The 72,089-nt window shown below is 34.0% G+C and overlaps 2 protein-coding genes and 12 non-coding genes across 14 annotated transcripts; 1 reads left to right on the top strand and 13 right to left on the bottom strand.

Annotated features, from left to right (window-relative positions):
- Positions 1-14,827: 14,827 nt before the first annotated feature.
- On the bottom strand, positions 14,828-16,972 carry LOC133338677 (glycerophosphocholine phosphodiesterase GPCPD1-like). Its single transcript, XM_061546847.1, has one exon. It carries the CDS (start codon positions 16,970-16,972, stop codon positions 14,828-14,830), a length of 2,145 nt encoding a protein of 714 aa, XP_061402831.1.
- Positions 16,973-20,023: 3,051 nt separating this feature from the next.
- Positions 20,024-31,360, bottom strand: LOC133338679 (LIRP-like). Its single transcript, XM_061546848.1, has 3 exons — positions 31,254-31,360; positions 20,250-20,481; positions 20,024-20,178 (listed from the first exon to the last, which is right to left on the bottom strand). Exons 2-3 carry the CDS (start codon positions 20,479-20,481, stop codon positions 20,024-20,026), a joined length of 387 nt encoding a protein of 128 aa, XP_061402832.1. The 5' UTR covers positions 31,254-31,360.
- A 21,192-nt stretch (positions 31,361-52,552) lies between these two features.
- Positions 52,553-52,624, top strand: Trnam-cau (transfer RNA methionine (anticodon CAU)). Its single transcript has one exon. It is a non-coding gene; the product is annotated as a tRNA-Met (tRNA).
- A 2,490-nt stretch (positions 52,625-55,114) lies between these two features.
- Positions 55,115-55,186, bottom strand: Trnam-cau (transfer RNA methionine (anticodon CAU)). The gene has a single exon. It is a non-coding gene; the product is annotated as a tRNA-Met (tRNA).
- Positions 55,187-55,899: 713 nt separating this feature from the next.
- Trnam-cau (transfer RNA methionine (anticodon CAU)) lies at positions 55,900-55,971 on the bottom strand. Its single transcript has one exon. It is a non-coding gene; the product is annotated as a tRNA-Met (tRNA).
- A 1,750-nt stretch (positions 55,972-57,721) lies between these two features.
- On the bottom strand, positions 57,722-57,793 carry Trnam-cau (transfer RNA methionine (anticodon CAU)). Its single transcript has one exon. It is a non-coding gene; the product is annotated as a tRNA-Met (tRNA).
- Positions 57,794-58,549: 756 nt separating this feature from the next.
- Positions 58,550-58,621, bottom strand: Trnam-cau (transfer RNA methionine (anticodon CAU)). Its single transcript has one exon. It is a non-coding gene; the product is annotated as a tRNA-Met (tRNA).
- Positions 58,622-58,749: 128 nt separating this feature from the next.
- Positions 58,750-58,823, bottom strand: Trnai-aau (transfer RNA isoleucine (anticodon AAU)). Its single transcript has one exon. It is a non-coding gene; the product is annotated as a tRNA-Ile (tRNA).
- A 266-nt stretch (positions 58,824-59,089) lies between these two features.
- Positions 59,090-59,161, bottom strand: Trnam-cau (transfer RNA methionine (anticodon CAU)). The gene has a single exon. It is a non-coding gene; the product is annotated as a tRNA-Met (tRNA).
- Positions 59,162-60,713: 1,552 nt separating this feature from the next.
- On the bottom strand, positions 60,714-60,785 carry Trnam-cau (transfer RNA methionine (anticodon CAU)). The gene has a single exon. It is a non-coding gene; the product is annotated as a tRNA-Met (tRNA).
- An 87-nt stretch (positions 60,786-60,872) lies between these two features.
- On the bottom strand, positions 60,873-60,946 carry Trnai-aau (transfer RNA isoleucine (anticodon AAU)). Its single transcript has one exon. It is a non-coding gene; the product is annotated as a tRNA-Ile (tRNA).
- A 507-nt stretch (positions 60,947-61,453) lies between these two features.
- On the bottom strand, positions 61,454-61,525 carry Trnam-cau (transfer RNA methionine (anticodon CAU)). The gene has a single exon. It is a non-coding gene; the product is annotated as a tRNA-Met (tRNA).
- Positions 61,526-63,997: 2,472 nt separating this feature from the next.
- Positions 63,998-64,071, bottom strand: Trnai-aau (transfer RNA isoleucine (anticodon AAU)). Its single transcript has one exon. It is a non-coding gene; the product is annotated as a tRNA-Ile (tRNA).
- Positions 64,072-65,060: 989 nt separating this feature from the next.
- On the bottom strand, positions 65,061-65,134 carry Trnai-aau (transfer RNA isoleucine (anticodon AAU)). The gene has a single exon. It is a non-coding gene; the product is annotated as a tRNA-Ile (tRNA).
- Between the last annotated feature and the right edge of the window lie 6,955 nt (positions 65,135-72,089).

Below are 72,089 nucleotides of genomic sequence, written 5' to 3' on the forward strand. Positions count from 1 at the left end.
ATTTCCAATAGGAGATATATTATGTTATGAAACGGCATTCTTGCCGATCTTACACAATTCGCATTATACATTAGTATATTTGAATGTACTTGATAAAGAATTTTCCTATCTAGATCCTATGACCAATGAAAAAGAAGGTCTGACATTATTTAATACGTTCAATATGCAATGTGCTGCAGAAGGTTGGAAAATAAGAAAAATTGAACATGATGTCCAGATGGACAACTATAACTGCGGAGTGTTTATTTGCCAATTTGCTGATGCTCTCCTTAGTAACAGAAGTTTAAAAAATTTAGAGGTTCCTGTCAAATACAGGGAACATATTAAGGAAGTATTGGCAGATTACTCTGACCATAAAGAACATTTCTGTTTACATTGCGGCACAGATTGTGATATCAGTAACAGGACGTGCAATGTTTGCACTCGGGCTGTCTGCGATGGATGTTTCAATTATATATATAAAAAAATCCAAAATAACATTTTTACATGTGATTTGTGTTTGTGATCAATTCACTTATTTCATTCATTTTTTGTCGTAATTAGTATACGGTTCGCGTAATAAGTTAGAAATTCTCAACAAATGTATTCTTCACTCAATTCGACTGACAATTTATTCGAAAAGTAACCGGCGATAGCTTCATAAGAAACTTTTTTTCATGCGTATTGACTATGATGAATGTGTCCTTCTGAATTTTTTTATATACTCTCTTCAAGGAAATTCCTTATGGGAATGAAAGCCCTCCGAGAGTATATTACGAATCCGGAAGTACAAATTCTCCCAGTTTTTGAGATATGGCGCGAAATTGTTTATGGTATAGCTTTGTATCATAGGTTGTGGCTACTGTAGGTTATTTTCCAGATATAACGACTGCAGTAAAATCTAATAAGAAATATTTTTATAAAAACATATCCTTCTTTAATGTCGAGTTTTTGTACATCTTTTTGGCTTTATTTTCATAAACCTCATACTAATCCACCAAAACAAGTTTTTTGACCAGCACATATTCTTCAAAAGTATATTCGAAATCTATATTTGAATGTTTCCATCGTCCTTTTGAACTTTTACTCGATCCTCGCTCAGAAACCCATATATATATATATATATATATATATATATATATATATGGGTGGTCACGTAATTAAAACATAAGTTGTGTTAAATTTTTGAAAGTTATTTTAATTCAGAACACTTAGATATACTGCACTTAAGAGATTTAGTGTGGAAATAGAAATTTATTGCATGCAATTTTTTCATAAATAACGGTTTTATAAAAAAACAGTGACTTTGCGAAAATTTTCGTACCTTCTGCAAATATTTATTTATGTTAAGAATTATTTATTGTTTTCTACTAATTCTAGCAACTTTTGGTACATTCGGACTTTTATTTTCTATAATCACGATTGTTTTAATGTTAGGTGTACAACACAAATTGTTACCAATTTTGATAGATTTTACAGATTGTTTTGAAATTCATTATCCGTATATGATTTTATCTGCGTTTAGTTTATTTAATTTAACAACTTTAATGATTTATTTTAAAATGTTTTTAAAATAAAGCAGTAGGGTAAAAAGTCACACAATGTTTTAATAATGTCGTCACTTCTAAGTCAATGTTTTTTTATAAAAACCATTATTTATGAAAAAAATCTCTTAAGTGAAGTATTATAAGTGTTCTAAATTAAAAAAATTTCAAAAACACTTCAAACGAATCGAGGACTGATCAAAGGATTTTTAACAAAATTAATATTGTAATTACGTGACCACCACTGTATATAATAATATATTATAAATTATAGCATATTTACTCCAAAATTATTAGTATATATATATATAAACATTCGAATAAAAATTTCTTGTCTTTATGCACCCTATCTAAAATCTTAAAACATACATTTTTTTCTAAAAAAAATCGGATTGTAATAATTAGTTCAGGCTTCAAAAAAGTACTCATGAAATAAATATACAAGGTCTCGAAATAGAAGGAGGATATGCTTTACGAAAATATTCCTATTCGATTTGACTCCCAAAAATAACGTGCAATAGAAAATATATATATTGAAGTAACTATACCATAAAAATAATGATATAATACGGATCATAATAACTAATAATAGTGCACACAGTTCTTGTTAATATACAATTTCTCACAAATAAATAAACCAATCCCTGAAATAATAAAAAAAAATTAAGATTGAAATTTAAATTTGAACCTCACATTTTCGCTATAAATTCCCATGTCCTTATTTTTGTGAAATTTTACAGGTTCTTTTAAATATTTTCAGATTTTTCACTATGCTGGGCTAAATAATTGAAATTTGGAGTTCATATTTTTGGAATATAACATTTTTCTTTTATTAGAAGTAGTCTCTTATTAAAGTAGTCTTTAAATACTGTCCAAAACCAGTATTTAATTTATATTTAAATTTTTTGCAGTATCGGAAAAAATGAAAGTGTACAATATTTGTTGAGTTATAACATGTTCAAGTTCTGTTTAAAAAAATGTTCAGAACTTATTTATTTACATCGCTGGTCTATAGGCATATAGGTATCCTCCCTTACACATGCATTTTCAAAACATATTTGTTTCTTACTAATTTTAAATCCAAAAGTGAAGGCTATTTTATTATTCTAAAAATTTATCTTTTAAATGACTATAATAAGTGTTTCTCACAAATGTGCTTTATACCTAGTATTACTTAACATGTTACAAACTGATTGTTGCAACTAATATAGTACCTGGAATAAATGTGCTATGCACTGAAATATATATTTATAAGGTTAATGTATATAATAAATTGCTTGTATATATGTTTATATTTATGGTGTATATATTTTGATTTTTTACTTATGCCCGCTACTCATTCTAATTTTAATGTTAAGTTCATGTAACGTATCATAATGCATTTTTTAAAAAACAATTAGCTTTATACACACCCATATTTTAATTTGTAATACACATGCAGTGCACTTAAATGTATAACAATAAAATATATGTATTTTATATAAAATATATATAAAGCTTTAATGTACCAATTGCTTCTTTCTTCCATTTATGTTTGATGTACACTTCTTATGTTTTTTTCTACTTTTTTATCATCTTCATATATTTTTGTAAAAAACTTTAATCTATTGAAATATAATAGAAAACTGAAAAAAAACTGTCTATTGTTTTATTTACACAGGGTATTTTGATATTTCCAAAAAGTCTTTGTTGCATAAAATAAAAAAGTCCTTACTACCATTTAATGTCAAGGTACACCCATTTAACTCGGGAGGTTTATTTACATGCAAGCTGTGTTTAATGTAAAAAATGGGTAAAAACTGGTGCAGGAATACACAAAAATCAATTATAGGCTTGTTGTACTCGCGAATCTATATAATACAAATTTTGGATATGTGATTTAGGCTCAATTAATAATGCACATTTCACAATATAAATTTAGTTTAAGAGTATTCCATATTTTTAGAAACCTATCTACTTATTTTCGTCCGCCCATCTTTGATAGTAGAATTTAGCTTTCTTAAACGGTTTTGGAATATAAGTGGTAAATGGTCCAATTTAGCTTTCTGAAACGGTTTTGGAATATAACTGGTATATGGTCTTAAAGTACTCCTCGAGACCTTTCATTTAAGCCCAGTTTCATCCGCCCATCTTTCATAATTTTCGCACAGTGGTCTTTACAGGATTTCAGGACATTTTCAGAAAGTCGTCCAATTTAGCTTTCTGAAACGGTTTTGGAATATAAGTGGTATATGGTCTTAAAGTACTCCTCGAGACCTTTCATTTAAGCCTAGCATCATCCGCCCATCTTTCATAATTTTCGCACAGTGGTCTTTACAGGATTTCAGGACATTTTCAGAAAGTCGTCCAATTTAGCTTTCTGAAACGGTTTTGGAATATAACTGGTATATGGTCTTAAAGTACTCCTCGAGACCTTTCATTTAAGCCCAGTTTCATCCGCCCATCTTTCATAATTTTCGCACAGTGGTCTTTATAGGATTTCAGGATATTTTCAGAAAGTCGTCCAATTTGACTTTCTGAAACGGTTTTGGAATATAAGTGGTATATGGTCTTAAAGTACTCCTCGAGACCTTTCATTTAAGCCCAGTTTCATCCGCCCATCTTTCATAATTTTCGCACAGTGGTCTTTACAGGATTTCAGGATATTTTCAGAAAGTCGTCCAATTTAGCTTTCTGAAACGGTTTTGGAATATAACTGGTATATGGTCTTAAAGTACTCCTCGAGACCTTTCATTTAAGCCCAGTTTCATCCGCCCATCTTTCATAATTTTCGCACAGTGGTCTTTACAGGATTTCAGGATATTTTCAGAAAGTCGTCCAATTTGACTTTCTGAAACGGTTTTGGAATATAAGTGGTATATGGTCTTAAAGTACTCCTCGAGACCTTTCATTTAAGCCCAGTTTCATCCGCCCATCTTTCATAATTTTCGCACAGTGGTCTTTACAGGATTTCAGGATATTTTCAGAAAGTCGTCCAATTTGGCTTTCTGAAACGGTTTTGGAATATAACTGGTATATGGTCTTAAAGTACTCCTCGAGACCTTTCATTTAAGCCCAGTTTCATCCGCCCATCTTTCATAATTTTCGCACAGTGGTCTTTACAGGATTTCAGGATATTTTCAGAAAGTCGTCCAATTTGACTTTCTGAAACGGTTTTGGAATATAAGTGGTATATGGTCTTAAAGTACTCCTCGAGACCTTTCATTTAAGCCCAGTTTCATCCGCCCATCTTTCATAATTTTCGCACAGTGGTCTTTATAGGATTTCAGGATATTTTCAGAAAGTCGTCCAATTTGACTTTCTGAAACGGTTTTGGAATATAACTGGTATATGGTCTTAAAGTACTCCTCGAGACCTTTCATTTAAGCCCAGTTTCATCCGCCCATCTTTCATAATTTTCGCACAGTGGTCTTTACAGGATTTCAGGATATTTTCAGAAAGTCGTCCAATTTGACTTTCTGAAACGGTTTTGGAATATAACTGGTATATGGTCTTAAAGTACTCCTCGAGACCTTTCATTTAAGCCCAGTTTCATCCGCCCATCTTTCATAATTTTCGCACAGTGGTCTTTACAGGATTTCAGGATATTTTCAGAAAGTCGTCCAATTTGACTTTCTGAAACGGTTTTGGAATATAACTGGTATATGGTCTTAAAGTACTCCTCGAGACCTTTCATTTAAGCCCAGTTTCATCCGCCCATCTTTCATAATTTTCGCACAGTGGTCTTTACAGGATTTCAGGATATTTTCAGAAAGTCGTCCAATTTGACTTTCTGAAACGGTTTTGGAATATAACTGGTATATGGTCTTAAAGTACTCCTCGAGACCTTTCATTTAAGCCCAGTTTCATCCGCCCATCTTTCATAATTTTCGCACAGTGGTCTTTACAGGATTTCAGGATATTTTCAGAAAGTCGTCCAATTTGGCTTTCTGAAACGGTTTTGGAATATAACTGGTATATGGTCTTAAAGTACTCCTCGAGACCTTTCATTTAAGCCCAGTTTCATCCGCCCATCTTTCATAATTTTCGCACAGTGGTCTTTACAGGATTTCAGGATATTTTCAGAAAGTCGTCCAATATGGCTTTCTGAAACGGTTTTGGAATATAACTGGTATATGGTCTTAAAGTACTCCTCGAGACCTTTCATTTAAGCCCAGTTTCATCCGCCCATCTTTCATAATTTTCGCACAGTGGTCTTTACAGGATTTCAGGATATTTTCAGAAAGTCGTCCAATTTGGCTTTCTGAAACGGTTTTGGAATATAACTGGTATATGGTCTTAAAGTACTCCTCGAGACCTTTCATTTAAGCCCAGTTTCATCCGCCCATCTTTCAAAATGTTTGCACTGTGGTCTTTACAGGATTTCAGGATATTTTCAGCCCATCTTTCATAAAAGTCGTCCAATTTGGCTTTCTGAAACGGTTTTGGAATATAACTGGTATATGGTCTTAAAGTACTCCTCGAGACCTTTCATTTAAGCCCAGTTTCATCCGCCCATCTTTCATAATTTTCGCACAGTGGTCTTTACAGGATTTCAGGATATTTTCAGAAAGTCGTCCAATTTGGCTTTCTGAAACGGTTTTGGAATATAACTGGTATATGGTCTTAAAGTACTCCTCGAGACCTTTCATTTAAGCCCAGTTTCATCCGCCCATCTTTCATAATTTTCGCACAGTGGTCTTTACAGGATTTCAGGATATTTTCAGAAAGTCGTCCAATTTGGCTTTCTGAAACGGTTTTGGAATATAACTGGTATATGGTCTTAAAGTACTCCTCGAGACCTTTCATTTAAGCCCAGTTTCATCCGCCCATCTTTCATAATTTTCGCACAGTGGTCTTTACAGGATTTCAGGATATTTTCAGAAAGTCGTCCAATTTGGCTTTCTGAAACGGTTTTGGAATATAACTGGTATATGGTCTTAAAGTACTCCTCGAGACCTTTCATTTAAGCCCAGTTTCATCCGCCCATCTTTCATAATTTTCGCACAGTGGTCTTTACAGGATTTCAGGATATTTTCAGAAAGTCGTCCAATTTGGCTTTCTGAAACGGTTTTGGAATATAACTGGTATATGGTCTTAAAGTACTCCTCGAGACCTTTCATTTAAGCCCAGTTTCATCCGCCCATCTTTCATAATTTTCGCACAGTGGTCTTTACAGGATTTCAGGATATTTTCAGAAAGTCGTCCAATTTGGCTTTCTGAAACGGTTTTGGAATATAACTGGTATATGGTCTTAAAGTACTCCTCGAGACCTTTCATTTAAGCCCAGTTTCATCCGCCCATCTTTCATAATTTTCGCACAGTGGTCTTTACAGGATTTCAGGATATTTTCAGAAAGTCGTCCAATTTGGCTTTCTGAAACGGTTTTGGAATATAACTGGTATATGGTCTTAAAGTACTCCTCGAGACCTTTCATTTAAGCCCAGTTTCATCCGCCCATCTTTCATAATTTTCGCACAGTGGTCTTTACAGGATTTCAGGATATTTTCAGAAAGTCGTCCAATTTGGCTTTCTGAAACGGTTTTGGAATATAACTGGTATATGGTCTTAAAGTACTCCTCGAGACCTTTCATTTAAGCCCAGTTTCATCCGCCCATCTTTCATAATTTTCGCACAGTGGTCTTTACAGGATTTCAGGATATTTTCAGAAAGTCGTCCAATTTGGCTTTCTGAAACGGTTTTGGAATATAACTGGTATATGGTCTTAAAGTACTCCTCGAGACCTTTCATTTAAGCCCAGTTTCATCCGCCCATCTTTCATAATTTTCGCACAGTGGTCTTTACAGGATTTCAGGATATTTTCAGAAAGTCGTCCAATTTGGCTTTCTGAAACGGTTTTGGAATATAACTGGTATATGGTCTTAAAGTACTCCTCGAGACCTTTCATTTAAGCCCAGTTTCATCCGCCCATCTTTCATAATTTTCGCACAGTGGTCTTTACAGGATTTCAGGATATTTTCAGAAAGTCGTCCAATTTGGCTTTCTGAAACGGTTTTGGAATATAACTGGTATATGGTCTTAAAGTACTCCTCGAGACCTTTCATTTAAGCCCAGTTTCATCCGCCCATCTTTCATAATTTTCGCACAGTGGTCTTTACAGGATTTCAGGATATTTTCAGAAAGTCGTCCAATTTGGCTTTCTGAAACGGTTTTGGAATATAACTGGTATATGGTCTTAAAGTACTCCTCGAGACCTTTCATTTAAGCCCAGTTTCATCCGCCCATCTTTCATAATTTTCGCACAGTGGTCTTTACAGGATTTCAGGATATTTTCAGAAAGTCGTCCAATATGGCTTTCTGAAACGGGTTTGGAATATAACGGGTATATGGTCTTAAAGTACTCCTCTAGACCTATCATTTAAGCCCAGTTTCATCCGCCCATCTTTCATAATTTTTGCACAGTGGTCTTTACAGGATTTCAGGATATTTTCAGAAAGTCGTCCAATTTGGCTTTCTGAAACGGTTTTGGAATATAGCTGGTATATGGTCTTAAAGTACTCCTCGAGACCTTTCATTTAAGCCCAGTTTCATCCGCCCATCTTTCATAATTTTTGCACAGTGGTCTTTACAGGATTTCAGGATATTTTCAGAAAGTCGTCCAATTTGGCTTTCTGAAACGGTTTTGGAATATAGCTGGTATATGGTCTTAAAATACTTCTCGAGACCTTTCATTTAAGCCCAGCTTCATCCGCCCATCTTTCATAATTTTCGCACAGTGGTCTTAATAGAAAATCAGGATATTTTCAGAAAGTCGTCCAATATGGCTTTCTGAAACGGTTTTGGAATATAACTGGTATATGGTCTTAAAGTACTCCTCGAAACCTACAATTTAAGCCCAGTTTCATCCTCCCATCTTTCATAATTTTCGCACAGTGGTCTTTACAGGATTTCAGGATATTTTCAGAAAGTCGTCCAATTTGGCTTTCTGAAACGGGTTTGGAATATAACTGGTATATGGTCTTAAAGTACTCCTCGAGACCTTTCATTTAAGCCCAGTTTCATCCGCCCATCTTTCATAATTTTCGCACAGTGGTCTTAATAGAAAATCAGGATATTTTCAGAAAGTCGTCCAATTTGGCTTTCTGAAACGGTTTTGGAATATAAATGGTATATGGTCTTAAAATACTCCTCGAGACCTTTCATTTAAGCCCAGTTTCATCCGCCCATCTTTCATAATTTTCGCACAGTGGTCTTTACAGGATTTCAGGATATTTTCAGAAAGTCGTCCAATTTGGCTTTCTGAAACGGGTTTGGAATATAACTGGTATATGGTCTTAAAGTACTCCTCGAGGCCTTTCATTTAAGCCCAGTTTCATCCGCCCATCTTTGATAGTTTTCGCACAGTGGTCTTAATAGAAAATCAGGATATTTTCAGAAACGGTTTTTGGCTTTCTGAAACGGTTTTGGAAAATATCTGGTATATTGTCTTAAAGTACTCCTCGAGACCTTTCATTTAAGCCCAGTTTCATCCGCCCATCTTTTATAACGTAGCTGCTTTCGTCGTTTTGGCCTGAGCTACATTTTCGATTTAATATATTTTATCGGTTGTATTTAGTTTAAGTAGGTCTCTGATTTTTGTTTAAATAATGTTGAGATCTTATGGGAAGGTGATTTTTTTATTTTATTATCATATATGTGCTATAAATACAAAACAAAATAATAAAATCTAAAAAATCCAATTTATCTTCGCACTCATCACTATGTAACTCCCTAATATATCTCTGTTAATGAGTTAACAGAGTTCTGTTAACTTCCACTCTGTTAAATATCCAATTTAAATTGTCCAATTTATCTTCACACCCATTAATACAATTGTATTTGAGATGTGTACACTGAACGAAATTTAATTAAGAGAAACATCATTAGTAACTGCGTTGGCTTGCTTCCATTATCCACAAATACTGTTAGTCTATAAGACTGACTTCTGGTATTCTACAATGACTCTAGCTCATTTCTTCTCTTCTTTAAGCTCCAGATCGCACATAAGTACTTCATTTCCCTCTAGAGACCACATATTCTGCAGCTTGCTTATAAAAAATTCCCAGGCCTACAAAGACTTTCTGACCTTCAATTGATTTAGTTCATTCACAGAGATACCCTGAATTTCAGACATTTCGTAAGCTCGTCTAAAAAGCATTCCTGATTTTGTCCGTCTATAAACTATCCTTGTCACTGTCTAAAAACATCGCCACTTTAGCTAGTCCTAATAGACTCCCTTCTCCATCAGCTCATGTATTCAAACTCGTTAAAATGTGGTTACTTTTTAATTCGCTTAGATGGTATATAAAGTATCCCTGAGCTTCAGCTCCTCTATACAGACTTCCTTCTTTTCAGTTCATCCAAAGAGACTCCCTGAGCTTCAACTCCTCTACAGAATCCCTGCTTCAGCTCGTTAAAAAATTATACTCTTTTCAGTTCCTTTATAAAGACCCCATAAGCATAAGTTCGACTATAAAGACTAAGGTGGTATTTATAGGCCACTTGAGCTCGAGATCGTCTATAAAGGCCGTCTATGAAGACTCCCAAGCTTCAACTCATCTATAAGGGCTCTTCTAGCTTCAGTTGCTCTATAAACCTCCCAGAACTTCAGCTCGTCTATAAAAACTTCATGTGGTCTATATTGTCCACAAAGACTCCCTAAGCTTCAGTTAATCTATAAAAACGCCCTGAGGTTCTACTCGTCTATAATGTATTCTTGAGTTTAAAATCGTTCTAAAAAATCTTCAGCTAGTGTTTAAAGTTTTCCTGTTTCAGCTCTGAAAAGATTGCCGTCAGCTCTTCATTAAAACCCCTTTTCAGCTCTTCAATTCGGTATTCCCGGTTCTTGCAGGTGTAAAAAACAGAAAAAGTTCCACATAGATTCACGTTTTGATATAATCCCGCCAATCTTTATATATGTATGTTGATGACTCCTGCCTCAATTTCCAAATGGGCATTTTGGATTTTCAAACATTCCAGAACCACGATATAAAGGTACCGCTCTGTTTTAGGTATTTTAATGGTCGAAAATGGTCTACACTTTCCTAACGAAGTGTCCGTATTTTTGCATCCCCAGTTCTAGTTAGATAAAATGCTTTTTCTTAAAAAGTTAAAAATAAGTTCATGTTTTGACATATCTCTTAAATTAAGGTGTCGCGCTATTTTAGAAATTTCAGTGGACCTTTGAAACTGTCTATCCCTATTGAAGATCATAGTCTAAGGTGTAAATGATACTTGACAGACTATTTATAATGTAGTTCCAAGTTTTGACATCAACCCCATATAAGGGCCCGTCCCGAACATCAGTGTGAACTTTTCAAGAATATTCTCAGCAAACATTTTCTTCCGAATCTCTGAACAAATTGCCGATTCTGATGGCGAACTTGTTCCGATATCGGTACAAAAGTTGTATGGACGTGGTCACTGAAATTGGAATGAAATTCGGATGGAATTTGGAAAAAATATTATTGAAATATTTTTACCCTCCACCATCGTATGGAGGGTTATTAATTCCGTTAGTAACTCATCGAAATATTAATTTCCGATTCTAAAAAAATATATATTCTTGATCAGGGTAAAAGTTTAAGACGATCTAGCCATGTACGTTTGTCCGTCTTTTGTAATCACGCTATCTTCTGAAGGAATATAGATAGGGTGCGGAAAGTTTGCATAGGTTTGTCTTTTGTCTGCAGGCAGGTCAAGTTCGAAGATGCGATATATATCGATCCACGGTATTTTGGGGTTCTTGAGCGCATTTTTCAACCGCTGACATTTGGTATATTAGGTTCTTATTGGGTACTAAATGTCTCCACAAAAATATAAATATAGGTCCACTTTTTCTGATACCCCCCATATACCGGTACCTCCTAATTTTCAGTGTTTTGGGGGTTTTAATCGTATTTGTCCATTGAATTGTCTGTAATTTAGTATTTTGAGTTTCTAATAGGTACCAAATCTCTCTAAAAAAAATTATGAATATAGGTCCATAGCTCCCATATAAGGGTACCCCAAATTTTCGGTATTTTTCATCAGTCCAATAAGCGTGGATTTTTAAAGAATATTTTTTCAAGGACTATAAAGCTTGGATTTGTCCATATAAAATGTATAAAAAATTAAGTAGAGTAGACTTTCCAAGGACTAATCCTAAAAAACCCTTTTCAGAGGTAGGCATATTAAACCTAATATTTGGTCTGTTATCCCTTTGGGGATCACTTCAAGCACGGTACCGATTAATAAAAATTCATTTCAAACGTTATATATAGGTGAAAACCGAGTTTTGGTCCATTGGGGTTCCAAAATCGTAAATCAACCTAGTAGGTCACCGAAGTAAAAATACATGACCATAATTATGGAAAATGCCTACCTTATGAACAAATTCAAACTACAGTTGTTTCAAATGTGGATTTTTAAGAATTTGAAATTTTAAATACTTGAGTCGTCCTGATTTGCGTTGCTTTTTATTGGAAAAAACAAGACAAAATCGTCGTTTACATAGGTTCCAAATATTTCAATTTCAGTGAATTTTGTATAAAAACACAAGTCGGGGCTCTAGTATAAGTTTCAAATGTGTAGGAATCACATTGCCATTGGAAATCACAAATAACACTTCAAATTCTATACACAAGTACTTAATTTATAGTTAATAACAAGATAATTTGTCTATTTTTTAATAGTGACTGCCTTTGCTTTAATAAGCTCCATATTTTTTTTAAAGCATCAATGAAATTTGTCTAGTACTGATAACACTACCCAGTGGTAGTTGGTTCGAACCGAAGTACTTTTCCTTTTTACTTATTTATTTTTAATAATAAAAAACACGTAATAATAATATTCACTGTGTGTTTTGTCACGTTTCTGATAAGAATCAGTTCATTAATTGATGACCAAGAATAAATATCGCAAATTAATGCATTTCTATCGGAGTACAACAAACACCTTTTTAATTTGAGAAAGAGCGAATAATATTATTAAAATATTTTAATGTGTGTGGGAGTGTATGCGTGAGAATGTATGTTTGCACCGGTATAATGAATGATTACTGTTTATCTTTGTTATTTTTTCTGTTTTGTTTTGCTTTTTTCCTTTACATTTCACTTCGCCCGACAATAGAATAGCAGATGTATCTTAACAGGGAATCTGACAGTAGACTAATCTCCACTTGTCAGAAAGAAAACTGTCAAGCAAAACGGAATTGTCATAAAAATAAGCGGAAAATTTAAAGGGTTGCCAAGGGTAACTTAGGGTTCAATAGAATAATTCACAATGGAGACAATGCCAGGGAATAAATACAGAGCTTAGTTAAGACACAAACCGCAAGTGTTGCCAACTAATATGCTTGAATAAATGAAATTCATTGAATATTCATAAAAAATCGAGGCTTATTGGTGGACCTTAAACATAATTTTAAACCAGTAATGAATGTAGTAAAGTCGGACGGGGCCGACTAAATGATACCCTTCACCACTTTGGGTATATTCAACAGATGAATCCTAACAGACGTCGCATTTTGGAAGGACCAGTAAAATGAAATAGGATGCATAAACATGTCATTTTGCAACCTATACTAAATTCTTCATTTGGTCAGATACAGAGTTGCTTCTTGCAACGGTTGATTATGTAAATCAATTTAAAGCAAATATCATTCGGACACCCGTTGATTATGTGGATAAATATCTGATAAACATGATGACGAAAATATATATAAGCTTTATCGAAATCTAAATCGATTTCAGTATGTTTTGTGCTATCGGCCACATGTTGAGTTCTTAGTGCATCATTTACTTAAAGCCGGGAGAAAATATATATGGTAGCTATATCCAAATTTGAGCCGATTTCAACAAAAATTTCCACATGCTAGGTTATATTAACTTCAGTACGTTGTGCAAAATATTGTGTAAATAAGCCTAACTTTGGGCCTTTGGTGTACCATTTACTTAAAATCGTACGAAACTATAAATGGGAAAATTCGGAACCGATTTCTACTTGGCAAACGTTAGGCAATACTATCTTCAGTACGTTGTGCAAAACTTGGTACCAAACGGCCTAACTTTGGGTCTTTTGTCCTCCTTTTACTTAAAATCTGACGAAACTATATATAGGAGCTATATCTAAATATGAACCGATTTCAAAAAAAAAAAAAAAAACAAACTTGCCGCACGTATCTTCAGTACGCTGTGCAAAATTTTCGCTAATCGAAATATATATAGGGACTTTGGTACACCATTCACCTTAAATCGAACGAAGATATATATAGGAGCTATATCTAAATCTGAACCGATTTTCACAAAACTTAACATACATCATATTAGACCTAATTCATTACGCTATGCCAAATTTCGTGCAAATCGGAAGAAATATAGGGACTTTGGTACACAATTTGCCTTAAATCGGACGAAAATATATATGGGAGCTATATCTATATCTGGACCGATTTTCAGGAATCTTAACACAAATCATTCTAGATATAATTCAGTACAATATGCCAAATTCCGCGCCAATCGAAAGATATATAGGGACTTTGGTGCACCATTTACCTTAAATCGGACGAAAATATATATGGGAGCTATATCTAAATTTGAACCGATTTTCACAAAACTTACAAAACGAAATCATTCTAGATATAATTCAGTACAATATGCCAAATTCCGTGCCAATCGAAAGATATATAGGGACTTTGGTGCACCATTTACCTTAAATCGGACGAAAATATATATGGGAGCTATATCTAAATTTGAACCGATTTTCACAAAACTTAACATACATCATTTTAGACAAAATTCATTACGCTGTGCCACATTTCGTGCTAATCGAAAGATATATAGAGATTTTAGTACACAATTTGCCTTAAATCGGACGAAAATATATATGGGAGCCATATCTAAATCTGGACCGATTTCCAGGAAACTTAACACAAATCATTCTAGACCTTATTCAGTACGATATGTTAAATTTCGTGCAAATCGGAAGATATATAGGACTTTGGTACACCATTCACCTTAAATCGAACGATGATATATATGGGAGCTATATCTAAATCTGAACCGATTTTTCCCAATTTCGATAGGGTTCGTCCTTGGACCGAATAAGTGACCTATGCCAAATTTCATCCAATTCGGATCATAAATGCGACTTGTACTTTGTTTACAATTTAAGATGGACAGACATAAATCGACTCAGAAAGTGATTCTATGAATATTCTCAAAAAAAAACCATGTGTTACAAACATATGCACAAAGACATAATACCCTGTACCACAATGTGGTGAAGGGTATAAAAATCCACACGTATTGATGGACCCTTATTATTTTAAATACTATTTATTCCCATTATTTTCGCAATGGCATTTTCTTATAATTTTGTTTCATTTCAATTAAGACAATTGTCTGTTTCAAATCCTCTTCACTTGTCGCATGATTAATTCGATCAAAAATTATACCATCCACATCGGCCGCCTTCAAATATCTACGACATTGTTCGGAACGAGCAGAATCACCCCAAGCAAAGATGTGAGTATTTCGTTTGTGCAGATTTTGAATTTCCTGCTGGTGTTCCAAAATATCCTCTGCTCCGGCAATAACACCCCATAACTCTATTGCCTGGACAAAATATGAAGCAATGGATAACGTATCACCACGAGGATCTAAATATTTCATTTGATTTGGTTGAGAGTGCTGTATAGTAAACATGACAGGATAACGATTTTGTTTAAATCGTAGCATCGAACAAATATCCGGATCAAAAGATGAAAATATAATTCGTCGATTGCCAGCCTGACGAACGACAATATCCAAAATAATATCTACATATTCGTTTTTATCCAAATCGGGAGAGAAGTTGTCTTCGTAGTGGTTATTGGTTCGAAGCCTTTGAGGCCATTTAATATCCAAGAGGAATCCCAGTTTTGCGGGCAATTTCTTGAGGATATTTTGAAGACTGGGGAAGGGTAAATTTAGGGTATTATCTTTGGGACATGGAGACTCGGAAGATGATGATGCTGATGATGTGGAGGGCATATCCAAAGAAGTTTCATGAATCCGGACCTCTTTTAATTGCTGATAATGAAATTTATTCAAAGGTATTCCTATGAGACCCGATTTCAGAGTTCTTGCAAATGGTTTTAGGAAATTGATTTCATCTTCCTCCAATTGTAATTTTATTACATCAAATTCCTGGCGATCTAAATCTTCTTTTCGGGAGATATACAATTGAAAATCATGATAGACAACTGGTGTTTTATCCTGACTCAGTTGCACATCCAATTCAGTAATATCTGCACCATGTTCATAGGCCTTGCCAAAAGATTTCAACGTATTTTCCCGTAAAATATCTCCCTGATGCCAAAAACTTTTTCCACATCCCCTATGGCCAATAACTAATGGAGATTTTTTCTTCTTCCATGGAATTTGGAAAGTTTGCTGTAGATTAAAATCGTAACTATAGAGAGGTTTTATAATCAAATATTCCAAGGTCATGCTACCAATTGGACGATGTTTAGTAGCACACATAATGTTGAGGGTGAGAGTACCTTCGGAATTTTTCAATTGTTGTGGTAGAACATGTTGATAGCCATAATGATAGGGTGGTATATCCTCAGAGGCCTTGGCAGGATATCTATACAAATCAATTAGAAAAGCCGTGTTGCTGATATCCTCCAAGGTCATGTGGAAAAGTAAAATATCCTTGGGACCACAGCTGGTGCCATATTTTGGTTGGTAATGTAAAGTATTTTTAGCTTCACCGCACAAATTGGACACCTCACAAAATGCCCAAGGTTTGGAGGAACTTTGCTCAAATCTCTCTTTTTGGTTTGCGGAATGTTGTGATAAATTGCAACTCAGTTTAGATGAAGATGATTGCTCGCCTTCCTCACCCTTGGTCTTCATCTTCAATAGGCTTAGTTTTAAATACATCGAATTCTCTCCCAGCTGCTCTCTCAAAACAAAGGGAGCCTTTTGAAAACGAAATTGTAGCACCGTAACATCCGAACAGGCTAACCAACCACGCTGGACTTGATACACACCCTTATATATACCAAACCGATCATAATCCATTGTTTCTAATTCCTGGATATCGTCGATTCCAATCAAACGTCCATTTTTATGGGTCTCCCAAAAACGTAGCAGCTTACGACCTCTCTCATTCAGGGCACATATTAAATATCGGTAATAAATAAAGTCGGAGGACTTTCGTGGTAAACTGAGGGTCAAAGACCACAAACCGGGAGTTTCTTCCATCTGTACCATTGGTACACATTGTTGTAGTTGCCACTTCCCCAAAATTTCTATATTTCCCGTTATGGCCATTATTTCGTTGGAACACAATTTTCCTTTGTATTTTACAGTAAATTTCCATTCTGTAATTGGTATTTCATCTATTGAGGATATATTAGGTTCTGGTTCAGATATTGGTGGTGTTTCGGCGGTAAATTTCCGGCAAATTTGTTCCTCATTGGCAAAGAACCAACGATGCATTATTTTGGATTAATAAATAAATTTAAAAATTGACAGATAATATTTGAAATGAAGTGTTCCTGTAAATATTTAAAAATAGGAATTATTAAATATATTTTAAGGGTCCTTCTAGAAGCGTGGATTTTTTAAAAATATCTTTTAAGGGTCCTTTAAAAACGTGGATTTTGTAAATACTTTTTAGGGGACCAACAATAAGGGTGGATTTTTTATGTACAGGCTATTATGTCTTTGTGCATATGTTTGTAACAGGCAAAAGGAAACGAGATAGACATATGGTTCCTTTTGAGAATCACTTTTTAAGTCGATTTATGCCCGTCCGTCCGTCGGTCCATGTTAAATTGTAAACAAAGTACAGGTCGTATTTTTGACTCGAATTGGATGAAATTTGGCACAGCTCATTTATTGGCCCAAGGACGAACCCTATTGAAATTGGGAAAAATAGGGTCAGATTTACGGGGTTGCCCATATTCGACGGACCCATCTGGCAACGCCATAACTTTTGACAGAGATGTCACATCGCTTAATGACATACCGCGTTTGAAGAGTCAGTGCAAGCAGATTTTTACCATGAACCAAAACACGCCACGCGAGCGCTCTGGAACGATGTGTGTTAAATTCTTTGAAAATCGGTTCCAATTTAGACATTTATTTTCGTCCGATTTTAGGTAAATGGTGCACCAAAGTCATTTATAACCCTTGATTTGCACGAAATTTTGCATAGCATACTGAATTGAGTCTGCAATGATGTGTGGTAAGTTTTGGGAAAAAATGGTTCAGATTTCGATATAGCTCTCATATATATTTTTGTCCGATTTTATGTAAATGGTGCACCAAAGTCCCTATGAATCTTTCGATTTAACGAAATTTGGCATAGCGTACTGAAATAATTCTAGAACGATGTATGTTAAATATCTTGAAAATCGGTTCCGATTTAGATATAGCCCCATATATATTTTCATCCGATTTTAGGTAAATAGTGCACCAAAGTCTCTATATATACTTCGATTTGCACGAAATTTTGCATAGCGTACTGAATTGAGTCTGCAATGATGTGTGGTAAGTTTCGGAAAAATTGGTACAGAGTTCGATATAGCTCCCACATATATTTTCGTCCGATTTTAGCTAAATGGTGTACCAAAGTCATTTATAACCTTTGATTTGCACGAAATTTGGGATTGAGTAATGAATTGAGTGTAGAATGGAGAGTGTTAAGATTCGTGAAAATCGGTTTAGATTTAGGTATAGCTCCCATATATATTTTCGTCCGATTTAATATAAATGCTACAACAAAGTCCCTATGTATCTTTCGATTTGCACGAAATTTGGCATAGCTGAATGAATTGAGCCTAGAATGATGTGTGTGGTAAGTTTCGGAAAAATCGGTTCAGATTCGATGCGTTTTGTGCATCGATGCAGCCATAGCTTCCATATGTATTTCGAACGGGTGTCTGATTGAAATTAAATTTTGAACAGTGCGGCTTGCCGAATAGCGTGTATCAATTTTGCTATAAATCATTTTCCATAAATTTGTCCCATGGTGCGCAGACGACTCTAAATCTGCCCGAATGAAGTTAAATTTATCATTGGTTGCAGAAAGACATAAGTATGCTCCTTCGAGGCAACATTGAGATGCACAATACAATGTACCTGAAGTTTTGAAGGGTATCATATAGTCGGTACAGCCCGACTTTACTACTTTCCTTACTGGTTTAAAAATATCTGTGAAGGGTCCTTTAATAAGCGTCGATTTTAAAAAAATCCAAAGGTCCTACAATAAGCGTAGGTTTATTACAAAATATTTTTCAGGGTCCTTCTATAAGCGTGGATTTATAAAAAATATTTTTAAGGGTCCTTCTATAAGCGTGGATTTATAAAAAATATTTTTAAGGGTTCTTCTATAAGCGTGGATTTATAAAAAATATTTTTAAGGGATCTTCTATAAGCGTGGATTTATAAAAAATATTTTAAGGGTTCTTCTATAAGCGTGGATTTATAAAAAATATTTTTAAGGGATCTTCTATAAGCGTGGATTTATAAAAAATTTTTTAAGGGTTCTTCTATAAGCGTGGATTTATAAAAAAATATTTTTAAGGGATCTTCTATAAGCGTGGATTTATAAAAAATATTTTTAAGGGTTCTTCTATAAGCGTGGATTTATAAAAAATATTTTTAAGGGTTCTTCTATAAGCGTGGATTTATAAAAAATATTTTTAAGGGTTCTTCTATAAGCGTGGATTTATAAAAAATATTTTTAAGGATTCTTCTATAAGCGAGGATTTATAAAAAATATTTTTAAGGGTTCTTTTATAAGCGTGGATTTATAAAAAATATTTTTAAGGGTTCTTCTATAAGCGTGGATTTATAAAAAATATTTTTAAGGGTTCTTCTATAAGCGTGGATTTATAAAAAAAATTTTTAAGGGTTCTTCTATAAGCGTGGATTTATAAAAAATATTTGTAAGGGTTCTTCTATAAGCGTGGATTTATAAAAAATATTTTTAAGGGTTCTTCTATAAGCGTGGATTTAGTCCTTCTATAATCGTCGATATTTTTAAATATTTCTAAAGGGTCCATATTTTGTTTTTTTTTTTTTTTTTGCTTAAAAAGTCAAAATAAAACCTCTTACATTTTCTTAAGATTTTTTTCAATCAAATTTTTATTCTTTTCGTTTTTTATAAGAATATTATTTTTTGTAAAATAAAAATTTGCTAACAACATTTTGCTAAAAATAAAAATTATACAAAATTAAAAAAAAATATATAAACAGACAAATATTGACGAAAAATAGCAAACGTCGCGACAAGACACAGACAAAAACTAATTAATTAATAAAAAAGAAACATACATACAGACATAGACATAGAGAAATATTAACAAAGAGAGTTTTGTTTTACAACTTAAATATTTTAAAACTTAATATCTAAACAGCCTAAATGAGAAGTGACACAATGAAGTAGAGGATATAAGGTGACAGTGACAATGTAATACAAAATATGTCAAATGATGATGATGGCGGTGAAGAAGATGAAGAGGGTTCTAACACTAAAAATGTTTAGTCTGCACAATATGACTGCAGTTCGGAATAGCCACAGGGACGACGACAACATTCATGGACTGGACCACCGAATGAGGGCCTATAAATGACATCGTCATCGGGTAATAAACGCCTCAAAAGACTGGCACGATTCTGATTGCCAAAACTTTCAGCTGTAATGGAAATTGGAAAATGTTGTATTTGAAATATTTGTTGTTGTTGCTGTTGCGATGTGAAAACTTACGATAAACATTTGACAGCGAATTGTAACGTCCGTTACAAATCGTCCGGATGGCTTCAAATAACGATGTACTGCAATAACGCTGATGCGGTACGTGTCGTGACTGTGTCGTCAGCGGCTGTGTGCGGGCAGGTGTTGGCAGGGTAATTATCACAATGAAGCTTATTATGACTAAGAGCGCGATTGTTGATGAACTTAACGCACGCGATGAGATTATACATTGAGAAAACGTCATCTGGAAAGAAAAGTAAAGACAAAAATATTTTTATTAGATATTTATAATAATTTATAAAAATATTTTTTAAAAATTATTTTTCATGGGTCCCTTTACAAGCGTGGATTTTTTAAAAATTATTTTTAAAATCTTTCTATAAGTCAATTTTTTAAATATTGTTTTTCAGGGGTGGGAGTGGATGTTTTTAAATATTTTTGAGCGAAGCGTTGATTTTTTTATACCTGAGAAATGTGGACTTTTAGAAAAATATTTTTTAAGGGTGCCGCGGATTTTTTAAAAATATATTAAAAAAAATTAATTAAAATTGTTTTTAGGAGTCCCTCCCTATAACCGTGGATTTTTTAAAAAATATGTTTTAATTGTTTTATTTTAATTTCGATTTATTTAAAGTCGTATTAAAAAATAATTATTACAAACTAATATGAAGATCATAGGTTACTCATTTGGTATATAAATAAAAAATATTCGTTTATAAAGCTAAGAAGATACATTTAAATTGTCTATGGACTGCCATCTCCCATATTTCCTGCCACGATTAATATTTCCCTTCACTCTCCTCCTCGACAATACAATTTTAACTGGGCATAACCGCATGGATGTCTACAACAATCATATATGGAACCTGAACTGGCTATTGACCCTGTGTCCGTGACTTCATTACGCAAGTTAAGTGAATTAGATCCTGTCGTATCAGCTGTGAAAAACAAGAGAGAGAGAGAGAGAGAGAGAAAGAGAAGTGAGAAAAACATCAATTTCTATCAGATGGAAGGAAACCTAAACATAAAAAACTTACACTCTGAGCGAACACTGTCACCACATATAAGTAGCATTAGATCCGTAATGGAACGACCACAATAACGTTTAAAATCAATATCCGAACTATTGAACCGTGGCGATAGGGGATTTGCCTGCAACGATCCTGGCATAATAACAACGACTATTGAGAGAATAATTGGGAGGCCAGCCATTAGAATTGACAAAGTGGGCTGAGTAGATTTTCTGTTGATGGCAGATTTTTTCCTGATGAACACCATCTGAAATGATTCAGAGACATGAGGGTATAAGTTTCGGATTCGGATTTAATTTTTGTTAAATAATTTTTTTGGAGGGAGCTAACGGAGCTATAAGCGGGATTTGTTAAAAAACAATTTTATTATTTTAAACACATTTGCAGAAGAATTATTACAGCTGGAAGCAATGCATTTTAAGTATATTAGTATTAGTGGTTCAAGATTTTTTATATTATTTTAATTTTTTCTGAGGCGTGGATTTTTTAAATTTTTAAGAGTTTGCAAATAAAAGTGTATTTTTATTATTTAAGGTTCATCTATGATAACAAATATTTTTAAAACATAAAAAGCAAAGAAAAAGAAAACCAAACCCCCCTAATGTTGACGACACCCGCAAACGTATAAAGGACCACGATCTGCGAATCTGCACTTGGAATGTGCGCACGTTGTACAGAACAGGCGCAGTGTTCGCTTTGGCGGATGTACTCAAGAAGTACAAAGCCGATATTATTGCCTTACAGGAAATGCGATGGAAAGGGACAGGCGTAAGTAAATCAGATGATTACGCCCTGTATTATAGCTGCCATGAAACGAGACATGAATTTGGCTGCGGATTTATGGTTAACAGTAGAATAAAAGACCTCGTCTCCAGATTCAATCCAGTAGATGAGCGAATTGCTATAATCAGTATAAAAGCGAAGTTCTTCTACATCAGTCTCATTTGCGCCCATGCTCCGACCGAAGACAAAGATGAACAGACCAAACACATATTTTGCCCTGGCCATGACATTAAAATTATGCTAGGAGTTTTTAATGCAAAAATCGGAAGGGAAAATATCTTGATTGATTGACTTCGCGGCAGCAAAAAACATTGTAGATCATGTTGTGATAGACGGAAGGCATTCATCCAGTGTTTTAGACGTCCGATCGATCGGAGGAGCTAATATCGATTTGGACCATTACCTTGTGGCAGCCAAGGTAAGCACCCGTCTTAATTTAGCAGCAAAGGTGCGATCTAATGTAACACGGAAATTTAACGTCGAAAAGCTGCAAACACAACAGATAGCAGAAGTCTACTCCGCTCAACTTACCCAACTGCTTGACGAAAGCACCCCTTGTCCCGATAATAATATAGAAGCACAGTGGCAGAGGATTGCCCACTCCCTACAAACTGCAGCAAAAGCAACACTTGGGTACCAATGACCACCATAAAGAAATCCGCGGTACGATCAGGAGTGTCGTAACGCTACTGATATGAAAAACGCAGCGTATAGGGCAACCCTGCGGCAACACGTAATGCGATGGAGAACTATCGGGAGAAAAGGAGAGAGGAGAAACATATTTTCAGAAAAAAGAAGAAAGAACAAGATTTGCGTGAGCAAATCGATATGTACAGGAGTCAGAATGAAGTGAATTCTACCAACGGGTAAAACACCAAACCGAAGACTTTGGTGCAGGCACATCCTTCTGTAGAGATGAAGAAGGAAACCTGGTGACAGATACAGACAGCGTGCTGATGATCTGGAAGGAGCATTTTGAAAAAAATCTGGTATAAAATAGTAGCGGTAAAGAGGATACCCCAGAACCAATAATAGATGACGGTATAAAGTGTATACCACCTAGCCAAGATGAAGTCAGAATAGCAATCAATCGGCCGAAGAATAAAAAAGCAGCAGGTGCCGATGGGTTACAAGCCGAACTATTCAAGACTGGTGGTCAGATGCTGTTAAGGAACATGGACCATCTGATTAGTACAATATGGCTAGAAGAATGCATGACCAATGATTGGAACCTCAGCATCCTATGTCCCGCGCACAAAAAAGGAGAAAAGGCGATATGTGCCAACTATAGAGGAATAAGTCTCCTTCCCATCGCATATAAAGTGCTATCCAGCGTACTGTGTGAACGACTGAAGCCAATGGTCAATGACATTATTGGACCATACCGATGCGGCTTCAGACCTGGCAAATCCACCATCGACCAGTTTTTCACTCTGCGTTAAATCCTGGAAAAAAACCACGAAAACCACATTGACCCATTCCATCTATTCGTCGACTACAAAGCCGCAAAGCCCTATCCGTTCAGAGGTGTATAAAGCCATGTCTGCGTTTGGCATTCCTGCAATATTAATTCGGCTATGCAGGATAACTTTAAAAGGTACAAGCAGTTAAAGTCGGAAAGGACCTCTCGGAGCACCTTAATACCGAACGAGGATTCAGTCAAGGTGACAGTTTGTCGTGTGATCTTTTTAACATCCTGCGGAAAAGGTCATACGAGAGGCAAAAGTGAACAGAAATGATACTCTGTACACCAAACAACTCATGTTACTCGCCTACGCCGATGACATTGACATAATGGATCGAACATTGAGAACGGTAACAGCCAACTTTGAACAAATTGAGAAGGAGGCCGCCAAAGGGGGTCTGGCAGTAAACGGCGAGAAGACCAAGTTGTTGGTATCAACGGGCTAGACGTCCAGTAGACTCGAACCAACTGTGGAACTTGAGAACTACAGCTTCGAGGTAGTCAAAGATTTTATATACCTTGGTACCGCCATAAACAAAACGAATGACATCAGTTTTGAAATTCGGAGGAGGATAGTGATGACCAACAGATGCTACTATGGTCTGAGCAAATAAGTCAAAAGCAAGGCCACCTCCCGCCAGACCAAACTCACACTCTACAAGACGCTGATACTAACCGTGATGTTATATGGATCTGAAGCATGGGTACTTGCACAAGCAGACCAAACTCACACTCTACAAGACACTGATACTACCCGTGCTGTTATATGGATCTGAAGCATGGGTACTTGCGCAAACAGATGAGACAGCTCTTGGAGTGTTTGAGAGAAAAATTCTCCGAAAGATCTATGGGCCCATCTGCGTATCGCCGTCCACAGTTTCGGGTAGCTCCCATATAACATTACCCCATAATTTCGGGTTTCAGGAAGCTTGGGGATGTTTTCAATCAAAAATTAGCAAAATTGGATCATTAGGCTGCTAATCATCCTACCCAATTTTTTCAATATAAAAGTATCTCCCAAAAATATCGGTATTTTCTCAAGTTTCGAAGTAGCACCCATAAAACGAGGCCTTCATAATGTCCGTATTATGGGATGATTAGATAATTTTAAAAACCAAATTATATTTTGAATTCCTATTTGGCGGAAACCTTCCTTACAAAAAGTATCAATATTTTCCCACATTTCGGTTTAGTTCCAAATATAACGGTACCTCCCATTTTGGACAGAATTAGTACTAATTTGATATTTTGGACTCTCAAAAATATCACTATCGTTTCAGAATTTTTTTCAGCTGAGTTCTCCCTAATTTAATATTTACAGTACCGTGGGGTTTCAAATATTCCTACTAAAATATTTTCGATCTTCGGGTATAGCTCCTATATAGAGTTACAGCCCCTTATAGTTGCCTCAGCATTGCGGAACCTTCTGGGGTAAACAATTCTTTATAAACCATTTTCAATACAAGTTCATGTTTCTACATAGTCCCCATACAAAAGTCTCGGTATTTCGTTTTGCTCTTTGAAATTTACCTCGGGATTGCTGTCATGTTAAAATCACCATTTTATATAGTTTGTAATTCCATCTCATGGTGGAGGACATACAAATGTAAGCGCTTTATTTATTTGTTCTTCAATATTTGAGAATTCCGAAAATAACTTTTTGCAAACCTACACAAGATTACACAACTTGTAAAAAAATATATTAAGAAGCAGAAGGAAAAAATTGGTCATGGGAATTTTCCTTTAATCATCGTGTTGTTGTTATTACATATCATTTTCACTTTGTTTTTGTTGTTTTTTTGTTGTTGTTGTAATGGAATAATTTGCAAATCGCCTTCATTTGTGTTCTCATTCCTTCATCACATGTTTATATTTAAAATTCAACGCGTCTGTTTGTACACATGTAGAAATTATTTATTTGAATATATGTGTGTAAGTAAATAATGTTTTAAAATAAATTAATAAATAATAATCACGGTCCATATATGTTTTTTTTTTTTTTTGTTTTGTATTGTATTATCAGTGACTACCGAGGTTTTGTTGTTTTGATTTTTTCAAATAAAGTCCAACACCCAATTGTTGCTGCCAGACACTTCATCTGATCGTGGGTTCCTGTCGTCGCGTCGTTGTCGTCTCTTATTTCTGTTTTTGTTGTTATTTTATAGCTAGTATATGTTGTTGTGTATTCGTTCTCATCATATTACAATTAGCAAGTGTGAGTGTGTGTATGTCTGTGTGTTTGAATGTTTTTATGTGAAATAACATTTAACATTTTTTTTCATTATCAATGAATTATTAACATATTTTTATGAATAAACACTGGATTTTAAAATAATTTCATTTAAAATAGATTCCTTATCTCTCGATGTTGTTGCCACTGATGATGTTGTTGTTGTCGCCTTTTTTTGTTATTGTTCTGTACTCGGAAATAGTTCACCCTCTCATTAGTAGTGATACGGTTATATTTATATTATTTTTATATATTTAGTACCACGCGTGCTTCTTGAATTGTTTTGTTTATTTCATTCAATTCGATTTCACACACACACTACATACATACATACATAATGAGTTATATAGTTATTTTTGAAATATATGTATGGTATATATAATGCTAAATTTGATTTAAATAGTTCCTATATACATTTAGAAAAAAAAAATAATAATCATAAAAATTGAAATAGTTTTTTTCTTATTTTTTTTTTAGTTGACGGTCGTTCATACTGGTTTTAGGTTTCGTTTTTTTTTCTTCTAATGCCCTACATCACCTCTTACACTTCTTGTTTGCAATCAGAAAAAAATATGTTACACGTGCCAACATTGATAAGGTGGACTTGTTTTTGAAAACGTGCCCCACCTATCTCAGTTTACCTTAAAAACAATTTTGTAATAAAAGAAATTCCCATAGATTCTGAAGCACCTGAGTGATATCTAAGTTAATATACTGAGATGCAAGGTAGGGGCTTTTAGATACCCCTTCCAATGTAATCACATTTTGCACCTAATGAACTGTGCATATTGAAAAAAGAAATAAATGATTAAATGTCTTCGTTGTGTTAGGCAGGCCCGATTTTTTATACTATGTATCATTGTACTATGTAAACATTGTGATACAAGGCAAAGTACTAGAATAGCTTCGGCTATCTAGTGATTCCAACGACTGATGGAACAAAAACGGATCAAGTTTACAAAAAGTTCACCCTTTGGGGAGGTTGGAATACCAGAAGAGCGAGGCTAAACGGTTTCCAACTTCGGATGTAGGCTTGGTAGAAATAATAGGTTGTACAAAGTTTGGTTCAAATTGGATAGTTGGTTCGCATTACATTATAAAATTCATTTTTAGCATATATTGTGGTTGAGGACATAGAAGTAGTAGACCGATATTCCACATCTACGAATTTAAACTAAGTTTGATAGAAATATTATAATGTGTAAAGTTTGTCGCTTACTCCCTTCGAGAGTTATTGTACGCACCAGTCGGTTAAGCAGAAAGACTGCCTGAAACGGACAGACTGTTTGAAACGGAATAGGTCATGGGTCCAATATTTTTAGCCAAAAGTCTGAGGATAAGAAACCCCATTTTAAGTAGTCTTCTGTCGTTGAAAATTTGCCTCTAATTATATTCTCAACCTTATGACTAATGACAAACACTTCGATAAGACAAAAATATGCCTAATCGAAATATTGGTTTTAAATCCCCATTGGCCCACGCCTTCAGGCGAATGGAATGTCCGATTTAGACGAACTTCACACAATATAATATCTTTACCACTTTTAACTTAATACAATACAAACACGGGCCGAACTTTGGATACCCTCCACAGGTACTTGAAATGCAAATATAGAGAACATGCGATAAAGTCAACCTATACCTACACTTCTACAAACCATAATTTACACCAAATACAAATTTTAGCAATTTTTAATGGATTTTTTCCCTAAAAAACACCAAAAAGTGGGCCGAAATTGGCGACGCACGGTAGGGTGGAACATCCCCAAAATATTGCAATTTAGAGGGCACAGTTATATGAGACTATCACCAGCGTATCCATGTATTATTGGGGTGGAGGTTGCGTGGAAGCTGCTGGTTCAATATGAAAATTATCATTGCAGAAAAAAAATTGTATGAGTACGTCCCTGGAGGCGATACCTAAAGCGGGACCAATATTGATTACATCGTGTAGCAATTACCGGACATTTGTAGATATCATTATATAAGGTAATATGCTTAATCGAGGACTATATCTCAATTTCGAAACTAACATTTTTGCATCACAATAACTTCTTTTACGCTAAATATTAAAAATACCGAATATCGGTAAGTATCATTTTATGGGGGTTAGGCCTAAATGCGGGCCGATATAGTTCCTTCTTGAACTTTACGTTCTAGTTTGTTATCTCAACATCCTCCGCAGGTAGAATGATTACAACAGAGTATTAGAACCAAAGTCAAAACAAGATCCCCAATATTGGAGGGTACCGTTATATGGGGACTACCCGAAAAAAATTGACCTATGTATAATTTTAAGTGACGCGATTTGCTACCCAATAAGAAATCGAAGTACTAAATTAAAGCCGATTCGGTCTACCAGAAAAAAGTGCACCTATATTTCTAATTTTTAGTGGTGAGATTTGGTACCCAATAAAAACACAATGAACAAATTTCAAGAAACCCAAAATACCGAAAATTGGAGTCTATTGGGGTCCCAATTGGCTATATCGGTGACACTAAACCCATCTTCCCATATTCGAACTTTACCTGCACGCAGACGAAAGACGACTCTAAGCTAAATTTTGGTGATATATCTCAATTCGTTTAGAGGCTAGATTGATTCCACCATACAAGCGGAAAAGCTTAGATCATCATAGAATTTTTTTGTCCTCCATAATCAGATCTTAACATATGTAATGCAAAAAATATATATTTACTAGCTGAGTTTTAAATATAAGCTTTGAAACATTTGCCTGTAGGCAACATTGTGTCATAGAGGGTTAAAATACCAATAGGAGATAAATAATTTGCATTTGACAAACTAAAATGCGATTCTTAATCTAAAATATCGCGAATTACACTTCCTTTAAAATTTTGGAGATTTTGAATAGTTTTATTTTGATATTGATAGCACCTTTGATATTTGATATTGATAGCACCAACATATACACTTCCGAAGTACTAAGGTGACCATACGTCCTCTTTTTTAGAGGACAATAATCTATTTTAAATGGCTGTCATCCATAAAATTTATGTGCTCTATATGTCATCTATTTCTAAAATCTGCCATCATTGTCATGTATATTTTTAAAACCTTGATCAGTACATTTTCTGAAATGTTAGTGAATTATTTAGAAAATATGTCAGAATCTCAGCAGGAACTGTAGAACTGTACGCCCACATTATCGGTATTTTCCAGATAATCCGAATAATCTGTTATTTTATATTTTGAGTTATTATTATGTAACAAATTTCCACAAAAAAATATTAACTATTAAATATTGGTATTTGCAGGGTTTTTGGACACGTTTTGCAACCGAATTGGCTTTAATTTGATATTTGGTGTTTCTGACTATTCGCTTGGGACCAAAAATTTGGCCCGGTCGTACTTATTGACTTTTTAACCCATTTTATAATTAACCCATTATATAATTATTAGTAAATCTAAATGTACCACTTATACACCTACTAAGAATATCCAAACAAAAAGCTAAGGGAACTGGTGAGGATCAGTGGCGTGATCCGAAACTATAGTCTTCCCTGCCTTACCCCTCGGCAAACAATGCCATACATTCCCCACAAATAAATAGTTGTTTTTTTTATAAAAACAAAAAAACTGGGATTCAGCCTGACTATTTTGCAAAAACAAAATATTAAAAATATACTTTTTTGTCATCTATTGTCATTTTCAAAATCGGAACGCCCATGTGGTCCATTTGGTAAACAAAATCGGAAATGCATATAGAAGGACCGGTATAATAATTACCTTATACAGAAGTAATTTCATTTTATTACATAGTTGTTTGTTGTTAAATATTGTTAAAAAGCTCCTTTCATTTTATTTGATTTTTTCAAGTTATTCCGATTAAGCCATCTAGGTCTGCCCGTCTGTAGAAATAATATTTAATATCGAGTTCCGAACTTTTGCACATACATTGATAGTACTTTTAGGATGTTTGTTTTTGCAAATGGGATATATCGTTCCACGTTTTCGTTTAATCCCCATATGACGATAACCCCACAATTTTTGTGATTTCTGGCAGCTAATTCAAACGCCACGCCTCTTTTTCGATATGTTCAAGGAGTTAGTTCAGCCTGAGTGTTGGTATTTCGTTTCCACCTTGACAGCCCCGATAAATTTGAACTATTTTCAATGTACACTTCATGGTGACGGGCATAAAAGGTTCGGACCGGAAAATTTAACCACCTTTTTACGTGTTTTTTTGTGCTATATTAAAACGACAGTGTCGCTAAATGAGTTAATCGATCTTATATAATTGTACAGAAGTCACAGTCTAGTGTTCTCGGTATGTTTCGAATCGTAATCATGATGGAATCAAAAAGTACTAGTACATATTTCTCTACGCATTTCTTCATATTATTTTTTAAAATATTATATTGGGGAAAAAATCCATTATTATTATTTTTTTTTGTTGATAATGGTTTAAGTATGTTCGGTGGACGATGTTACGACAAGTTAAAAAATGCTGACCTCGCTCTAAAATTAACAAAATGGCGGACCTTTGAAAAAATATTTTTGAAAAATCATTTTTTACCAAAAACCAAGTTAAAAAATGATCTTCACCGATTGGCTTTACTAGTTCATACGATAGCAGTACACTCACAGAGAAACGTGTAAAAATTTGAAATCGATTGGGTTATTAGTTTTTGAGTTATCGTGCCCGCCATTCGCAAAAAAATGTTCAGAGAAAAACGCTTTTAAAGTTTGAGAAGCCCTTCAGCCGTCACTTGATGCTGACACAATAAATCGGCTATATCTTCAAGAGTTCTTGAGATTTTAACTTGAAATTTTGCAGGGACATTCTTGAATTAGTGTAGATTGGAATTAAGTCAACAAAAATTTTGACCCCGAGAATGGGGGGGGGTCCCCTTAAGTATGTTCGGTGGACGATGTTACGACTGCTAACATGCCGATCAACTTCGATCATTCCTGTCCATTTTATCGACATTATCGACGACCGGCCTACCTGTGCGAGGTGCATCTTTAAAATCAAAAATTCCTGAACGGAATTTACGAAACCAAAATTGCACATAATTGGCTGCTACAGTATCGGAACCATAAACCAAACAATAAACAGCCTAATATTTGAGAGGGAATCTGGAAAAAAGTACCAAGAGGTGTATTTTCGACAGTTAAATGAAAAGTGCAGCTAAGTACGAGGCAGCTAAATCAAAACTTCTTTATAAATATAATCATGACTATCTATCTATAGATATTGTAATATATTTTCATTCAATTTCTCAACAAAATCAAAAGATATATATATATATATATATGTTAACCTAATAACATATGCAAGGCGGAATTCTTTAGCTTTATGTGACTCCCAGTGTTCCTCCCAAGAGAATCATATATTTTCACCGCGAATTTTTTCTCAATTTCTTTCAAAGACACTCACATAAATTCAAGCTGCATGATCCTGATTGTGAGTACAAAAACCAATACCCTAACAATTTGTAAATCCTTTTTGTTTTGCGGATAGTTTATAAAAAACTATACTTACTTTTATGGTTTTCGTACTGAGCAATCCTGGTGTATATTGTTGAGATGCGACGACTTTTGTTCATTATATAGATGCAGGGACTTGAATGCAATAGTTTTTTTCTTTCTTATTCTTAGTCTAAATTTTGTTAACTTTACTAATTCTTGGAATTCGTATGTAGATGTAGTTAAGTGGAAGAAGTTTCGAAAACTTTGTTGTTGGTTGATTTTTTCTTGAAATCACTCTTTTTTTATTTAAGGAACTTTAATTTTGTTTGAATTTTTAAAAAATTTATTATATATATTTTTTTTAATTTTAACTTTTTGTTATTAAGGAATTTCCGTTTCCTTGTCTTTTTGTTTTAGAATATATAATTTTTTTTTAGTTTTCTAAATAAATCACAAATGTTTCCAAAATGGTTATCACAAATAATTAAATCACAATAAATTTTTGTTGTTGTTTTTTTTTTATTTCAGATAGTTTCTCGGGGGACTAAACTCGAAAGGGTTCCGTTTGTTGGTTGGTTTCGCACAGATAAACTTCTCAAAGGTGAGCAATTATTTTTTATTTATTAATTGTTGTTTTTTTTAAATAATGGAATAACGGGATCTGGGACCAATTAGTTTGGAGCTACTGCTTGCTGTGATTTGTTTGCCGTTCCAATTTTCAAAACAATTCTAGTATACTGTAGCGAATAGCGCTGAGTGCGAGCAATCCACCGATTCGCATCGAGCTCTACATAGCTCTGGACTGGTTGATCGTTTGTGTTGAGCGTTGAAACCTTCGTGTGGCAATAGCTTGTTGGGGTGTGTGTGCGTGTGTAGATCGTGCTCGTTGTTATTGTGTTTGTTGTTGTTGCTACTACTACTACAGCTGACAACGCCTAGAGTTGTTGTGATGATTTCGTGGTTGTTTGTTGTTTACAATGGTGGTATTCCCATGTTTGCCGCCCTCTTCCTAGGCTACGGATCGCTGGCTTGCTGTTTGGTTGGTTGATCGGCTAGCTGACGGAATAACTGACTGGCTGGCTAAACATTCAAGTTGTTGTTTGTCAACGTTTGGGTTGATCGGCTAGGTCGTCGTCGAATAGGTTGCTTGCTCGCCAGTCGCTTGTTTGATTAAGTTTGTGGGTCTGTCGTGAATCTATTTTTAGTTCGTTTGTTTGTTTTTGTTGGTGGCTGTTCTGTTTATTTTTATCATCATCATTTGTTTACGACACTTGTTGCTGCTACAGCCACTGGTGGCCACGACCGATATGTTGTTGCCACGCTTGCTGATACAATCACCAATTGCTAGTTGTTGCTGTGCAACAAACATTTGTATTTTTTTTCGTGTTGTTTTGAATATACAAAAAAAAATTGAACCGATAGATAAATGACTGGGTCCTGAAGCGTTTTTCACTGCCGTACGTTTGAACGTGACCACTTGTGTTGGTTTTAATATCTTGTCACAAAAGTAATGAGAACGGCGCCAATCGTTTCTTTCGAGCTATGCAGATTGAACAAATTTTTTTTCGCGTGTCTCTCTTACATTCGTTACGTGTTGGCGTCTAAGCTATTTTTGGCTTACAAATTTTCATTTGCAATAAATCATCATTGGTTTGTTGCATGTTTTCATTTTTTTTCCTTCACAAAAATTTCAATTATTTCTTCTGATATAATAATTCTTCGTTTTTTTTTTTGTGTGTGTACGTTTTTCTTTTTTTAATTAAAACCGATCTATTTTAAGATCTGAACACAATATTTTTAAATTCCACTTAATAGTCATTGCGTTTCAATGTCCGCCTCCGTTCACAGCCGTCGTATTAAAGATGCTCGCTTCACAAATGTCGATTAACTTAAGCTGACGGCTAGTATCATTTAATCTTAATTTTCTTAATATTCAATATTGTATTATTTGTTTTGTTGATTAACTTCGTGTTGTCGATCGTTCATCGTTCGTTGCATTATCAAAGTTATCAGTTCGAAACCTCTGGTTTGTTGTTTACAAAATCCTCCTAGAACGCCATCATGTCTTGACGATTCGAAATATAGACTTCCAGTATAAAAGAATATATGAATAAGGGCGGACTATCTTTCAAAAGCATCGGACGAAATACTTATTTAAACACTGGTGGCCAAGACTAAAGCAACTGAAATTGCAAACAGAATAAATGAGCCTTTTATATACCCTCCACAATAAGGATTGGCATTCCGTTTGCAACACATCGAAATATTCACCGGACACCCCACAAAGTATAAATATTCTTGGCCAGAATATAATTCTATGTATGTCGATTTATGCGTTTCAGTGTGTTGAAATTAAGATAGAGATCGCAATATTCAAGATAGAGCTCCGAAAATTTGCACAAACTTTGATAGTACTCCTAGGATGTGTTGTATAGTTCATGCCCTTACCAAATTATTAATATTGACCCAAGTATAACGGTACTCCCCAATATTCGGTATTTTGGAAACCGAATTTGCCATAATGTAGTATTTTAGGTCCTCATTGTATAGCACATGTCCGTACCAAAAATTATTAATATTGACCCAATTTTTCCGGTAGGAAAATCTTAACGGAAATACTCGATCTGCTGTCCAAAAATTATATTGAGAAACAAAACCGAGAATCGAATTTGCAACTATCCGAAAAACAGCAAGAAAACAGTAAGGAAAGTTCCACTCTGGGTATATACAAAAGATAGGTATATACCAAGTGCACCATACGTCCTTCTCTAATAATTTTGTTCGTATATGTACAATAACCGATTTTCTCGAAACTTAACACATATCGTTCAAGACATAATCCAGTACGCTATACCACATTTCGTGCAAATCGAAAGATATATAGGGACTTTGGGGCACAATTTACATTAAATCGGACGAAAATATAAAATCTGAACCGATTTCCCCTATTCTAATAGGGTTTGTCTTTGGGCCAAATAATGAGCTGTGCTAAATTTCATCCAGTTCGGATCATAAATGCGACATGTACTTTGTTTACAATTTAACATGGACAGACAGACGGACGGACATACATAAATCGACTCAGAAAGTGATTCTATGCATATTCATCGTAAGTCATATACCGTGTACCAAAATACACCATTTACATAAAATCGGAACCAAAATATATATGTGAGCGATATCTACCAAATACCAAATACTTACTTAATTTTTGTCGGTTTTATGGACCCTGACTTTTCTGTGAAAAATTACAAAATTTGTATTCTATAGCGTATATATTTACTACTGAAGGGCATAGTCCAGAGAAGATGATAATATAACCAAGAGAAGGGGTTGGCCTTTAAATTTATACCAATTATATTGTCGTATGTACTCGGATGTGGGAGTTACACATACATTTTTGCAGGTGCTTACGTATTCAGATATTATTTAGTAATCCATTACCACATTGGAGGGCGGAAATATAGCGCTGATTGCTTTAAATTGTTCCATGAGGTTCCTGTTATGTCCAAGCACAACGTATATAATTTTTAGTGATGATCAGATAATAATTTTCGGATGAAGTGGACTGCAAACTTAATTTGTCTGTGTGTTTTTTTCGAGTCAATGTATAGGTCACAATGTGAAGGGAATCTGAACAAGTAATTAGTCCGTACCCAATATTGGTTATATTCGGAAAATATGTCATGTTCACATGTTGTACTGTCAAGCTGAAACACCCAAACCAGCGGTATATTTTCTTCAACGAATGGAACTATAGGGTTTTCAACAAATTTGTATATTTTTTTCTTCAAAAAAAAAAAAAACATGTTAACGATGGTTTTTGAAGAATATTTTTAGGACATAAGGTATGGATGTCATTGATAGCCCGTGCGAAAAATTTTTAGGTTTTCGACTGTCAAAAATGTGTAAACTTCATATACCTGTTTACTACTTTACTACTAAACGTTATTTAGTTCAATATTATCACCATTTACAGTTATTTCCAAGAATATAAAATATTTGTACATATAACTGACTATTCCTTTCTAGGACTGATAAAAATTTTAATCTTTTTTGGGAAAACAATTTTGAAAATAATGCTTTTTGAAAACCCTAAGGTTTTACGTGGACATCCGACGTTCCTGACGTATGTATCATGCGCATCATAAGAACCATCTCTAATGGATATTTTAAATAACATTTTCTAGTTTGATATATGGTCTATATTACTATATTCAGTAAAGACCTGGACCATCAAAAATGCAGACGAGAAGGAAATTGTATTACAAACCAGGAAGTTCTGAGACAAATAAATACCGACAAACAACTATTAACCATGATCAAAAGAAGACATGTCATATATTTGAAACATCTGACGTGACAATTACAAATCTGAAATGACAATTACAAATTTTTAAATCTTTAAGAAAACTACATTTAAAGGATGCCGAAGCAGAATTTTCAGGGAAATGTATGGTCTTAAAACATTCAAGAATGGACAGGATGAAACAGGGATGAAATAAACACAGTTACTATAAAATATAATAATATTGAAAATATATAATATATTTATCATAGAATATTGATAGTAGATTGGTAGTCGAGAAAGTAATTTTAAGACATAACATAAATATGAGATTTGATTTATACCTCCTACCAATATATATATATATATATTTATAAATTGATTTTCATTTTATTTATACTCTTATATTGAGGAGAGTACAATGAACTTCTTGAAATAATAATTTCTTGTATACAATGTACACCATAATAAAATTGGAACCAATCAGCCAGTTTGGCGTCGAATGTAGCCTTTTTCTGCACGTAGATTTGTTGTAATCTGTCATATTCGAATGGACTTTATTTTATTTATTTATTTTTTGATTGTTAAAAATAATCAAAGTTGTAATGGGTTCAATAAACGACAGATTGTTAGCGTTGTATAAACAAAATATCGATGAATTTAAAAATATTTAAAAAATAACAAAATCATGAGTATTGGAACTAATTGGCCTGGAGGTGAATATACTATACCTATATATACACACATTCGATTTTCTAACACCATATTATCTTCTTGAGATATAGTATGTCTCATTGCAGTTTGACTTTGGCATCATCATTCATTTCAATATGCAAACATGAGTCCAATGACCGATGACATGTGTAGATTTATAGTGTGCTATATGTCAAAGACACTTAAAGTCCAGAAACACCAAAGTACCTGTAGATTGGATACATTTATAAATTGCTTGCAGTTACTTTATGAACTTTTTTATAAGCTCGTCTTATCATAGGTCTTGCTCCCAAATACTAAGAATGTATAAAAACATTTTATACATATATACACAAACCTGGGGAATGACTTTTTATTGAATAAACAGACAAAAATAATACAATGAATGAAAAGTTAAATAAATTGTAGGTATGTGCTTATCATTTATCACCTTTGGTGAATCTTAAAATTGAAGAACAAAAAAAAAAACAACAAAAAAAGTTTGACCAAACATCTGATTGCTTCTAATTGAAGTAGACACACATGATTGATGGAAATGTCAGTTCACTGACCAAGGACAAACGTGCGGATTCAAGGCGTGAATTTTATAAGGAATATTTTTTCAAGGATCATTCAAGGCGTGGATTTTTCAAAGAATACTTTTCCAAGGATTAAAGTAGGCGTGGATTTTTCAAAGAATACTTTTCCAAGGAGTAAAGTAGGCGTGGATTTTTCAAAGAATACTTTTCCAAGGAGTAAAGTAGGCGTGGATTTTTCAAAGAATACTTTTCCAAGGAGTAAAGTAGGCGTGGATTTTTCAAAGAATACTTTTCCAAGGATCATTCAAAGCGTGGATTTTTCAAAGAATACTTTTTCAAGGATCATTCAAGGCGTGGATTCAACGCGTAGATTTTTCAAAGAATACATTTTCAAGGATCATTCAAGGCGTGGATTTTTCAAGGATCATTTAACGCGTAGATTTTTCAAAGAATAATTTTTCAAGGATCATTAAAGGCGTGGATTTTTCAAAGAATATTTTTTCAAGGACCATTCAAGGCGTGGATTTTTCAAAGAATACTTTTTCAAGGATCATTCAAGGCGTGGATTCAACGCGTGAATTTTTCAAAGAATACTTTTTCAAGGATCATTCAAGGCGTGGATTCAACGCGTGGATTTTTCAAAGAATACTTTTTCAAGGATCATTCAAGGCGTGGATTTAACGCGTGGATTTTTCAAAGAATACTTTTTCAAGGATCATTCAAGGCGTGGATTTTTCAAGGATCATTCAACGCGTAGATTTTTCAAAGAATATTTTTTCAAGGACCATTCAAGGCGTGGATTTTTCAAAGAATACTTTTTCAAGGATCATTCAAGGCGTGGATTCAACGCGTGGATTTTTCAAAGAATACTTTTTCAAGGATCATTCAAGGCGTGGATTTTTCAAAGAATACTTTTTCAAGGATCATTCAAGGCGTGGATTTTTCAAAGAATACTTTTTCAAGGATCATTCAAGGCGTGGATTTTTCAAAGAATACTTTTTCAAGGATAATTCAAGGCGTGGATTTTTCAAACAATACCTTTTCAAGGATCATTCAAGGCGTGGCTTTTCCAAAGAATGATTTTTCAAGGATCATTCAAGGCGTGGATTTTTCAAAGAATACTTTTTCAAGGATCATTCAAGGCGTGGATTTTTCAATGAATACTTTTTCATGGATCATTCAAGGCGTGGATTTTTCAATGAATACTTTTTCATTAATCATTCAAGGCGTGGATTTTTCAAGGATCATTCAAGGGGTGGATTTAAAAAAATACGCATAATTTTTTTAAAAAATATATAAACAAGTCGTGTATTTAAAAAATATATTTTTCAAGGACCATCAAAGTCTGGACTTTGAAACAGGCCTGGATTTTTTAAAGAATATTTTTTCAAGGGCCCTTACAGACCTGGTTTGTAAAGAATATTTTTTCAAAGACTGTTACAGGGGTGGATTTTTAAAGAACTTCTTTTATGGGCCACATTGGACAAGTTAATAAAAAAAAAATTATTTGGACCGAAAAGTGCTCTTCATGTTGCCTAAAATAGTCTGGTCGGACAATCAATAGCGATTTTATATATATTTACAGCTAAAATATAAACAAATATCTCCCAAAATAATTCTCAATCAGTTTATAAAAAAAGATTCAGCTATTGATAAACTGAATCAAAATGTCGTAAAGTCAATATTGCCAACGAACTGGTAGAGAAAACAACAATGTTTGAAAATGACCAGTTTTTTACGAGCCATGAAACAAAAAAAAAAAACACGGGCCAAGAAAAAAACACACATTTGATAAGAACCGGCTGTCCTTATGGGAATTTATGAAATAACCTCTAAATTATCAATTTATTTTCTCAAAAAAAAAAAAAAAATGTTTATTTGTTTTGTGGTGAAAACCAAAATAACAACCCCACCAAGTCGATTGGTTGTGTACACAAAACACTCACACATGTGCATATAATCTTATCGATATGTTGCTGTCTGACCTGATCTGTGGAAGATCATAACCAAAATCGAAATAAAGAACATCAAACAACAAAAAACAATATAAAAAAGAAATAAAATTTAGTTAATTAAACTAATTGTTGGAAAATAAATAACAAATATTATCTCGAACATGTTGTTGGAAATATACGCATATACATACATGTATATTTGTGTGTATATGTATGCACATACACATATATACAAGTACATACCATTAACTGAGAGTGGAACGTTCTACCCTTTGATATGAGGAAGAGTAGTACCGAATACAAAATCGGAAAAGTCCAATATCTTTTTGAGGATTATTATAGGCGTGGATTTTTTAAACATATTTTTCAAGGATTATTATAGGCGTGGATTTTTTAAAAAGTATTTTTTCAAGGATTATTATAGGTTTGGAATTTTAAAAATATTTTTTACGCATTTCTACTGAAATGGATTTAAAAGAAATATTCCAGAATTTTTATATAACATGGACTTTTTAAAAATATTTTTATCATGAGCTAAAAATCTCCGGACGGAATATTTTGTACATATACTACTTACTTACTTAGCTGGATTGTTACAGAACGGTTGTTCCATAAGCCGAGCTTAAAAAATATTTCCAGGCGCATCGGTCTTGTGCGCATCTCTTCCAAAGAGCACGTTCCAAGATGTTGTTTTCTACTTGGTCTTTCCATCTGATTCGTGGCCTTCCCCTTCTACGGGAACTATCAGTAGGCTCGCTTTTATATGCCTTTTGAGCTTTGGCATTCTCATTAATTCGTACAACATGGCCTAGCCACCGTAGTCGCTGCAGCTCAATACGACTGACTATGTCGATGTCCACGTATACATTGTAAAGCTCGTGGTTCATTCGACGCCGATATTCACCTGTCGACGCAGATCGACCCGTAGATCTTTCGGAGAATTTTATTTTCAAACACCCCAAGAGCTGCCTCATCTGCTTGCGCAAGTACCCATGCTTCTGATCCATATAACGGCACGGGTAGTATCATCGTCTTGTAAAGTGTGAGTTTGGTCTGGCGGAAGGTGGCCTTGTTTCTAAACTGCTTACTTTGGTACTGTTTATGGTGGTACCAAGGTATATAAAATCTTTAACTACCTCGAAGCTGTAGTTACACAATTTGTCCGAGCCTACTGGATGCCTTGCTCGTTGATACCATCAGCTTGGTCTTCTCGCCGTTTACTACCAGACCCACTATGGCAGACTCCTTCTCAATTTGTTCAAAGGTGGCTTTTACCGCTCGGTATGTTCGAACCATTATATCGATGTCATCGGCGTAGGCGAGTAACATGTGTTGTTTGGTGTACAGAGTGTCATTTCTGTTCACCTTTGAGTCTCGTATGACCTTTTCCAGCAGGATGTTAAAAAGATCATACGACAAACTGTCACCTTGTCTGAATCCTCGTTCGGTATTGATGTGCTCCGATATGTCCTTTCCGAGTTTAACTGCTGACATTGTGCCACTTAAAGTTATCCTGCATAACCGTATTAGTTTTGCAGGAATGCCGAACCTAGACATGGTTTCAATCACCTCTGAACGGATATTGCTGTCGAATTCGGATTTCTAGTCGACGAATAGGTGGTATGTGTCGATGTGTTTTTCGTGGGTCTTTTCCAGGATTTGGTGCAGAGTGAAAATCTGGTCAATGGTGGATTTGGCAGGTCCGAAGCCGCATTGGTATGGTCCAATAATGTCATTGACCATTGGCTTCAATCGTTCACACAGCACACTGGATAGCACTTTATATGCAATGGGAAGAAGGTCTATAATTGGCACATAACGTCTTGTCTCTTTTTTTGTGCACGGTATATAGGATGCTGCCTGTATCTGTCACCAGGATGCTGCCTGCACTAAAACCTTCGGTTTGCTGTTTTACTCGTTGGTAAGATTTCCGGACTTCATTCTGACTCCTGTACATCTTGGGTAAGTTGAGTGGAGTAGGCCTCGGCTACCTGTTGTGTTTGCAGCTTTTCGACGTCCCGTTTCCATGTTATGTTAGATCGCACCTTTACTGCAACATTAAGGCGAGTGCGAACCTTGGCTGCTACAAAGTAGTGATCCTAATCCATATTCGCTCCTTGGATCGATCGAAAGTCTAATACACTACATGAATGCCTTCCGTCTATCACAACGTGATCAATTTGATTTCTCGTTACTTGATCAGGAGAAATCCAGGTGGACTTGTGTATATCGAGATGCTTGAATCTGGTGCTGCTAACTACCATGTTTTTGCCGCAGCGAAGTCAATCAACCTCATGCCGTTGTCGGATGTTTCTTCATGAAGGCTAAATTTTCCGACGGTGGGGCCAAAGATATTTTCCCTTCCGATTTTTGCATTAAAATCTCCTAGGGGAATTTTATTGCCATGGCAGCGATCATATGCTGCTCAAAAAATATGTCTTTGGTGGACTGATGTAGAAGAACTTCGCTTTTATGCGGATTATAGCAATTCGCTCATCTATTGGAGTGAATCTGGATACGAGGTCTTTTATTCTCCTGTTAACCATAAATCCGCATCCGAATTCTCGTTATAGCTATAATACAATAATATAATAATTTGTACTTCTTGAGTACATCCGCCAAAGCAAAAACTGCGCCTGTTCTGTACAACGTGCGCACATTCCAAGTGCAGAATCGCAGATCGTTTGCGAGGGTCGTCAACATAAGGGTGGTTTGAGTTTTGTTTGTATGACTTTTTAGGGCGAAGGATCATTCATGTAAATGTTTTTATTAATTTCTCTTTCGAGATGAGCTACATGATCGGAGTTGCAATGAAAAGGAAAGCAATAGAGATACTACATTCCCACCACTATACGACGCGTTTCGCCGTTGTTTAAGCGACTCATCAGGCATGTTGGGCAATGTGGCTTACTTGATAAGTTGTATTTATGTCGATTATTGTTGCGAAATTTCATCTACTAATTAAATTCAACCGTGTCAAGGTTCGGAAATTTGGCATCACAGCGGAACATTCCTTTTCATAGCAGATTTTTCTTGTAGTTTTTTTTCCTTTTTCTTCGCTTTTTCATAGAAGGAGGGGTTTTCCGAGTGCGGGCAACTAACCCGACGCCTCAACACATTTTTTATAGTTCTTATGGGTAAACTCGCAGCACATGCAGGCTCAATATTTCTACGGGTGATAAAAATAGCTGCCCCAGGTGACAGCGCGAGGAGGGACCAAGACAAGCTTGGACTTAGCCATGTTAAAGCCAATCTGAGCCGTTGCTTGGTACCTATCATCCACTACGCCACCCATTTTGTACATATGTGTATGTGTAATTTATTTTATTCTGTTTGCATTGTCTGACTTTTTCTTCTGTCAGCAAAGTTTAAACTCTTTCTTAGTTGCCATACAACAACAAACATTTCAACAAAGAAACAATAAATTAGGTGTCAAAGATGACGATGAAAGGATTTTTGTGAGGGGGATTTTCTGGTGACCACCGTATCTTGGTATAAAAATAATAAATATTTCTTTATTTATTCCTGTGTCCGCATCTATTTTTAAACAAAAACACTCCACAACAATGTTTAATGAAAATTGATTAATTACGACTTATCTGTAATGGTCTGCCCAGCAGCGGCTTCAGAATAACTACCGTATAAATTTAACATCTCATCGAAATGCCATTTACCGGGAGTATATCATCATTTTGCTATTGGACTTTCCTCATTATACCAATAAACAATAACAACAACAACAATGAGCGTTCAGTGACTTGTTGTCTGGCGAGAATGAAAAGGTTCATATAAGTTGTATATATTATATTCTTTTATATATATATATATATATATATATTAATATAGGTTTGAAGAGGACATCACTCCATGGGGTTTGTAACAGTTCTCGTATTTAGGCATATACTCGCTATAACCATGTCGAATATATAGTTGATAATGCTATATTGACGACCCTCCCTAATATTGCTAATTGTGTAAACAAACTGCAGTTTAAAAGTTCAGCATCAACACAAACCAGAATCTATTATAACCGGGTGTCCATTGAACTAGCCAAAGATGATTGTACCCAAAAATAAAGAAAAGGAGATCCCCACCCAGACCCTGAGATTATCACCGAATGTTGTTTTGTTTTGGACAAAATAAACAATACAATAACAACAAATTTCGACTACATCCGATGCGATAACCAAACGTGAGAAAATAGGTTTAAACGCTCTCCACAAAACCGAACATCATGAAGCCAATGGACTTATAAAATTTCGCAAGCGTCGCACAGTGGGAAAAAATACCGATCTAGCGCGCAGAAAATCAAAAAATGAAGTTGAAGGAAACTTTAAAACATTAATGCAGTTTTAAAGTAGAGTGTTGAGAGTACTTAAGTCCGTATAAAATAATCCGAATTAATAAGCTAGAACGGAATAACGGTACATTTAAAACAGAAAATTTTTCCAATGTTAAAAATGGCATTTTTTTGCTATAAAATTGCGATGGTCGTGTGCATTCTGTGAATATATTATTATAAAATTTTGTCCATTTTTGATATATAGTATTGGTATTTAATTAAATGGTATAGTTATATAACCCATAAGTTATTTTAATTTAGGTGTTTCGGGCTAAATATATGTAAGGCCCGTTTTTTTTAATTCCTTCAATTAAAATAGGGGTTTAGTATGGAGTGCAGTCGAGTTCAGCTTTGATTTTTGTTTTATTTTTCTTGTGTGTCTGTCTAGAACATCATACTAAATTTTTTCCTGCGACTTCCTGCGATTCTCGGATTTATGACAATTTTTTGAAAAAATGCCAATTTTGTGTAGGAAGCTTTTTTAAGGTTTTGTTCAAATAAAATTAAAAATTTGTGAATTTTTTTGATATAATTCATCAAATATGACTTGGAATAGATCACAGCATAGCAGATAAGAAAAAAAACAAGTTCAAAATGTCCATCCTAAGGTTCAAGAGTACTGGGTGTGAGTATGAAAATGAGGGATTTAAGTAAGCTGCTCCAAACGTTGATTTTAAACTCATGCACTGAATATACATTTATTCCAAATGTCTTTCTAAATGAAAATTAAAATTACAACGAAATCGGTTGTAAGAGTCTTTTAAAATACCGCAGGTAAAGGGTCCACTTTATGAACCATGGAAAAATATCATTGGTGTAACATTCATATATACACTGTTTTACCTATATTTATGATTTTCGTGGAGGTGGAGTTTATGGACTTTTATTATACCTGTTATGGGGTTTCCAATGACTGACATGACGTCGGATGACTTTATGACTTTGTCATGCGAATTTCGTTAGGGTCGGATACAGGTATCAGTTACGAATGAATGCAAAAATACATATTATTTATAGATTTTTCTACCTATGAATGAAAAATCCGCATTTAACAAATGTTCATTCATAGATTTTTCTCATTCAATAAGTGTCAAAGAACGGGATTATACAAGTTATAAACAAGTGAATAGCGATTTATTTTAGTTCTTAAACAAGTGAAGTGGAAAAATTGTCAATTTTGTACAGAGAGCTCTTTGAAGTTTGGATAAAATCTAAACATGGTTCTGATGTAAAAGAATATATATTAAATAGACTTACTGAGGAAATATTTATTCTTTTCGTGGAATTATATTCTTGGTTCTATATGCCTTCAAGCATACACAAAATATTAGTGCATGGAGCTGATATAATCAAATGTGCAGCTTTGCCCATAGGAATGTTGTCTGAAGAAGCCATGGAATCCAGAAATAAGGACTTTCGGAACTACAGGGAACTGTACACCAGAAAAATTAGTCGTGAGGAAACAATGAGGGATCTTTTTAATAGGTTGCTATTTTCTTCTGATCCAAAAATATCATGTTTGTCTCGTAGTACATCTCTTAGCCATCGATATAGTGAGCCACTATATGAAGAAGTCCTTAAACTACTGGAGGATCCAATGCTACCAACTAATTCAGATCAAAACTCGGATTCTGAATGTGATTAGTATTTAATAAGTAACGCCTAAATTTTGTAAAATATATATAGTTTAATGTTTTAGATGTGTAATATTTACAATAATAAAGATATATATAATAACAATAGTGTTTGGCCTTAACCCACTTTTTACCCTCCAAATGTTTCCGAATTTTTAAAAGAAGCTTCCATTCTAGGAGTACTATTAGTTATAACGAAAAATATTGCTTATTATAAAATATTTCAATTGCCTCAAAATAGTAATTTTCACCTAAAAATTTAAGCTTTTTCTAAAAAAAAAATCGGCGCTTAATGGGTTAATAAAAAAAAATTGCCAAATTTTTTCATAAAATACTTAAAATTGTCCATCTAAATCTATTCTTATCCAAAATATCGATAAACATACAGTAAAACATCTACTTTGATTTTCTGCGCGCTAGATCTGCATTTTTTCCCACTGTGCGTCGGCGTCTATCAATGTTGTAGTGTTGAGTATGTGAAAGACATCCTGTCACCAGATGTCGAAACCATAGGCTTGGAATTTTTGGGAATATTAATGAGTGAATATGTATAAATACAAATATGGACATTGAAAAAATATTCATTAAAAGTCCACGCCTATTGATAGACATTTAAAAAATATTCATTAAAAGTCCACGCCTATTGATAGACATTTAAAAAATATTCATTAAAAGTCCACGCCTATTGATAGACATTTAAAAAATATTCATTAAAAGTCCACGCCTATTGATAGACATTTAAAAAATATTCATTAAAAGTCCACACCTATTGAGAGACATTTAAAAAATATTCATTAAAAGTCCACGCCTATTGATAGACATTTAAAAAATATTCATTAAAAGTCCACGCCTATTGATAGTCATTTAAAAAATATTCATTAAAAGTCCACGACTATTGATAGACATTTAAAAATATTCATTAAAAGTCCACGCCTATTGATAGACATTTAAAAAATATTCATTAAAAGTCCACGCCTATTGATAGACATTTAAAAAATATTCATTAAAAATCCACGCCTATTGATAGAGCTTGACATAATATTCATTAAAAATCCACGCCTATTGATAGACCTTGAAAACATATACTTTAAAAATCCACGCCTATTAATAGACCTTGAAAAATATTCATTAAAAATCCACGCTTATTGACAGACCTTGAAAAAATATTCATTAAAAATCCACGCCCATTGATAGATCTTGAACAAATATTCATTAAAAATTCACGTCTATTGACAGACCTTGAAAAAATATACTTTAAAAATCCACGCCTATTGATAGACCTTGAAAAATATTCATTACAAATCCACGTCTATTGACAGTCCTTGAAAATATATACTTTACAAATCCACGCCTATTGATAGGCCTTGAAAGTATATACTTTAAAAATCCACGCCCTGAATGGTCCTTGAAATAATATTATTTAAAAAATCCGCGCCCTGAATGGTCCTTGAAAACATATTCTTTAAAAAATCCACGCCTTGTATTTTCCTTGAAAACATATTCCTTAAAGAATCCACGCCTTGGATGGTCCTTGAAAACGTATTCTTTAACAAATCCACGCCTTGGATGGTCCTTGAAAACATATTCTTTAACAAATCCACGCCTTGGATGGTCCTTGAAAACATATTCTTTAACAAATCCACGCCTTGGATGGTCCTTGAAAACATATTCCTTAAAGAATCCACGCCTTGGATGGTCCTTGAAATAATATTCTTTAAAAAATCCACGCCCTGAATGGTCCTTGAAATAATATTCTTTAAAAAATCCACGCCTTGGATGGTCCTTAAAAACATATTGTTTAAAAAATCCACACCTATTGCTAGACCTTGAAAAAATATTCTTTAAAAATTCACGCCTGTTGATAGACCTGAAAAAATATTCTCTGAAAAATCCACGCCTTGAATGATCCTTGAAATGATATTCTTTGAAAAATCCACGCCTGTTGATAGACCTGAAAAAATATTCTCTGAAAAATCCACGCCTTGAATGGTCCTTGAAATAATATTCTTTGAAAAATCCACGCCTGTTGATAGACCTGAAAAAATATTCTCTGAAAAATCCACGCCGTGAATGGTCCTTGAAATTATATTCTTTGAAAAATCCACGCCTGTTGATAGACCTGAAAAAATATTCTCTGAAAAATCCACGCCTTGAATGGTCCTTGAAATAATATTCTTTGAAAAATCCACGCCTGTTGATAGACCTGAAAAAATATTCTCTGAAAAATCCACGCCTTGAATGGTCCTTGAAATAATATTCTTTGAAAAATCCACGCCTGTTGATAGGCCTGAAAAAATATTCTCTGAAAAATCCACGCCTTGAATGGTCCTTGAAATAATATTCTTTGAAAAATTCACGCCCTGAATGGTCCTTGAAATAATATTCTTTGAAAAATCCACGCCTTGAATGGTCCTTGAAATAATATTCTTTAAAAAATCCACGCCTTGAATGGTCCTTGAAATAATATTCTTTAAAAAATCCACGCCTTAAATGGTCATTCAAATAATATTCTTTGAAAAATCCACGCCTTGAATGGTCCACGCCTTGAATGGTCCTTGAAATAATATTCTTTAAAAATCCACGCAAAAAATCCTTGAACAGAAATATTTGTAAAACCTCACAGAGGGAGTTCAGTTACAACCATGTTCCCCAATATTAATTTTAAAATGTAGGTTAATTTCATGTTTGCCACTAACTAACTATTCGTCATACATTTGCCCTCATATCCAATTTACCTATGTCCATGTTTTCAGCATGTCCACTACATGTCACACGCAACCAATTGAACTCATTTAACATACACAGTATGTTGGTAGTGTTGGGGGGACCGCCATAACATTTCATACTATGTCCATCTGATCTGGACTTTGTCACTAGCGCATAGCTTCACCCATAGATGATGTTGTTGTTGTTGTCGTTTTGTGCACCCCCATTGGCTAAGGCGCAAACTGATTTCATCATATGGCGCCAAACAGACGCAGCTGTCAATCACAATTAATGCGGCCCGGTTCGTTCGCTCGCTTCATCGTTATGTGTAAAGTGATTTGTCCTGACCTAAAACAAATGCGACGAGTGGTGAGATTGGAACTCCTTTTAATAAATTAAACATCACAACAACGACAACAACGGTCCAAGCATGATAATTTACAACATTGTATTAATGCTTACAATTTTCCAAACAATTCCAACAACAAAAGAAACTGAAATGAAGAAAAGAAAATAAAGTGGAAAATTGCCCTCAGACGACAAGTATGCAGATGATGAACGATCGGTCCCAGTGCAACGAAAATAGAAACTGCAATTGTCATCGAAAATGGGAACAAACAACAACAAGAATTTCCAAACAGCAACAAAGTTATCGTGGCGAATGTGCTAGGCGCACATTCTTCTCGTATTCCATATACTTTGAGATAGGAACGAAAAAAATATTACATATACAAAATATTTAAAAAAATCCAAGTCAATAATAAACATTGAAAAAATTTAAAAAATTTCAAGTGTCTTCTTTTTAATAATCCACGCCTATAATTATGCTTGAAAAAATATTTTTTTTAAATCCACGCCTATAATTATGCTTGAAAAAATATTTTTTTAAATCCACGCCTAAGGGTAGGCCATGAAAAAATATTTTTTTAAATCCACGCCTATAATTATGCTTGACAAAATATTTTTTTAAATCCACGCCTTTATGATTGAAAAAATATTTTTTTTTTAAATCTACGCCTCTAAATATGCTTGAAGAAATATTTTTTAAAAATCCACGCTTTTAATTATGCTTGAAAAAATATTTTTTTTAAACTACGCCTCTAAATATGCTTGACGAAATATTTTTTAAAAAATCCCCGCCTATAATTATGCTTGAAAACATATTTTTTAAATCCACGCTTATATTTATGCTTGGAAACTCTGTTTCACACCGCTAGCAACAGAGTTATTAATTTCTTCTTCTTCATTTTTTTTTTGTATTCTGTCTAGAGACAGACAATATCATCAACAACAAAACAAAAGCAACAACAAGTTGTTTACGCCACACATCATCATCCATCATTATCCAGGAATAACACCAGCAAAAACAACAACCACAACAATTCGAAGGAGGCTGCCACTGCTGCTGCCTAGATAACTTCGGGCTGATTGGACGCGTGCTAAAAATACTTTCGACTGTCGATAATATTGTTATTTTCGTTAATAAGAACTAGATCACGTCTCCATCACGTTGATAGTGGCAGCCCAGCCTAGCCGCCGTCTAGTACTACGACGATGGGAAGCGGCATACGGTTCAGCTTATTATCATTCGTATGTTCGCCTTTGTTTTGACCCCTTTATAGCAGGAGAGTTCCAAAGCCAAGCCTCATCATTGTCGTTGCATTACAGCCCAGTAATGAAAGTTTGTTGTTGTTGTTTACATTTGCATGACTGACTGGCTAGCTGGCAAATAAAAATTAGTTAGAGGATTTCCATAGACACCTAATCAGTAGTGTAAAACAAACAACAACAACAAATAATAGAAAAAGGATGTAATTGGTGGATGTCGACTATGTAATACACTATATAGTTGGTTCAAGGGCCCTTACAGACGTTGATTTTTAACCAATGTGTGGATTTTTTAAAGAATATTTCTTCAGGGACCAATCAAGGCGTGGATTTTTTAAACAATATTTCTTCAAGGACCAATCAAGGCGTGGATTTTTTAAACAATATTTCTTCAAGGACCAATCAAGGCGTGGATTTTTTAAAGAATATTTCTTCAAGGACCAATCTAGGCGTGGATTTTTTAAAGAATATTTCCTCAGGGACCAATCTAAGCGTGGATTTTTTAAAGAATATTTGTTCAGGGACCAATCAAGGCGTGGATTTTTTAAACAATATTTCTTCAAGGACCAATCAAGGCGTGGATTTTTTAAAGAATATTTCTTCAAGGACTAATCAAGGCGTGGATTTTTTAAAGAATAGTTCTTCAAAGACCAATCAAGGCGTGGATTTTTTAAAGAATAGTTCTTCAAGGACCAATCAAGGCGTGGATTTTTTAAAGAATAGTTCTTCAAGGACCAATCAAGGCGTGGATTTTTTAAAGAATAGTTCTTCAAGGACCAATCAAGACGGGGATTTTTTAAAGAATATTTCTTCAAGGACCAATCAAGGCGTGGATTTTTTAAACAATATTTCTTCAAGGACCAATCAAGGCGTGGATTTTTTAAACAATATTTCTTCAAGGACCAATCAAGGCGTGGATTTTTTAAACAATATTTCTTCAAGGACCAATCAAGGCGTGGGTTTTTGAGCCTATATGTTTAAGGATTATTTAAGGCGTGGATTTTTTATAAGTATATGTTTAAGGATTATTTAAGGCGTGGATTTTTTATAAGTATATGTTTAAGGATTATTTAAGGCGTGGATTTTTTATAAGTATATGTTTAAGGATTATTTAGGGCGTGGATTTTTTATAAGTATATGTTTAAAGATTATTTAAGGCGTGGATTTTTTATAAGTATATGTTTAAGGATTATTTAAGGCGTGGATTTTTTATGAGTATATGTTTAAGGATTATTGTAGGCGTGGGTTGCTTGAAAAACTTTTTCTCAAGGATTGCAGTACAAAGTTAATGATATTTGTTTTTCGTAATCTTAGAGTTTTGCAATGTTTTGTTTACAATATTTACAAGTTACGCACCATTTACAATTGAATAAACAAACCGATGACTACTGCATTGAATCGGAACCAATTTCCACGAATTCTCTGCATCGAACTACTGGCAATCTTTGCCGATCTCTCTCACAGTCAGCATCACTTCCCTGATGCGTGTTCACATAGCAAATAAAAATTATTCTCAAGCTTGTTTGTTAGTCGATGCAAGGAAATTCTAGGGCCAAGCGTTAATTGAAAAAAGAAAAACAATACGGGTATTCACTGTTCATAGATCAATATTTATATTGATTGCTGATACAAATAAGGTGGAATATATATGAAATGGACTATATAAGGATATATAAAATTATAAAATTATATATAAATTGAGGGACAACATTTTACTAACACCTTCTGACATATATATTTATATTATTCCCCTATTGAATACCCCTAATTGTCGCATTAAATCTAAATCATTTAGCAAAATTTATTACTGACGGAACAATTTACCATCCATATTAGTCGGTCAACGCTGAGGGAATTCCAATCTAAAAAAAACTCGGCCAGACTTTTGAGACTCTGAGAATGAAAACTGAACTTTGGAAATGCTCTGAGTAGAAAAATAAAAAAAAATGATTTATGATTTCTTTGCATTGCCCATTGGCACGCAAAGCTGTCGCTATCGATGTCATATATGTTGATGTTGTTGTTATTTATTAGAATTCTAAATTTAAATTAAAAAAATAATTGTTTACAATTTCAGTTTATGGATCGCCTAGATTCAGAGCTTCAGTTTGTTTTCATTTTTTTTTTTTTATTTTATTTTGAACTGACCTGGATTCATTAAGGCGGCCTGAAGCCCCAGTACTCTAAATATTTCAATAAAACATCAGCAGAAGCATGTTAAATCGAATAGAACAAAAAGCAACAACAAATACAAATGGAAAATCAGCATTTCAGATAAATTCTATTAACACTACTTTTTTGCACCGAGTCGTCTGTGTTGGTTATCAATTTTGTGGAAAAAATAGGAAATGAAATGCCGCTAGAAAATAAATATAGTCGGTCAAGTCTGATCAATAATGGCCTGCTAAGATAGTATAATGATGACGTATGTTTTGAGAGCAAACGAAAATTTTCCATGAACAAAATTGAAAGTTAAATATATGTTCGGATTCCAGATGAGATGGACATTCAAATTTGTGGCATCGATCGGGAAAATTAGATGGGGGCTATGCCATGATGAATTACTGCCAGGAGAAACGAAAATACCAATCTGCAGACACTCGGGTTAGAAAATTTAGCTTGAACTTTGAGCATACCAAAAATGAATGAGGCTACATAGTTACATGGACTTATATTAAAACAAAAAATCTTTAAGAAATCCAAGCCTAAAATAGTCTTTGAAAAAATGTTTTTTAGGTCTTTGAAAATAATTTCAAGAAAGCCAGGCCCATAATGGTCCTTGAAAAAAATATTCTTTAAGAAATGCAGGCCTATAATGGTTCTAGCAAAAAATTCTCTAAGAAATCCAGGCCTATAATGGTCCTTGGACAAATAATGGTTCTAGCAAAAAATTCTTTAAGAAATCCAGGCCTATAATGGCCCTTGGACAAATAATGGTTCTTGAAAAAACATTATTTAAGAAATCCAGGCCTATAATGGCCCTTGGACAAATAATGGACCTTGAAAAAACATTCTTTAAGAAATCCAGGCCTATAATGGTGCCTGGAAAAATATTATTTAATAAATCCAGGCCTATAATGGTTTCTTGAAAAATATTATTTTATAAATCCAGGCCTATAATTGTTCCTGAAAAAAAAAATTATTTAATAAATCCAGGGTTATAATGATTCCTGAAAAAATAGTATTTATAATTTACAAATATTTTTGTTGTTGTTTTTTGTAATTAAAGAGAAGTCCTTATTTTTGATGGCGAGCATGATAACTCCTCACTGGAACATCGGAATCCGAAAATTCCAACGGTGTTAGAAAGAGTACATGTCTGGCTCTCGTATGAACTAGGATTATTGACTTCGCTCTAACATTAATAGACTGGCGGACCTTTGAAAAAAATATTTTTGGAAAATCGCCGATTTTTGACCAAAAACCAAATTAAAAAATAAGGAAGATCTTCACCGATTGACTTTATCCTAGTTCATACGATAGCTATACACTCACACAGAAATGTGAAAAAATTTGGAATCGATTGGATTATTAGTTTCCCCTTAAATAATTGAAATAATCCTTGTTTTATCTTTAAGTTAGACATATTGTTCGTTGTCAGAACGTAAGCAGAGTGGCGCAGTGGAAGCGTGCTGGGCCCATAACCCAGAGGTCCGAGGATCGAAACCTTGCTCTGCTATCAAGTTTAATGATCGAATATATTTTTTTGTTTATTTCAATTTTTTATTAAAATTCCGATAGCTACCCAACCTTTATATAATTTATACAAACCGCATATGGTAGCGGAATAATCTCAGCCTTTAATATCTGACAGTATTAAAGTTTTTACCAATGTATTTTTTTAAGATACATTTTTAATATTTTGTTGTGCTTCAAGTTTAATAATCGAGTTATTTTTTTATTTCGTGTTTTCTTTTTCATACATTTACACGTGTGGTAACTATATTATGGAACATTCTTCGATCGTTTATATGTTATTTTTTAGATGTTTCTATCTTAAATTATTTTTTTAAAAGAAATTTATCGCATTGCACTATGGGTAAAAAGTATGATTTTTTGGCATAAAGTCAATTTTTTTTGATTTCATATTTTGGAATGTAACTGAATTCCTAAATGTAGACACCCATATTAGAAAAAAACATTCAATGTCAATGCGGGTGGCAACCCCTTTTTTGTTGGCGAGCTTTAAAAGTCAGCAGTTTGAAAGTCACATTGTTTTGGTACAACTGGCGGTAAAAATCAGCTAAGTTCGAGTGCTTGTAATTAGACAAAATTGAAAAAAATTAAAATGTGTAATTATGAAAAACGTTAGTGCAGGTATGTAAAATTAAGACGAGATGCCCTTTTTGTCATATTTGTCTGTTGTTGTAATACTGTGAAATGTTTTGTTTATGTATAACTTTATATAAAATCTATAAATTGTAGTTTTGTTCCGTGGAGTGTAACTTGTGAATGGCAAAGCATTGCAAAAAGGTGTAAATGCCATGAGTAACTAGCCTTTTTTGCGCTTTTTGTTGCCAAAGATAACGTAATTGAATTTCAAAGATAACGTAATTGTTTAAAATATAAATTTTTCTGAAAATAAATAATATAAAATATAGGCTTAGATTAAAAAAAGATTATTACAGCTACAGACGTGCCTTCTTAAGCAACATATTTTCTAGCGCTAAGACAGCTATATCGATTATCCACTTCTATAGGCGTAGGAGGATATTTGATAACTTTTCTAGAATATTTTAGCAAGATTTTTGAAGCAAAACCCAGGTTTTTTATAACATTTTAGAAGAGTTTTGAAGCAATATCATACGATTAGATTTGTACATATTGCTCATAAAAGTCTTCAATACTTCACTTTAATTTTTTTATTTAACAGTGCCTTCGTGACTATATTTCACTTCTTCAGTGAAATATAGTCAATATCCAAATTTAAGGAGCCTGAATGAAATATAAGACACCACCATTTCATATTTTGGAATGTAACTGAATTCCTAAATGTAGACACCCATATTAGAAAAAAACATTCAATGTCAATGCGGGTGGCAACCCCTTTTTTGTTGGCGAGCTTTAAAAGTCAGCAGTTTGAAAGTCACATTGTTTTGGTACAACTGGCGGTAAAAATCAGCTAAGTTCGAGTGCTTGTAATTAGACAAAATTGAAAAAAATTAAAATGTGTAATTATGAAAAACGTTAGTGCAGGTATGTAAAATTAAGACGAGATGCCCTTTTTGTCATATTTGTCTGTTGTTGTAATACTGTGAAATGTTTTGTTTATGTATAACTTTATATAAAATCTATAAATTGTAGTTTTGTTCCGTGGAGTGTAACTTGTGAATGGCAAAGCATTGCAAAAAGGTGTAAATGCCATGAGTAACTAGCCTTTTTTGCGCTTTTTGTTGCCAACTCGTGTTTTTTACTGATAAACATGTGTTTGCCCATGCAGCGCTTATTGAAATTTGGAGCAGCAAAAATCGCTCAGATGATTCACTTGTGAAATATGTGTTACAGAATATCAATATATATTTTGTTATATCAGTTTAAATGAAGACCAAATGCGCTTGGTATCGGAACAAGTTAAAGATTTTGTTAATTATATAAAAAAGCATTTGCCAAAGTTCAACCGTAAAAGTATAATTATAGTAATTGATGAGTTTCCCCAAACAGAGTAGGTCGCCCAAAATTAAATTATGAACATGGTGGACCTAGGCTAAAAAGGAAATTAGCCTCCGAAGTTGTTTCACAAAATACGCTATATCATTGCTGCTACGGTTTCAGCCAAAATATTCAACGACAGAGACATGGCCTTTGTTTTGAATAAAGCAGTCAGTAATGGAAATATAGCCGAAGTAAGGAACAAACATTTTGTTATATGCAGTTATATGAAATAGTGCCCCAAATCATATGAAAATTGGTAGGTCATCTTGGGAGCATAAAAATTGTATACAAACTAAATTTCACTGCAATAGCTTTATAAACAAAAAAGTCGGGACAAATCGGCCAGATCGGCTATATGGCAGCTATATGAAATAGTGCCCCAAATCATATGAAAATTGGTAGGTCATCTTGGGAGCATAAAAATGTATACAACCCAAATTTCAATTCAATAGCTTTAAAATTAGAATTTATGCCAAAATAAACGTAAAAAAACCATAGTGCATTGGTCAAATTCTATTAGCAGAGCAAGGTTTCGATCCTCGGACCTCTGGGTTATGGGCCCAGCACGCTTCCACTGCGCCACTCTGCTGTGAGAATATCATTGCTTTAGTTTTGATGGACTCAAGTTCAATTTCGAATTTGTACATGACTATTTTTCAAATAGTTTAAACAATTAAATAGTTAATTTATTTGAATTTATTTAAGTCACGTACCATCCATAAACTTTTTACTCTGAATTACTGAAAGTCGTTTAATTGGTTGTGGCATTTCAATGAATTAAAAAATACAAATTAACGGGGTTTAGAATGCTGTTCATTTAACGTAACTAAACTTAAAAACAATTTACAGAATTTCAAAGATAACGTAATTGTTTAAAATATAAATTTTTCTGAAAATAAATAATATAAAATATAGGCTTAGATTAAAAAAAGATTATTACAGCTACAGACGTGCCTTCTTAAGCAACATATTTTCTAGCGCTAAGACAGCTATATCGATTATCCACTTCTATAGGCGTAGGAGGATATTTGATAACTTTTCTATAACATTTTAGAAGAGTTTTGAAGCAATATCATACGATTAGATTTGTACATATTGCTCATAAAAGTCTTCAATACTTCACTTTAATTTTTTTATTTAACAGTGCCTTCGTGACTATATTTCACTTCTTCAGTGAAATATAGTCAATATCCAAATTTAAGGAGCCTGAATGAAATATAAGACACCACAATCCAAAACGTGAATTACAAGTTCCATTTTTATATTTTAACAAATATAATAATTTAGCGTACATCTCACGCTTAGCAGAGCAAGGTTTCGATCCTCGGACCTCTGGGTTATGGGCCCAGCACGCTTCCACTGCGCCACTCTGCTACCATGAGTGATGATGTATTAATTTCATGTACATTGAAAAGCCGCATATATTAAAACAAGGACAAAGGATATGGCAATTTACCCTATGAACACTGTGAGTTAAATGAATAGGAACGATGTCGACAATATTGTCAGTAATTTGCAATCCATTTTATAAAAAGATGTGCATGAATATTATTAAGTTTAAATGCAAATATGTCAACATATGGGTACGACCCTCGATTTTTATTGCCGCTATAGAAGGTTTATTGAAGCTGAATGGATGGGTTTCTACGGAAACTTTAGAAGGTTTATTGAAGGTCTGAATTTGTTTAGAAATATTATGGAAAATAAAATTTGAATTTCTAATGAATATGTTCAGCCTCGGCTTCTAATGTAGGGTTTAAACAAATATCTTTAGTAAACATTTTAAAAAATATTTTTTAAAAATCCATGTTTGTAGATCCTATAAAATCTAGAGGTCGTGGTTTATTATAGCTATATGCCTGGGTTTTTAAATGATATTTTATTAGATGTTTAGGTCTGAGAATCATGGTCTTGTTCGGCTATCAAAAAAAGTGGATATCACTCATTTGCTGCAAGACAGGCATAACTCAAAAAATAAAAAATAAAAAATAAATTGCAGAAAATGCGTATTAAGTTTTCAATTTACACAGACATTACATAGAACAGAAGAAATTCTATAGTGTCTCAATCAGAGTGTGTAAGAGATATTCATAGTTATGTGCCGGTCTTGCAGAAAATGAGCGATATATTCTATCAACTTTGACATTTTATATAATTAACAACGTTAACAAATGAGTAGATATTATGGAATATCCTCATTAACTGTGAAGTTGTTACTGATTTTATCGATGGACTTTTTTTAAGTCCATTTTTAGGCCTGGATTTGTATTTAAGTAATATTTGGAATATTGGAGAATTCTTCTTTCGCCATTTTTAACATATATAATAGTTGAGCATATATCGAATGATATCGAACACTTAGCAGAGCAAGGTTTCGATCCTCGGACCTCTGGGTTATGGGCCCAGCACGCTTCCACTTCGCCATTCTGCTGTTACGAGAGGCGTTGTAATAATTACGAAACAGAATTATTTTAATTTTTCATAATAGCATGGATTAAAAGGATGTCAAAAGTAAAATAATGCAAATGCAAAATAAGGAGGTAAACTGTAAATAAATATTTTCACTTTGATTGATTGGACCCCAGAGGATATGGGGTCCATATCCTCTGGGGTCCTCCTTATTTTGCAAATGCAAATAATGTGTGTCGATATTTGGGAATATCCCCAAATATGAAAGTCTAGCCTCTTCAAAGGTTTTAATGATCCAGGCGTTTGGAATTTTTAAAATAAGTCAGTGTTTTTAGTTAGCCTCCTTATAAGGGTCACGCGTCATTTTCGGTATGTTAAATGTCCTCTTCAAACTTTTCAAGATGAGTGTCTGTTCTTTCTACTAAATGTTAAATATCTGTTGATATTTAGGAATATCCCTCATATAAAAGTCTAATCTCTTCGTAAATTTTACTCTATTATTACCTTAGTATCTGTAGTTTGGTATTTCGTTTTCTTAGGGCAGCAATATGCTATAGCATAATAAGAATCTACTTTAGATTTTAGGTATTTTAGCAATATTCCATTCATAACTACTTAGTTATTTATCCCAGCAAAGATATTATCATTTGATGAAGTCATCTATATGTAAATTGCCAAATAACAAAATGTTAGTCCAACTAATCTTTGACACAAATAGCAGAGCAAGGTTTCGATCCTCGGACCTCTGGGTTATGGGCCCAGCACGCTTCCACTGCGCCACTCTGCTTTTGCACAGTTCCAGTAACCAGCAAATTTTACACAGACAAAATTTTATAAATAAACATATCGTGTAAGTCTTTTAGTTTTAAATCGGGTACTTTATTTACTTTACATCCAAGGATCAAATTGAGCGTCTTATATATTCAATTGCTCGGAGGTGTGCTGCTGTAGTCAAAATAATGTTAATCGATTACTAACTAAATTTACTTATTTAAAAGAAAAATATCGATATGTTACTTTAGATTTGACCAAGCAAAACTAAAGTCAATTTTGTTTTCCATAGATTAATTTTTACTTCAAAATAAATTTTGTGTTTAAATATTTTGTTTTTTAAAAGTGACTAAATTACCCATTTATTTCTGAAAAATATTACTATAAGATTATTTTTAAAAAAGTTACACGTTATTTATTCAGTTTGCAATTTTAGTTGCTTCAATTTTGGCCACCAAATGTATTTGAGAATATGTACAACATTCTGACGAATAAAAATTCCCTGTGATATTAGACATCAAGTATTAATTAATATATCTTACTTTATCTAAAAGTTTAATAGTGTTTAGTTATTTATTGTAAGATATATTTATTTTAATTGATTTCTCATCTACGAAAAATTCCGATCTTTGGGAACATTATTGTCCATGACAACAATATACCAACCAATACCTCCTCCTCCTCTCTGTCTCACTCTCTTGAATATTTAGTAGATATATAGGCCTTTGAATAACAGCAACAAAATGGTAGTCCAACTAATCTTTGACACAAATAGCAGAGCAAGGTTTCGATCCTCGGACCTCTGGGTTATGGGCCCAGCACGCTTCCACTGCGCCACTCTGCTTGCTATTGGAAATATTCCAAAATATTCAAACGTCAAAATGCATCATGAATATTTAAATTTGAATATTTTCTAAAAATAAATCGATAGATAGTTTCATTAAAAAATAAAAAAAGCAAAATAATTCGTATTGGCCCATGAGGGGATCGAACCCGCGACCTTCGCGTTATTAGCACGACGCTCTAACCAACTGAGCTAATGGGCCACATGACGATCGTGTGTTAAATTCATTACAAGAAATAAAGTGATGAAATATTTTCACACATAAAAGGTTATTGTACGGAACTACAAATGATCCCCAAAGACATCGAGTGTGTTTGTGTGTTCGAAGAAGTATCTAGAAGTTTCATTTAGAGGGTGGTTTCTACTAGATAATTTTCGATTTTAGATACTTGTGTGTTCTGGTTTTTATAGGTGCTGATGATTTTAAAAAATTGCCCACCACTTGTGCCCTTTGCGGACACAGTGAGTTAGCAGAGCAAGGTTTCGATCCTCGGACCTCTGGGTTATGGGCCCAGCACGCTTCCACTGCGCCACTCTGCTGTTTCATTAGTTGGTGACAAATGCCAGTTATAAACTTTATGAACACTGGTGGTTAGTTAAATAAGAACAAAATAGAAAATTTTGGAAAGAAATCGATTAGTTTTATAAATAAATTTATATTGAATGTTATTAACTTTAAATGCAAATATGTCATGATATGTGTACGAGATTTTGTTGTTGTTTTTGAGTGTTTAATAACTTGTTGTTATTTTGGGTACCTTTCATCATATGGTAATTTGTTTTGTTAATGGAAATATATAAAAAAAAACATTTGTATATAACGTAGGGGAGAGGGGGGCACCTTTGAACGTGGGGCACCTTTGAACAGCGCTCAAAAAATCTTGGTTTAATATTTTTCCGACCCGCAACCACATTTTTGTGTATGGCAATCTTGTTCTCTATCTGCATAAACCACTTTGGCTTGTTTTTTCAGTTGTCAACAATTTGTGCATGGGTGACCATGTTTTCGCAGTACATTTGTAAACTTTTATTCATTTGGTTGTAAGGGCGCAGGAAGAATTCTGTGATAGTTTTCTTTCGTCAAACAAAATTTTTGCATTCCAATAATCATTTCAAACATAACTAATGTAATTTCTTTCATATATATTTATTACAAAAAAAGTTATTATAAATTTCCCTAAAATGCCATGGGTGGGGCACCTTTGAACATGCCCATTAAACACGAGTAAAAAACGTAGTTTTTAACTTTTGGCTTCGATTTCTCAAAATTTCAACTGGGCTAATAAGATTGCAAAATTAACTGTATTTTCCACCATATTAATTTTTGTTTTTAAGTAATTTTATGTTTTAATAAACTTTGATCTAATTTTTTTTAAATTTTGAACATTTTTTATATATTTTTTAATGAATAAATTCATTTCTGATATGTATGAATAAAATACATACATATTTGAACATAAACACTGTAAAAAACCATGTCGTTCAAAAATACCAACCTTTGTTCAAAGGTGCCCCCCTGGGGGGGGGCAGTTTTGAACACTTTGACTTCGTCCATCAAAACAGTAATAAAATATATTTATCAAGCTTATAGTGTGTCATATGTATATTCATTTTAAAGATTACATATGTACCTATTAGTTAAAATTTATAAGAAACCAAAAATTATAAAATAAAAAATTTTATAAGGCTTGAAAGCAAAAAGTGTTCAAAGGTGCCCCCCTCTCCCCTACTATGAAACATTTGAATATTTAGTGCAGTTATGCAAGTGAAATAAGGTAGAAATTAGATTTTTTTTAAAAAAAAAGAAACCAAATAAATTTTGGAGTATTCGCTGGAATTCGATATTCGAATCCCCCGCTGTATACACCCCAATTTGAAAAAACAACGCAGATCGGGGCTCTGGTATATTTTCATTTTAATCATAATGCAATTATCTACAATTCCACCACCACAAAAATATCACATTTATGCAAGTCAGAAGGCTCTAGAACAGGCATATCTATAACACGAGGTTTGCTCACTGTTCCTCTTCTTCGCAAATTAATATTTTTAGTTAACAAAAATTAACGTGTGGTATTTTTTCATACACACTTAGCAGAGCAAGGTTTCGATCCTCGGACCTCTGGGTTATGGGCCCAGCACGCTTCCACTGCGCCACTCTGCTCTTTGGCAGAGCGGGGAATAAGGATTAATTTTTATGGGAGTATATTGAAGAAAAATATAAGAAATAAGTGATCAAAAATATTAATCCTGGCCCATGAGGGGATCGAACCCGCGACCTTCGCGTTATTAGCACGACGCTCTAACCAACTGAGCTAATGGGCCACATGACGCGTTGCCGCCTAAGATAGCACAGCCAATAGCATGAACTGCTTACAAACATTTTTGGACATCGTTGTTCTTTTCCAAAACCTTCAATTAATCGATTTTTTGTTAATTTTGTTCATACAAATTTTATAAGTATTTGTGTACTCCCGTACACGCTTATGCACATAAATACGATGCAAATATAATAAATATTCTTAGAGTATGTTCAGATTATAGGTCGATTTTCGCATAAAATAATTTGAAATATTGCACATACATGAAATTCGGATCAATTCAGGACATTTTTAAAAATCGGTAACTAATAGATGTGGAGTTCTAAGGAAAGTATTTTATATGTACATGTTTTCTGCAGATTTATTGGTCAAAGACTCATACGAATTCATGGATTTGCATACATTTCTCGCACTTTGATAATTCGGTATATACACCTCAATCTTGACTATTTCTTAAAAAAATAGTATCAAAAAACATGAGCAGGCATTTACATTTCCGCCCTACCAACACTAGCAGAGCAAGGTTTCGATCCTCGGACCTCTGGGTTATGGGCCCAGCACGCTTCCACTGCGCCACTCTGCTTACGTCTGAACACTGACACATAGCAGTATGAGTTTATATAGTTAGTTTCCTATAACTGTTATAATCCTTTGCAAGGATGTGTGTTGTTATCCTATACAACATTTATGATTCCTAAAGAGTTATAGTAAATCGGCCATGATGTGGTCGACAATATTACAGAGCAGAGTATGGTCAATAATGGTAATGTTTTCGTGTCTGAGGCTTTAATATTAAGATTAAATTCTGACTTACTTACTTAGCTTATTGTGACAGAACATTTGTTCCATAAGCCGATAATAAAAAAGAACTGCGTCTGTCTTTTGCGCAGTTCTTCCAATTCGAATGATAATTTTCAGCAAAGTTGTCTTCCACTTGATCTTTCCATTGGATTCGTGGCCTTCCCCTTTTGCGTGAGCCATCAGCTGATCTGGGGCAACTTGATCCATTCTCACAACATGGCCTAGCCAACATAGTCGCTGCAGCTTTTGGTTCATTCGACGGCCATATTTACGTCGACGAAGATCGGCCCGTAGATCTTCCGGATCATCAGAGTCTACTGGACGTATTGCGCGTTGATACCATTAGCTTGGTCTTCTCGCCATTTACTGCCACATCCACCTTGGGCAGACTCTTTCTCTATTAGCTCAAAGTGGCTGTTATCGCTAACAATGTTCGGCCCATTATGATGGGTCGGGGCAGGCAAGTAACATATACATACATATTTGGTGTACAGAGTGCCATTTCTGTTCACCTTTGCCTCTCGTATGTTATTTCCCAGCAGGATGCTAAACAGGTCACCTTGTCTGAATCCTCGTCTAGTATTGAAATGCTCCGAGAAGTCCTTTCGACTTTAACATTATTAATTTTGCAGGAATGCCAAACGCAGACATAGCTTTAAACACCTCTAAACGGATAGGGCTGTCGTATGCGACTTTATAGTCGACGAATAGGTGAAAGGTGTCGAAGTGTTGTTCGTGGGTCTTTTCCAGGATTTGGCGCAGAATGAAAATCTGGTCAATGGTGAATTTGCCAGGCCCTGAGCCAATAATGTCATTGACTCCAGTCGTTAACACAGCACTCTGGATGGCACTTTATATGCGATGGGAAGGAGACTTATTCTTCTATAGTTGGCGCATATCGTCTTGTCTCCTTTTTTTGTGCAGGGGACACAGGATGCTGAAGTTCCAATCATTTGGCGTTCCTCTAGCCAAATTGTATTAAATAGGTGGTGAATGCTCCTGACCAGCATCTAACCACTGGTCTTGAATAGTTCTGCTGATAATCCATCGACACCAGCTGCTTTATTGTTCTTCAGCCGATTAATTGCTACTCTGACATCATTTTGGCTAGGTGGTATACAATATATACAATCATCTCTTATTGGTTCTGGGGTATTTTCTTCACCGCCACTATTTGATACTAGAAGCTTTGTAAAATGTTCTCTCCAGATCCTCAACATTCCTCTAGCCAAATTGTATTAAACAGGTGGCGCATGCTCCTGACCAGCATCTAACAACTGGTCTTGAATAGTTCTGCTGATAATCCATCGACACCAGCTGCTTTATTGTTCTTCAGCCGATTAATTGCTACTCTGACATCATTTTGGCTAGGTGGTATACAATATATACAATCATCTCTTATTGGTTCTGGGGTATTTTCTTCACCGCCACTATTTGATACTAGAAGCTTTGTAAAATGTTCTTTCCAGATCCTCAACACGCTATCTGCATTTGTCACCAGATTTCCTTCTTCATCTATACCGGAGGATGCGCCTGAGCCGATTTGCTCACGATTTAATTCTCCCTCGCATTACGTGTTGCTACTGTCTGCAGGGTTACCCTATACGCTGCGTTTTTCACATCAATAGCATTACGACACTCCTGATCGTACCATAGGTATCTTGATGGTGGTTATTAGTACACAATTCTTGCTTTTGCTGCAGTTTGTAGGGAGTGGGCAATTCTTGGCAATTGTTCAAATTTTTCTCCACTGAGTCGGAGTGCAATTAATATAAGATTTTGCACACGTCAATTTGGCTTCGCAATTCTTTTCAGAAATATAAGGGCTTCTTGATGGGTTCCGGTGTCTACGCTCTACTGAGATTATACCCAACGATAACCCTCTCACCAATTTCGTTTAACTCCTAAATTGTTTTTATTTTCTAACCATTTGTTTTATCGGTGTATTGTTTTTGTTTTTTGCCATTTTTATATATATTTTTGGCAGTAAGTCAATATCGAAAACAGACACATGTTGTGGAAAAAAAAAATTTGTTATTTATTTCTCTATCGGGTTGAACCATTATGCGACACGATTTGCCATTGGTTATGCGTTTCATCATACATTAGGCAATGTGGCATACAAAGGACGACATACAACTTTTTACCAATCTAAAGTACGGATGGTTAAATTATAGTCACATTGGTCCATTAAAAAAAAACAAGTTATACAATGATCAAATCTTCTTTATTTAAATTAAAAAAATAAACCATGTGGCCCATGAGGGGATCGAACCCGCGACCTTCGCGTTATTAGCACGACGCTCTAACCAACTGAGCTAATGGGCCAGACGATGAGGCGTCGCCATTTTACTAATATAACAGTTTCATTGTGGAACATACACACCTAGTATATTTGATTAGGGTTGTAGTATAACAATATTACCACATTGTTTTTATAAATCATTCGTCCAACTGTTATATTTGTAATATTCGGAAAATGAAATAGATGGCGCAACCATCTTTCACATGAAATTAGATATAAAGTCACCAGATGGTGTTAAAGGGTTTCGCACGAAGCGATATATCGAATGACGCTTAAGAGCTAAGCAGCTCGCGTTGAGTCATCCGTCGCGTTTTATGGAAAATACAACAACCACAAGGAAACGATAACACAAACGCATATCGTTTCCTTGTGGTTGTGGCGACCATTCTGCTTAGCCCTTTGATTCGGAAACGTGGAGACAGAAATACATTAACTATAGTAACAACAGCTACATTTAATTTTTTACGAGAAGTTTTTGGATGGCAATTTACCAAATCTCCTGAATTAGCAATTTTGCTGTTCATCTCTGCAAATTTTCAAATCTGATACAAATATTTGTTGGGTTGTAAGATCTTAGATAATATGATCTACAATTCATACAATTTATATTTCCATTACTTACGTTGTGTAATTGTATGTTGGAATAAATCGCTTGAGTGCTCATTAAGGTATCTCGTCTTGGAATCCTCCAGTATTTTTTATTAAAGACTTTTGCTACGATATACTTGCTCTGATACTTATTATGCCCGATACTTATAACATCACCTATTCTAATTTCATGGTTAATTTAACATATCTGTTCCCGTATTCAAAGAGTAGAAATGTATAAAGGTTAAATTAAAACCCATTTCGATTAATATATTCTTCTTGCAGGTTCTGAAAGAGAACAATTATTACAAAATTAAAAATATCTCAAATATATTCCTTAAAAAATAATTTCTAGCATCACCAGTCTAGAGACTATATAAAAAAATCGTGTGAGTTTGCTGAAGATTTGTTAAAAAAGTGATCATGGCCCATGAGGGGATCGAACCCGCGACCTTCGCGTTATTAGCACGACGCTCTAACCAACTGAGCTAATGGGCCCATATTTATATAGCAATATTTGAAAAAAGCTTACAGGTTTGAATATGACCAATCGCCACGAAATTTTCTCGATTCTGGCCAAAGACATCAATTATTTTTGATAATAATCGGTTAATATTTAGGGGGAAAACTTTATATTTTGAGGTCAGGGCCAGATATAATATAATTTTCTAAGAATAAGGGTGTCAAGGAATTAGTATGTCTCTTTAAACGATATTTTTGCGAGTGATATAGATCCAGACTTTTGTGTGAAATTATTAATACACATGGACCGTAAAATATGACATTTATATTTAATATTATATAATGTAATGTGTTAAATTGTTGGTGACCTCTGTATAAATTTTATCACGTTTTACTACGTGAACCATGGCATAATTATACAAGGTAGTCTTATGCAGTCATATGTGTCCAATTTTTTCATAAATTTGACTTTGACAGTATTCAGCTTTAAAAATGTTAAATGAAGATATCCTCCTTCGAAAACTTATAAATAAAGGATGTAACAGCCATGGTGTAATCTTGAGAGCAATGTTCAGCTCTTGAGAGCAAATATGCCAATCGACATACATAAAATTTTATGGAATTTATTTTTCATTTTATTTGAAGTTGATATATGGGCTCCAAATTAAAAAGGATTGCCCTTATCAAATTCTCAAATGAGACATTCAATTCAATAATTATGTGAACATATGTATAATCAGTCTTATTTTTGCATTGATATGTATATATTATGCCACATACAGGAACGCATCTATTATCTCATTTCGTGAGTTTAACAATGGTTAAATGGCATTGCCAATCCCATCCACTTAGTTTTGCTGTAATATCGTAATACTTGTATGCGTAGTTCATTGTTCAAATTTAATTTTGAGAATGAAATATAGATGGAGCTTGTGGTGTTTAAATTTACATGCAATTGCAAAGTTCGATTTAAGCTTTTTTTATTTTTGAAAAAATGGCAAGCATTTTTTGAGACAATCTATATATAACATTACACTCAATGTTGGGAGCCATATTTTTTCTAAGAGAGCTTTCAAAATCTGAATTTTTTTCCAGTCGACTTCAACACCATCTATATAGGAAAATTGAAATTTTTCTGGAAAATGCATTACAATTGTGAATAACAATCAATAGATGGCGGCACCGTTAACTGTTATACTGTTATAAAACTGTTATACTATTAATTTTCATCAAAATTTTTTCCAAAATTAATGATTTTTGATTATTTTTTTGATTTTGTTGATTGATTTCCGCGAAAATTGGATGGAAAAACAAAAAAAAACAATGTTTTTTGTTCACGGATAAAAAAAAAATTTTCCGCGAAAATTTTTATTATCCGTAATTATAGTCAAGACACCAACCTTATCCAACATTTTCGATAAAATTTTACGGTACGTTACGGTATCCGTATATCGTATTTTTTGAGTGGAATTTTTGGGAAAAGCTACTTACTTACTTACCTTACTAGCCAGGCCTTCAGAGTGTAATAAAAATTATTCTCTCACTTGAGGAATGACTGAAACAGAAAAAACATATTCTTGATTTTTTTCATTTTTGAAATTATTATGTCCGTCCTTCCTTGTTAAGCTAAATTTTTTGTTGATGCCCCTGGGAAATTCAGAGTTGTTACGATATCATAACAACAGAGCGAACAATATTAAACGTTTTAATCTCTTTATAGCAAAATAAAAATATATATTTTATGTGCGGATCTCTGATTTTATTTACATTTTAAACAAACATTTTCGGGTATTAGCGTTTTTATTCTTAATATGCCCCTGGATATTTCTTCATAAACTATTTTGTCAAAATGCATAAAGACTCGACAAACAGACAAAAATATTAGGTCATCCCATAAGTTTCTCCCCCTTTCATACCATAAAACGGTCCGTTTTACATTTGAGATGTTTTTACCGGGATACAATGTAATTGACAATTGAAACCAACTGGGTTACCGGTATCCCGTACAATGTAAACGTACTATAATGTTCATTAAAATTAAATAAGTAAAAACCGCGCAACGTTCGGCCGGGCCTAGTACGTTTAGATTTAACCCGATTCCGTTAAACCAGTGGGTTTCAATTGTCAATTCCTTTGCGTATATGTCAATAAATCCTCATAAATTAGGTTAACCCGGTAAAAAGTTCTAATGTATATGCCGTTTAACTTTTAAGGTAACTATTCCTGAAAATTTTAAATGTACACAGCTCTTACATAAAGAATTCGATTTGTAAAATTTTCCGGATTTACGAGCTTTTTAAATTAGTTAAATTTTGTATTAATTTAGTCATCATTTAAATAGTTTTATGTTTTTATTAAAAAAATAAAATTATTCATTGCAAAAATATCAACTTTAGTGATAAGTGGGAATATTTTCACTAAAATATATAGACTAATTTGTGGCTTCTTTACTGAAGGCGTCGATTAAAAATACTACACTGTAGTTGCGTGCCATGACACGATTTCAATAAGAAATACTCATAGAATACCTAAAATAATAAAATTTTTATTATTATTAACACAATTTAATACAATTTTTATTTTTATTGTTATTAACACACATAAATAATTCATTTTTATATACACATAGTCTCAATTTAGATTAGGCGAGTTTACTTGCGGCAAGTCTTTGTTTGTAGGAGAGAGGGGCAAGGGGTATAGAAATGAAAAAAAATTGCTCGTACCGACAATTTTCTGGCAATTCGTTTTGTTTATTTCGTATTTGTTGACATTTTATATATATTTAAATGGGAAAAAACAACAAATAAAAAAAATTTTGGAAACCGAATTGCCTTGTATAGACGCATGGAGCAAGTTCAAAAGAGAACGATAAAAATTGCCGCGAGTAAACTCGCCTAATATAAATCAGGACATAGATAAAATGAAAACTTAAAAAAAAACACCTCCATAGGTATACTGACAGATACTTAAATGAAAATATAGGCAACATACCAAAAAGTGAACCTATACCGATAATTCTACAACCGGTTTATGTAAACAATTGTGGACACCAAATACAAATTTCAGCAATTTGTAATGAAAACCCCAAAGCGTTGATTTATACTAATAACACATTGTATATACTAATAATGCATGGAATATACAATCCTCAAACTACTGCAATTTAGATTACTTAGTGTAGGAATTAGCGAATATTTGGGGTTATACTTATATCAGGGCTATGCCTAATTAATGACCGATATATATATATATATATATATAAAGAATTTGGAACCCAATAATTTAGTTATGTATCTAAATTCTTCCCTTCAGGAATTACCATTATATGGAGAAGATGCCTGAATCCTGCCGACATACATGAAATACAAATTTCAATTCAAGTGAAAAAGCGTTAAGTTCGCCCGGGCTGAACTTTGGATACTGACAGTTACTAGAAATGAAATATAGGGAACATACCAAAAAGTGGACCTATACCGACATTTCTAAAACGGGATTATGTAAACCATAATACAAATTTCATAAATTTTTAATGGATAATTATACCCTCAGCCTTATGGCTAATGAGGGTGTATACAATTTAACACGGTGAAAATGTGCCTCATCGACATATTGGTTCTAGAAAGAAATTTTAGATTTCATCCAAACTTTGCCCATCTTATTATTTCTTATTTATTTCTAGTTCAAATTTAAAGATGGGAAATATCGGTCCACTCCTTCTGGAACCTCCACACAGGAGTTAGGTCTAACTGCGGCAGAAGTTCATTACCGAACCTTGTAAATATCCTCCGCAGGAGAAATTATTACAACAGAGTCTTAGAACCAAACATAGAACTCGAAAAAAATCAGATAACTATTTTAATATGAAATATAAAAAAAGGGGGTTATATGGGGACTACCCCAAAAATTAATTTTTGGTAGGGATATTTGTTACCATATACGACAACAAGAACCCCAAAATACCGAAAATTGGAGGTACCCTTATATGGGAGCTATGTCTAAACGTGGACCGATATATCCCATCTTCGAACGTGACCTGCCTGCAGACAAAAGACAACTTTATGCAAAATGTCAGCACCCTATCTCAATTCCTTCAGAAGATAGAGTGATTACAACAGACGGACGGAGAGGGCTAGATCGTTATAGAATTTTACCCTGATCAAGAATACATATACTTTATAGGGTCGGAAATGAATATTTCGATGTGTTACAAACGGAATGACAAAATTAATATACCCTCCATACTATGGTGGAAGGTATAAAAACAACATGAATATCTGTACCGAATTATTCCTGAAACATTGAAAAATCATCTCTCTCATAGAACAGTTACAGAAATAATAATTAATATTAATATCTTCACTGAATTTATCAATCTGATTGGGAATACTGAATTTTGAAGCGGCATAGGACACTACGTTTAAACTAAGGCAAATTCATGCATTCGTAACGACAGCGGGGGATGGCGATTCATTCCATATTGTATGTTTAAGCACTTCTAATACTTTTAAGTGAGAATAATTTGATACAATTTAGAAATAGTGCTAAATATGTCATTGGGGTGCTATTGTATTTTTGACTTCCAAATAGTGTTAAAATTAGTACAATTGTACCAACTTTTGCATCCCTGATTTAGGTCCATATTTTGACACAATCTCCATATACAATTCTCGTCCAATTTAAGTTATTTTCATCTAAAATCACTCACCAAACGAAATTGCTGCAATATTACTATGCTGTTGTTGCTGGGTGAAACTTCATCTTCGATATTTGTAATACGGGTCCACATTTTGGTATATATCGCTTTCTAAAAATATTCTTAAAAAAATCAAGCTAAAACCATTTTTCCAACCGGCATGTCTGGTTGGTTGATAGCATGATGCAATAATAAGTTGATGTATCACAACAACAATCATTATTTTTGTCTCTATCATCTGTCAAATTTTTCCTTATAATATTCCATATGGTTGGAAATATGGCACATCGATTTCAAGTAGAAATTACGCATTTTGACAGTTAATCTGGACATCAGCTGTTCTAAATGGACTACCTATTTATTGTGCCATGGTTAATAGCATGGTACAAAAAATAGGTAGTCCATTTAGAGCAGCTGATGTCACCTTATTATTGCATCATGGTTGATAGTATTAAAAGAAAAGCTCGTTCGAGCTTAACGACTTAGCATTTTCATTTGTTTCAGACACACACCTTAAATTAAAACCTTGGCCGCAATCGTATCATTATTTTTGTCGCCGTTTTCTATTATGTGTGCAACAACGTTTTTCTCACGCATGGCCGTGTTTACACAGAAACTTCAATCACAACAACAGCAACAGAATGAAGCGCTAATACCGTTTGTTTACATCGAATCACTGAAATTCGTGTTTGTGTTTCTCCCAAAGTAGTTTAATTGGGTAATTTTGGATTAGTGCCATGAATTTGTGTTCAAAGAAAAATATTTCAATGGAAATTAATTTGTAAATGTGTTATAAAAATGAAAAACAGTGTCAAGACTTCAAGTGAAGAAAATATCGGCAATATTATGTGATAGTGACAACTGCTAACGAAATTGTAATGTAATGCACCACGGATCTACATATTTGTCGGAGAATACAGATTGTTGATGCAGCCCAGGTAAGTTGTGTAAACATATTTTTGCGTATTTTTACAATAGGATGATAATTGCAGGGATCGATGTTCGTTTGATGATCAAGGGTATTATTTTAAGAAACCCCAAGCCATACTAGTCTTGAATATAAATACTACGAATTCTAATTGGGAAGATGCAACAATATTCTTCTTCCAATAAGAGTTATGGAACATACATTCCAAGAGCATCTTTGTCAATTTTTTGTGTTGTTTGGCAAACAATTACTTTCGTGTAGAAATTATGTTGATGGAAATAAGCTGAAGAGGGTGCCGCATATGCCTATTGTGTTACATTTGTAGGAATATAAGGTGCATATAATTTCAGAAGTGTAATTTAAGGGGTTTTTCCGAAAAAAATCAGGTCAAAATATGAAAAAAATTCTTCGTCCGTCTGTCAGTTGAAAGCAAAATAGTGCTTTGAAGTTTTGCACATACATTTGTAGTACTCCGAGGAGGTTGAATATTCAAAAGGGTATGCATCGGTCCAATTGATATGGGCTCCTTCTAACGGACTTTGTAAAATTATCAATATTGCTCTAATTTTTAGTAGAACGGTACATTACAAATTCCCTTTTTTTAAGTTTTGACACGTTTTCAACTAAATTGACTGTATTTTAATATTTTGGGCTCTTATAAAAATTATCGATATCGGGACAAGTATATAACGAGATCCCATTTTTCGGTATCTCTCTACAAAAAAATGTATCAAATATTAGCTATCTTGTTGAACTATACCCCATAAAGTTTTACCTCCCATTTGTCTATATTTTGGGGAGTTTAGGTAAGTTTTTCAAACAAAATGGCTGTAATTTCATATTTTTGATTCTTACCAGGTAGAAAAATCACGTCATCAAAGAGTATCCGTATTGATAGAACCTCCATAGAACCTCATTTTGCTGTAATTTGATATTTAGGAGTCTCAGAGAGTCAAAATAGGTTATCGACCGAATTTTTGGTATATTTATAACACTGAGACACATGATATAGTCTGGGAGGTGGAAAATTCCTTCGGAGGAAAACCATTGAAACCATTGTCAATTCAGTTTTTTTAATAACATCTTTTCAGACTTATCGAATTAATATTAGTTTCGTAAAACGTATCCTCCTACTATCTCGAGTCCTTGCACGATTTATTTGTCCTTATTTTTTGACCTCCAAAGGCGAAAAATCGGGTCAGTCTCTTGGGGGATTTTACACATATATTGCTACTACACCTGGGATTTTTGGTATTCATAATGTAATATATCTATGCACGTTTTTCAAGCTAATTGACTGTAATTTGGGGTCTTATTGGATAGATCAAAAATTGTCAGTATTGGCTTAAGTTTCGGTGTAGCCACCATCT

Source organism: Musca vetustissima, unplaced genomic scaffold, assembly GCF_032173495.1.
Source record: "Musca vetustissima isolate MV318-11 ecotype Yass unplaced genomic scaffold, APGP_CSIRO_Mvet_v1 utg58653, whole genome shotgun sequence".
NCBI classification, from domain to species: domain Eukaryota; kingdom Metazoa; phylum Arthropoda; class Insecta; order Diptera; family Muscidae; genus Musca; species Musca vetustissima.

Bases quoted from the DNA above. Each gene is read 5' to 3' on its own strand.
- LOC133338679 (XM_061546848.1), bottom strand. From the start codon at position 20,481: ATGACGTTTTCTCAATGTATAATCTCATCGCGTGCGTTAAGTTCATCA. The intron at 20,179-20,249 runs GTAAGTTTTCAC...TTTCCATTACAG, and splicing joins TTCGCTGTCAAATGTTTATC to CTGAAAGTTTTGGCAATCAG.
- LOC133338677 (XM_061546847.1), bottom strand. From the start codon at position 16,972: ATGCATCGTTGGTTCTTTGCCAATGAGGAACAAATTTGCCGGAAATTT.